The 53,036-nt window shown below is 34.4% G+C and overlaps 7 protein-coding genes and 1 non-coding gene across 8 annotated transcripts; 1 reads left to right on the forward strand and 7 right to left on the reverse strand.

Moving 5' to 3' along the window:
- Window positions 1-8,614: 8,614 nt before the first annotated feature.
- Window positions 8,615-8,923, reverse strand: LOC113701307 (monothiol glutaredoxin-S6-like). Its single transcript, XM_027221893.2, has one exon. It carries the CDS (start codon window positions 8,921-8,923, stop codon window positions 8,615-8,617), a length of 309 nt encoding a protein of 102 aa, XP_027077694.2.
- A 10,303-nt stretch (window positions 8,924-19,226) lies between these two features.
- LOC140011242 (uncharacterized) lies at window positions 19,227-24,569 on the reverse strand. Its single transcript, XM_072060007.1, has 6 exons — window positions 24,330-24,569; window positions 23,022-23,576; window positions 21,821-22,907; window positions 21,470-21,562; window positions 20,149-20,305; window positions 19,227-19,872 (listed from the first exon to the last, which is right to left on the reverse strand). The coding sequence occupies exons 1-6, from the start codon at window positions 24,567-24,569 to the stop codon at window positions 19,227-19,229; spliced, it is 2,778 nt and encodes a 925-aa protein (XP_071916108.1).
- Window positions 23,926-24,032, forward strand: LOC140012355 (small nucleolar RNA R71). The gene has a single exon (XR_011819536.1). It is a non-coding gene; the product is annotated as a small nucleolar RNA R71 (small nucleolar RNA).
- A 4,431-nt stretch (window positions 24,570-29,000) lies between the features above and the next one.
- On the reverse strand, window positions 29,001-29,734 carry LOC113701145 (monothiol glutaredoxin-S6-like). The gene has a single exon (XM_027221660.2). The coding sequence runs from the start codon at window positions 29,497-29,499 to the stop codon at window positions 29,191-29,193; it is 309 nt and encodes a 102-aa protein (XP_027077461.1). The 5' UTR covers window positions 29,500-29,734; the 3' UTR covers window positions 29,001-29,190.
- A 1,027-nt stretch (window positions 29,735-30,761) lies between these two features.
- On the reverse strand, window positions 30,762-31,577 carry LOC113700616 (F-box protein CPR1-like). The gene has a single exon (XM_027221083.1). It carries the CDS (start codon window positions 31,575-31,577, stop codon window positions 30,762-30,764), a length of 816 nt encoding a protein of 271 aa, XP_027076884.1.
- Window positions 31,578-32,910: 1,333 nt separating this feature from the next.
- Window positions 32,911-33,518, reverse strand: LOC113701146 (monothiol glutaredoxin-S2-like). The gene has a single exon (XM_027221662.2). The coding sequence runs from the start codon at window positions 33,453-33,455 to the stop codon at window positions 33,147-33,149; it is 309 nt and encodes a 102-aa protein (XP_027077463.1). The 5' UTR covers window positions 33,456-33,518; the 3' UTR covers window positions 32,911-33,146.
- Window positions 33,519-37,531: 4,013 nt separating this feature from the next.
- Window positions 37,532-38,133, reverse strand: LOC113701147 (monothiol glutaredoxin-S6-like). Its single transcript, XM_027221663.2, has one exon. It carries the CDS (start codon window positions 38,085-38,087, stop codon window positions 37,779-37,781), a length of 309 nt encoding a protein of 102 aa, XP_027077464.1. The 5' UTR covers window positions 38,088-38,133; the 3' UTR covers window positions 37,532-37,778.
- Window positions 38,134-45,163: 7,030 nt separating this feature from the next.
- LOC113701148 (monothiol glutaredoxin-S6-like) lies at window positions 45,164-50,096 on the reverse strand. The gene is made up of 2 exons (XM_072060008.1): window positions 49,835-50,096; window positions 45,164-45,375 (listed from the first exon to the last, which is right to left on the reverse strand). Exons 1-2 carry the CDS (start codon window positions 50,094-50,096, stop codon window positions 45,164-45,166), a joined length of 474 nt encoding a protein of 157 aa, XP_071916109.1.
- Between the last annotated feature and the right edge of the window lie 2,940 nt (window positions 50,097-53,036).

Below are 53,036 nucleotides of genomic sequence, written 5' to 3' on the forward strand. Positions count from 1 at the left end.
ATTCCTCCCTTGCTCAATTTCATGCATCATGGTGTCCATTTGAACTTGTAACTTAATTACATCAAATTTTGCCTTTAAGAACCTTAAACCATCTTCAAAAGATATACATTCAGTAAATTCTTGGTTACCTCTGTTGAAGGAGCTTTGCACTTGGTAACCATCCATTTCCAATCTTCCACTTCTCAAGCATTGTCCTCCAAATTGACCTACCCTTCTCATTACCTAAAATTGCTTTTAAACAACCTCAAAAGCAAAATTAGTAAGAAAAATAGGTAATGAAACATACACACATAAAATACAAAAATAACAGAAAATAACATTCACATTATAACTAATATTATGTCTAAACTAATAAAGTTGCTCTTCACACCGATATTGCCAAATCTTCCCCGGCAACGGCGCCAAAAACTTGACGTGCGCGGAGTATACATATACAATTAAGCTCATCCTAATCAAGTTTTATATTTATAAACTCCTAAATACCCCACACGCGATTTATCGCAAGTATACGAATCGTGAGCGAGTATAGGGTATTAAGGGTCGATCCCACAAGGAAGATTGCAATTACCGGTACTACTAAAGCTTCTCTATTATTTAGACTATCAATGAATTATAACAAATTAAACCTACTGAAATTATACAAAATAACAAATGAAAGCTCCTTAGGTTGTGGTATCCCTAACTACTCATGCAAGTGTTATATTTGGATCATTGAGTACTACATCTAGGCTAGTTATGGTGTAATTTCCTTATGCATTTGAATCCTACTTTCGTAGTGAATCAATTATATTTATAACTAATCCATACCTATTCTCATGGTTATGAAATTAGCTACAAGTTCATTTCTTCAATGAAATTACATGAAATGAATCACTAAAAACCACATAAGTGCACCTCTACTTTCGTGAGTGTACTCCCTATGTTTAGCACTTCTTGAACTAGTGTTAAATCTCAATTTTCATTGCAGAAACAACACCTTAGATCATCACAATCAATGGTACCAGATTAATCATGATTTAAAGAGCTAAAATGCTAAATAACTTGCTCAAATCATAGCAGTCAAATAGCCAAATAATAAGCACTAACAATCATAGAAAGTTCAACCAAACCCAAGGTATAAACTTTAGAAACACATAATAAACACAAAATCCAGAACTTGTATATTAACTAAACTTGGAATCAAATACAAAGATAAAGAGTTTGGAAGGAATACAACCCTCGTCACATGAGCTTTCTTCCTTGCCTTCTTCATCCTCCATCTTCATCCTAATCTAGATAATAAACAAGAATGGAAAAGCTACACTACTCTATACTAAGCTAAACTAACACTAGGGAGATGAAAGAGCTACATTTCTGCAGCTTCAAGCTTTCTCCCGTAGCTCACTCTATATTTTTCTGCTATGAACTCCCCATCTCCTTTTTTGCAATGAATTTGGCTATTTAATGATGAAAGGTGGTCAAGAAATGAGGATTACATCTCCCTTTTACAGCTGGGAATGTTTCTCACATGTCTAGCATCCAATGTGAGTTGGTGGAGGTGAAATTGAGTTTTACGCGTACAGAGCAGCCTTTTCTGACTAGTGATCCGAGCTGCTACAGTACCTCGGATCCACTAACCCAGAAACAACCGAGGGTTCGGATGAATAGTGGATCCGAGTGTGGATCACTTGCTCTGTTTTTGGCCCAACTTCAACCGATCTTTTCTTGATGATAAAAGCTGATTTAGCTCTTGACCAAAACATAAAACTTGTAGCCCTTTGAGTTAGCTTTCCAATGCATCAAGAATCACCTCATTTGGATCTGTGTAGGCTGAGAAATGACTGAAATACCCTTACCTGCTCATTGCCCTGTTCCAGTTTCGACCAGTAGAAATTTGCTATTGTAATTCGGCATTTTGACCTGGAAAACCTTCAAACTGGATTTAGATGTCTTCACCAAAGTTGTAGATCTATCTCTTATCTTCAAATGGGTTCAAGAATCATCCCAATCCGATCATTGTAACTCAAGTTATAGCCGAAATACGAAAATGTGTCAAAACTGTCAAAATACACAAAATCCAAGTAAAAAGTGATAAAAACCTCATTTAATCACTTAAAAGCATTTTTCACCAATTATAGCCAAAATGATTCATATTCTTCCAATAATATAACCAAAGTGACTAAAAATAATATAAAATGTCATACAATTATTACGTAAATTAGTCACTTATCAAGTTGAATGTTATTATCTAGGTTAATTATGGCGTAATTTTTTAATGTATATGAAATCTACTCTAATAGTGAATCAACTATACTCGCAGCTAAGTCATACCTACTCTCATGGTTATGAAATTAACTATAAGATCATTTTTTCTATGAAACTACATGGAACAAGCCACTAAACCCATAAAGGTGCACCTCTATTCTCGTGAGTAGGTTCTCTAGGTTTAGCACTTCTTTGAACTAATGTCAAATCCCAATTTTTATTGCAAATTTAACACCTTAAGATTCTGACAATTAATTGCCCGTTAATCATGATTACAAAAACAAAAGTGCTAAATAATTTGCTAAAAAATATAGCTCAAATAATCATGAAAATATCACATAACAATCGTAGAAGTTCATCCACACTTAGGTATAAAAACTAGTAAAACATGAAAATTATGAAAATAAGATCCAAACTAGTATTATAACCAAACATTAGAATCAATACAAGAAATAAAATAATTGGAGAAATATCACCCTTGTCACATGAGTTCTAAACTCTCCATCTTCATCCTCAACTTCATCTATATTTAGTTACATACAAGACTTGGATGAAACAAACTATACTAATTACCCTAACTAATGAACTAAGGAAATTTTAGTGAAAGAATATTTTTATACAGTTTCTCTAGATTCCAAAGTTCTATAATAGGCTCAAAAAAGGCCCTATTTATAGAAAATTGAAGCTTCAAATGAGTTTTTAAAGTTGATGTAAAATTTTCACGGGATTCCCAAAATATTCTTCTACTAGTCTCCACGGTCTTCTTTACAGCTACAATCGAAATTCTTCCTGGAATTGAGCTGTAAAAAGTTATAAAAATACGTGGCCGTGCACGTTGCACAACTTCCTTAAGAATACGTGGGGTCAATATGCAGGTGTAATGTTGCATATTGCACCCGTGTGTTGCCTTCTCTGCAGGTTTGCATTTTTCTAATCAGTCTTCAACTTTGTTCTATTTTTACACCAATTTCAACTGATATTTTATTGATGATGAAGGCCGCAATAAATCTTGTATAAAACATAAAAGTTGCTCCCCTTGAATTAGCTTTTCAATTCATCAAGAATCATCTAATTTGGAGTTCTGTAGATTGAGAAATAACCAAAATACCCTTAACCGGTCAATCCTCTATTTTAACTTTTGACAATAAAAATGGTTGACTGTATTTTGACTTTTTGATTAGAAAAATTCATGAACTAGATTTTGATGTATCCATAAAAAAATATAGATGTCTTAGCTTCAAAGTGGCTTAAGAATCATTTAAATCCAATGCTTGTAACTCAAGTTATAGCCAAAATATTAGAGGGTGTGAAAGCTGTCAAACTTTACTTTTTTATAACTTGATTGCATTTCATCTTTTGAACATTTTGCACTTCATATTCTTCTTAAATCACTTTAAATCATCAATAATCAACCAAATATATTCTCAACTCACTCCATATAATGATTGCATCATTAAACCCTACAAAAACATGAATTTTTTCACTATTCAAATCCATAAAAATCCAATTTTTCTCATTGAAACCACAAAATGCATACTTCACTAGAAACTTATTTAATTAGTTATAAAGATGACTAAAACATACCAAAACTAAATAATAAAAAAAACACTTAAAACACACAAAATATACACTTATTAGTCCTCTATAAAAAAATCTTCAAAGGATTGCCACATTAGAAATCTTGTCAGGAACTCGTCTGAACATGTTTTTAGACAATCAACAAGAAGAAATCAAGTCTCTAGTGAAAAATCTGCATAGAAAGTCAACCCAAAATTTTGCAAGAGTTGAGATAAAATCCCAGATAATGAAACTGACAATTAACAATATAATGACAATCACACTGTTTGGATTGGCCATTTGTTCAAAAACAAGTTTTTTAAATACAATGTTACAGTAATACATAATAACTCAAAAAACATCTCATCCATACAATATATCAAATATTTCAAAAAAAATTTCATATACACTGCTACAATAAAATTTTTCAAAAACACTCTAAAAAACAACTAATCCATACAGAATGAATGTTTTTGGGAAAACGATACTATGGAACTGAAATGGAAGATAATAAGGAGTCCTTTCTATTTCATGATATTGTTAAGGAAATGTTTGAGTTGCTTCATTTCAATCCGGTGGATTTCTTGCCAATTCTCAGGTGGATTGGTTTTACGAATGTTGAAAGAAAAATGCTAGAATTTCAGAAAAAAATCTGATGAGTTCTTGCAACATTTGCCAGATGCTCAACGATCTTGTCCAAGAACTGCAGGTGGAAGGAGGACAATCATTGAAGTATTGCTGTCTATGCAAGAATTGGAACCTGAATAGTACTAAGATGAAATAATCAAAGGCTTTATACAGGTATGTGGTAAATATTGATAATTGATTTTAATATAGCCCAATGCAGGTTCTAGAAAAGTGAAAGATTTACCTACAAATTGTGGAATGACCACCAAACGATCATAATATATTTAGGATAATATACATGGTCTTTTCTGGCATTTAACAATCCTTTTGAGCTGCCATATACTACCCTTATTCTCTTCTACATTGCACTTTTTAAAAGTTTATTTGAGTTTTCACTTTGACAATATAAATTTTTTAATTTTAAAAGTACACTGCTTAAAGTTTTTAAATGTGTCTGAATCTACCTCAGTCATAATTATTTGTATTATGAGTTGGACTAAATTTACAAAATTTCTTGCAAGTTTAACATGGGCGGTGGTGGTGGTGGTTCATTTCAAGGATTTCTACTGATTCGAGTTGTATCACTAATGATTCGATCGGCCAAATTTTGAGAACCATTTGACACTTCAAAGTACCAAGTGTAAGTGATTGAAACTTTATTAGTAGTGCAGAGTGGAATAAACACGAAAAAAAAAAGAAAAAAAAAAGATCAAAGGAAGTATGTACGTGAACCATTATCTTCAGTCAAAATGAAATAAATGAAAAGGTAATACCTTTTGTTGAAAATTCAACTTTTGATTTGGTGTTTTTTGAATATTTTAAGTAGTGAAATGCAACAGATATCTTGTACGTTTTGTAGACACACAGCTATATTAGAAAAACAGAATACAATTTGCAAATCTGGTTAAATAAAATTGAGGACGTAATTACTAGTCTTAAATGCAATGGAATTTAGCAAGTCTTAATTTTCCTAATAGGATTGGCTAAGAAAATTTAGAGTAGTCTCAATTGTTACCAACCTAAAGGCTAAGATCCTTAGAGCAATATGTAACTGCTGCAAATGTCAAACTACCAATTCAGTAATTGTTGCAAAAAAATAGCTGCCAAAAATTTATTGGTTTTCCAGTAATAAAGAGCAATATGTAACAAATTAAATTAATAGTTTAAGAAGTAAACTGCAAATAGGTCATAGTTCCAGCTTTGCAGTTGGCAATCAACGCTTTTCAACTTCCTGTCTAGCATGATGTTAACATTGATGTGGTGAGACGCTACTGGCTGCGGGGTCAGATACTTCATCCATCACAGCAGAGTGGGCTATGTCTCTTCTGCTAAACCATCCTCAAGAGCTGAAAAGGGCTAGAACTGAGCTAGACAGAACAACTGGTCAAAACCGTTTAATAGAAGAACAAGATCTTCCTAATCTGCCTTACCTCCGAAGCATCATTTATGAGTCACAAAGATTACATATCCAGCTGCTCCAACTCTCGTTCCGTGCGAATCATCAAGTGATAGCACCATTGGGAACCACAATATGCCCTCTAAACCTTTGTTGATGGTAAATGCTTGGGCTATTCATAGGGATCCTCAGCTGTGGGATGATCCTGAGAGTTTCAAGCCCGAAAGGTTCTTAGGCCTGGAAAATGATGCATCCAAGTACAGGTTCATACCATTTGGTTTTGGTAGGGAGGATTTGTCCTGGTGCTGGCCTCGCCAATCGGTTGGTGGGATAGGCTTTGGGAGCGTTGGTTCAGTGCTTTGATTGGGAGAGGATTAGCAATGAGTTGGTAGATTTATCTGAAGCTGCAGAAATCACAGTGCCTAAGGCCTTGCCATTAATTAGAGGCAATTTGCAAGCCTCGCGAAGCCTGGGAGCATCGGAAATGCAGCAGTTGCTCTTGATGAATATCGCCACTGGCTTTTCTGACCACAATCTACTTAAGAACTTAGAATATGTTGAGAGGAAGCTTGAGGCTTGTTTTGAGAAAAATCTTGAATTGCATAAAGGTATATATAGAGGGCTAAGGATGATAGATCGCAACAGTTTTCTTCAAGTAGGAAAAGAAAGAATCTCTAAGATTTTGCACCTAAAGGTGATGCTTGGATAATATCAGCAGCTATACAAATAGAATAAAGGTTCGATCTTTCTTAGACAACATGAAATCTTAAGATGCATTAGCATGCTGATAACATTGACAACAGGAAGGTGTACTATGGTTTATGAATATCAGTTTCATTTAAGTGTATGATGCATTGAAGTTTCTAAAGTGGAAGGCCCCAACACAATAAGACCTTTTCGGAATGACTAATAAGACCCTTCTCCAATGAGCACAACTGTAATTCCTTTGATTGTTTAAGGATAATATCACGTCTGATTATGTTCCATTGTTTCCTTTAACCCTTTTCTTTATGCAGATTTACTTACCAAAATATCTTAGGCCATCTCTCGCAAAGGAATTGAAGTTTTCTTTTCTTTCTTTCTTTTTGTTATCTGTAAGGAATAAAGATAGGAGGAATTGAAGTTGTTGTTTTTATGCTTTATCAAAGTTGAAATTAAACCGATCCTCCCCTAATGGTCATGGTCTAGAAATCCAGTACAAAAGTGACAAGAACGTACAAAGAAGGATTGTAGCAGATTCTCCATTTCTAAGGAACATTTTTGTCTAACACAGAAATGATGCCTTCCTAGACCTTCTCCACATGTTTAAACGGATCGAATCACAATACAGAAGATCCAACCCTATTATCCTTTCCATAGATATTTAATGGATCCATGGTTGGTTTCTATGCTTTTTCTTATTTAAAACTTTTAAATTGATTTAATATGAGTAACAAGTGCCAGTTTGGTGCTCCTACCTTGGGTTTATTTTCTTATACAAATTGAAAATAATTGGAAGCAATGTGCTTAATTTGCAAAGACCGGGCCGCTTTTTAAATTAAGCCAATAAAGGAAGTTTTTATTGTAAGGAAATGCTCCTATGCATAATTATTAACCCCGGCCTGATATTGGCATTGAACTAATCAATTCGGTGAATTGGCGACTTAGCAGGATTGAGTTAGTAGTTGGAATGAATAAGGAAGAAATTAGTTAACTGGTCAATGACTTATCGGTTCAACTAGTAAATTCAAAAAATTGTGAGTTCAACCATTGATTCAATAATTATATATTATCTTTAAAAGTTTTAATATGCAATTTTTTTTATACTAATGAACATGGTTCAATCACTAACCTACGGTTGAATCTAGCGAGACCATGCTAGTAGGTGAACCGGATAAGGTAGAAACCAGTTGACTAATTAATGACTCGTACATTTCCTCTAGAGGAGTTGACCACCACATTAATTATGAAGTGAAAGATATTAAGGGTTCAAACCTAACCTCATATCAATATATCTCTATATGAGACTTGTTCTAGTGCACCCGTCTGATCTGATAATGGTTCAGTCCCCATCAGGTCCCTCGACTCAGTTGGACCACCCTCTAAAGTAGGCTTAATGATTCGTTGGTTCAACTAATAAATTAAGAAAATCACTAGTTTAACTATTGATTCGATAATTATATTATTTTAGATATTTTAATCTACTAGTATTTTTTTTTATGCTTATATATGCATGGTTCAATCACTAAATCATCTGTTGAATCAATCTTTCAAAAAAAAAAATCCTTTGAATCAATACTTTGTGGGGTCGGTTTTCGGACTAGATTTAATAACTATGCTCCTAGGAGCTAAGCAACTATTCAGTTTCATCTTTTGTAACTGATTTACCATATAGTTTGAATTAATTTGAAGTAACATGAACGAAAATGAGTCGAGCACAATTTTTGCATTTGAAGCTCACCTCTATGGGAATATATCCTGCATTCAAGTTTAAGTAACCTAATCAACAGTTGTATTAAAAAGAGTCTTATTTATCAAAGTATGCGATAAGATAATCACCTAAAGTTGTTTCTCCTCCTTGCACTACTGGAAAACTGTAAATGCACTTACACACTGACATATCTAACTCTAACTCGATATTATTACACAGCTAAAAGAGACTCAAAGTTGATCAAAACGTTGGCTTAGTGCAACTGCTGTATCTTCATGACAAAACCCTTCTCACCTAAAGATTGCAAAAGGGGAGGAAAAAGGGAACAGAATCAGAAAAGAGACCGAGGCTGAAATATGCAGATGGTGCCTTAAGTACAATCACATCCATATAGCGTTGGCTTCGATAAGCAATGGTTTCAACTTGCCTCGAATGTTGAGGCTCAGAACCTCAGTGGAACCGCCAACAAATAGCTTCCCTATGAAAACAGCAGGAACACTAGGATTACATCCTAATGTTAGCAATGCATTCTCAATATCCCTTCCTTTCGGGTGATGATCAAGCTCACAAACCGTAGGATTCGCCCCAAAGCTTCTTATCAGCATCTTGATAGCATGGGAAATGCAGCAGTTGCTCTTGCTGAAGATCACAACTGGCTTTTCTGACCCCAATCCCCTCACTGTTTCCATTCTACTTAAAAGTTTTGAATTACTGTTTGATCAGAGGAAGTTTAAGTCTTGGTTTCAGAAATATCTGAATTTCATAAAGGCATATATAGAGAAATAAAGATGATGGACAGCTATAGTTTTCTTCTCGAGTAGGAAAAATACGAATATCTGTAAGATCATTTTGCTTCTAAAGTTGATTCTTGGATAATATCAGCTGCGATACAAACACAATAAAGGTTTGATCTGTCTCAGACAACAAAGAATCTTAAGTTGCGTCAACATGCTGACAACATTGAAAGCCGAAAGTAGTCGTAGATGATAATAGTCTTTTCCTTAATTTTACTAGAAAGATTCCATGGTCAGGATGGTGTACTATGGCTTCTGAATTCAGTTAGATTATTCAATATGTTTGGTTTAGAACTGGAATATATGTCATTTTATTAACAAGTTAATCAATTTGAAAGCCAAATAATAAATGGGAGATGATAAGGGACAATATGTAACACTTTCATTTCTATTGAATGATGCCCGTGATGATCTATCAAACAATAGATAACAATTATTATTAATCTTGATACCCACTCCAGGCCCTAATAGCCATTTGCCAAACACCACTCACATTTGCAAAACTCGGGCCAGAAAAATAGTATACAAGACATTGGACTTCTCCAAGTGAACAGAATGTAATTCCTTTGACTGTTCGGGCACAATAGTTTTGACTGTGTTTTAAGGACAATAGTGTGTATGAATATGTTCCTATCTCTCCTTTTTCAAGTAGATAACTCCCAAATTTCCAAATACCTTAGACCCCTTATCACTAAGAAAATGAAATTCTTTCATCAAAGTTTGTTGTTTATCAAGGTTGATTGGCCCCTTATCACCCCGGTCCTTTTTTTTGGCTTAATAAACGAAAGGGTTCCCTGCTACCAACCCAATTTGGAAGCAGCATAAAAGATTTAGGCTAAACCACAATGGTGTTATGGTTTAGAAATCCATTACAAAAGCGAAAAGAAGGTATAAAGAAGGGTTGTAGCAGATTCTCCATTTCTGAGCAAAATTTACCTCTTACACAAAATGATGCCTTTCTAGACTTCTCTACATGATAAATAGATCGAACAATAATATATAGAAGATCCCATCACATATCCTTCCCATCTCACACAATGTTTCTTCAAAAAATTATTTAATGATTCCAAGGGTCGAGTCTACAAAAAAAAAATTAAAATGAAAAAGCATAGAAATCACATCATGCATTTTCTTTTCAAATTTTAAAGCACGTTAGAGGGATAACTAGATGACAGATATCAAAGATAGCGCACCATTGCCTCGGGTTCTTATTCTTCTTCTATTTTTCTCTCTCTCATTTTTGTTTTTCTTTTTGTGTACATATTGAAACTTAAAAGCTGCATGCTTTGCAAAAATCGAGCCATTTTCTTTAGTTAAACCATTAAGGGAGTTTTCTTTTATATTGAGGACATGCTCCTATGAGCTAAATAACTATTTATTTTTGCCATTTTGTAATATATCTCCAATACATCTTTAGATTTTTTAAAGAATTTATAGCCAAGCACTTTATTCTTTTTCACTTCAAGCCAAGTTCATCTATATAACTCTACCATCTTTTCTTTTCTTCTCCTTTATTTAGTTCCATGTCAACAAATGACAAACAACTCACAACCTGGAGTTGGGGCGTGAGGCATATATTCTGTGAGAAAAATAACATTATATTGCCGAGGATGACTTGCACACCTTATCTTTAACAGTTTTACATATGCAAATCTCGAAAATTCTCCAATTCTGATACTAGAAGAGAATAAAATGTAGCTGCCAACCTCCATAATCAAAGAAAAATCCAATTAAAATATTTGGAATACTTTAGACTGTTAATATGCGTGGTAATCAACGTTGCTATGATATATGTCATTTTGAGTTAATGTTTTTCTTTCAATTTTAAGAGCTAATTAACGTCAACATGTAGTTCAAGAGCGTGATTTCTTGTTGTAGTACTTAATCAATTCTCAAATATTTGTGTTTAATTGGTAAGGATCGAGAAGGTATGGGTATCTTTAAAAAAAGGGATAGAAGTATCTTATTTAAAAACTTGAGGGGCTGAATTTGTTCGTTGTTTTATTCGAAAGCCCAATTAGCACTAATGTGACATTGTGCATTTAGATACCATAAAATAATAGAAGTGATATTTGCACTCCAAAATTAATTTCTTGCACTCCTTAGAGGCATGTTATTTAGTGAGTGGATTGGAGTGCAAGAGCCTAAAATGGACGCATGGATATCAATTTCCTAAAATAAATAAATTATTTTTTATACATTGGCAGTGTATAATTATCAGAATTGGATGTTGGATGTATGACAACAAATCTTAATCTGAATTTGAAATTCAAAATTTTGCATATATCCTGATAGTGTGTGTGTGTATATATATATATATATATATATATATATATATATATATATACAAATAATTGTGACAGTATATATCCTAAAAGTGTATATAAGATTAGAGTCTATCTACAAACAACCGATCTAAAATCACAAAATTGCTAAATGATAGACACAAATATGAAAATTCTTAAAATCATAAAAGTGGGCCATCTTTTAGTTTGTTTCTACAACTTAAGTCGTATGTTGCTTAGTTTTGGACTGTCCATAATAAGATTAATTTAAAATGAATTTGTCAATTAGGCCCAAGTGTATTGATTGAAAACAACCACGGTAAAGACTTCATGAACAAAAGGTTTTCTATTATGGATTGTAATTAATTTTCTACTCATTCCATCCCATTTAATAGTCTTGAGATTTTTCTCATATAGTTTTAAGAAAAATTAGCTAATTTTGTTGGAAAGTAAATCTGACCTAATGTTTTTCTAAATACCTTTATATTAATATTAAGAGTATCAGTAATCACTATACCTTTACATTAATTATAACAACAATAATAATGGTATATTACACCATTCAAGACATATATCAAGTGGAAAAGTTGATTGTATTAAATAAGGTAGATTATATTTACTGATAATGAAGTATATTAACTAAGGGTATTTTGGAGAAATTAAAAATTAAATATATTCTTGAATTGAAAGTTGGACTATAATTTGAAATGGATGAAAAATAAAAATAAAACTATCAAAATAGAACGGAAGAAGTATAAATATGTGTCTTCCTCTATATGGGTGGTTATACGCTTATTGTTGCTAACTGAAAGAAAATGAAATGAAAAGAGAATTTAAACTTTTCCTTTTCTTTCATATGTTAAGATACAACTTATAGACTCCATAAGATTTTAGTATGCAGTCCAAGGTTGAGACACAAAAAAGTAGAAGTCTACAAATATGAGTTTGAGTCTCACTAAATGTGAGTTTTATTAGCAATAAGCCATTCAACATCCCGTTGTTTTTGAGTTAGAAGTTACAATTGTGGATTGCTTGCGAACATATAAAAAACCATATGACTTAATAGACATGAAAAGCCTCATTCCCTTAAAAATCCCATAACAATTTGATTCTCGAGGAAAAGTTAATCAAGGAAAAGCCATTCTAGATTTTTTTTTTCTTGCAACGAACAAAAGATGCCCAGTTCATATTTGCTGTTCTTGACTGAGAAGTGGAGGATCGTTCCTAGTTCGTGCTTCGGCATGGGATAGGGTGGTCTTGTGGTTGTCTGACAGACTAACCTCTATTGTTTTGTTCTTCCAGTTTTTTTTTTTTTTTTTTTAAATTGTGGTTAAAATTAATTGATTTATCAATTTTTTCCAAAGTAAACATTCTTGTTAATCGAGGCCAGCTTATGGTAACACATGACTTAGACAACTGAGAACCAAACCCCATTCAGACCAATTGAAGTGAAAATTTCAATTTTTGCATACCATTTCGAAGAAAAATTGCTTTTGCCTGGCATGTTAAAGAATAATCCAAATTGAAAAGAGTACTAGCTAAGGCCATTTGCTTAGTCTTGCGATCTTCTCTCAGGATAAACTATCACCTCTTCCGCCAAGAGAAACCAAAGTCTCCTGATACACTAATTTGGGGAGTGAAATCGATGGACTTTTGCATGGCTAATATGACTACCTTAGTCCAAGTTGGTGAAATACCTAGATATAACAGTATCTCTCTGTTTTTTTTTCTTGTTAGGCGCCCTAAGGGTGCAGGGCCTCGCTATAAAATATCACGTGTATTATTTAATGATTTTTTTCAATTCTGTACTCTAAAGGCACAGTAGTGGTGAGAGATAGATTGGAATTGGATGGTCTAAAAGGAAGAATGGCAAATGAGAGATCCTCGATTTAAACCCTCCTACTACTACTACTGACACTGAAAACAATGTGAAAAAAGAGCATAGTAAAAAGAGTGGACCCCTATAAAATTCCAATATTATGATCCATGTCGAATTATGCAAGTTTTAACCATAGTGGATCACTCCAAATATGAAATCAACTTCAATTAGGTACATCATGTAAAATTATTAATTTACCAAATTGGGGTTCTCCAATCATCAAAGTCGATATCTCTTCGCTGTATGACCTGTTTGGAGGATTTGGAATATTTTGATAAATTTAGAATGCAAAGTATTCAAAATAAAGGAGTTCAGAGGATAAAAACGAAAAGGGTGCGGAACAGAACAAGTCCGTATTATTTTTATTATTATTATTTTTGGGTTCACATACAAGTCCATTTGATTCCACATTATTTTGGGGGGAAAATCTAAAAGGCTCTCTTTTAGGTTGGAGTCAACAACTATGGGGAGTCTGCCACAGCGGTTGTACGTGGTACGTACTTTCCCTTGCATTTTGTACGGAAATCTAAATAATGACCAACCTCAATATTTTTATGCCTGATATTTAGGCTTAATATCAGGCATAAAATGGGCAAGAACCAACATATATGTTTACTCGATTTTTGGTGAGCCCTGAAGATTGATTGACATTCTACTGCTTAGCACAACTTGCCTATCTCAGCTTTAACAATTGTTACTAGAAGCGAATAAAAGGTAGCTACACACACAACAACCTCTGTCAAGAAAAAAAAAAAAAAAATTTCTAGTGAAGATAGGAAATAGAAGTATTGGGTGAATAAGCACGGATACCTTGATATAATTCAAGCTAGCTTCTAACGGTGTTAATTGATTATGTTCTAAAGCCTTGATCAGTCTGTGTTTTGGCCAAGCAGCTAAACAGATCAAATTAAATTGGATCGTAATTTTGCATATTTTCAGGGCCGGGCTACAAAATGTGTATTATTTCAGAAATGATTGTGAAAAAAATAATTAAACTTAAATACCGGATAAAATCACTTTTTCGAATCTGGCTCACAATTAAGTTTCCCCATATATGTCTGTAATCTAGGGCTCCATTCAAAATGTTATTTGAGTTTTGATAATTATACTCCAAAATCAATTCAAGTTCGCCGATTTGAAGTAGCTAGCTGAGGCTTCTTTTTTTCTTTTCTTTTCTTTTGGGAGCAAATGAAGAAGAGCAGTAAAAGCTTGTAAAAGCAAGAGGCTTTATTTTGTTATACAACTGACGGGTTCTTATTGTATCAATGCAAGTTTAATTCCGATTTTACACCCGTTGGACTGCAAGTATACAGGTCGAAATTTTAGTACAAGATGTGTATCGGGTCGATCCCACGAGGAGCAATTTAAACAATTACTAAGCCCCTGTTCTCTCTATTATTTAGACTTACCATTAATTTTGAGCAGAGAAAATCTAATGCTGTAATCTACAAATCTGATGTACAAATCTAGTTTAACAAATGCTGAATGCAAATAGAGAAATTTCACTTAATGAAGATTCTAGGGATGTAGATTCCACTTATGGCATAAACTACACAAATAAATGGATTTACTTATTGCTATTATTCTTGCTTAACCAGAGATTTATTTCCAAGATTACCAAGTCTCATTTCCATGATGAAATGGCTTAGAGCAACATAGATTTCCCTATTTCCATGGTGAAATACTACTACAACTCTGTTTTAGTTCATGAAATACTAAGTAATCCACTTAAGTGTATTTCTATTTTCATGAACATACAACTCAAGCTCTACTCATGTGTTTCCATTGTTATTACCAATTCTCATTGAACAATAACAACTGTAAACAAGTTATTGGTGATCAAACAATAACAAGAAATCACAGCTACACAAGTAGACAAGTTAACTCAAGATATAACAAGTGTAAATCACATTCAATTAGTATTATTTAGCCATAAGTTTCATCTACTCCCTAGATGAAGGAGTTTAGCTACTCATGAATGATTTAACAATCAAATTCACAAGTTTATTAATACAAAACATCATAAAGTACAAGTATAAGAAAGATAAAAGAAAGCTTAGCCAATTGAAGGTGAAGCTCTCCAATTCCTGCTATGTTCTTGCACAATATGATTACAAGTGAAAACTCTCCAAAAAATGCTTCTCCAAGTACTCCTAACTAGAGAGAAAACTTGTTGCAAGAAGGAAAACTAGCTACGTATGGTTATCCTTGCTTCTCCCTTGTGTTTCTGCATAAAAGGTGGTAGAAATTCCATTCCTCTCACTTCATAATTTCCTCCACTTAGATTTTGTAAAAAGAAGTCAAAGATATGATGTTCCTTTTGTCCACACTCATTTGGTCTTCTCTTTTATTGCAGAAGCATGTGCCACCGATTTCTGTCCCTCAAAATAGCTGTAAAAGTTGTGAGAAAGGTAAAGAAAAACGGCTGTGCCACTTGCTGAGGAGAGAGACAGATCATTTTCACAAAAAATTATCCTCATGACAATATCTCCAAATATAATTCCAACATTTTTAAGCTCTAAACAACTAAAGTCATGCATTTCAAGACACAATCACCCATACGATAAAGTGATCCCTCCCCCACACTTAAAATCTACAATGTCCTCATTGTAGAGGAAGGTAAAAGAACTGAAACTTCCCTCAAATAGGTGGTGATGCAATTTGAAACCCTTAATCATCACGATCATCCAAATTCTGCCCAAATTGAGACAACAAGGGTACCAAACACCATAAGTAGCACAAGATGATTCAAATAAAAGAAAACTGAAATCACAAAGTTTGTTTTAACAAAAGAAAAGAAAAATAAAGAAATAAAAGATCTAATCCGCTAAAAAGTATCATGGTTGCTCGGAACGAGGGTCTACTGCCTCCTCGGCTCCATGATAACCCTGTGAAGTACCAATATGGCCCTCCTCCTGATGAGGTGTCGGAGTAGGAGACCGTCGGATATGAAAATGATCCTCGATCGCACGAAGGCGGCGATCATGTCGGTCGAGGCGCTCAGTCATCATCCGCTCCGTCTGGTCAATGCGCTCGACGACTCGCGTCTCCATACAACAAATAGCATTGAGAAGCTCTTGCCACTTGGAGCGCGGTTGAGGAGGTGGTCGCGGAATCGGAGGAGGAAGAGTCTGATGTGCCTCCGTCTCTTGGGTTGCCGCTTGTGGTTCAGTGTGAGGCGGAGGCTGAGTGGAAGTCGATGCTTCTCCTGTGTCCCGGACCAAAGCAGCTCCAAAATCAGTAGAAATACCCAAAGCGTTGAGTATAGAAGCATTTACCTCCTCGACAGACCTAGTTACCACCGCTCTCTCGGTTCCACGAGGAACCTTGAGCTTCTCAAACACGAGGGATAGCAGTCGAGGGAATCCGAAGCAAGTCTCGCCGGCCCTCATGCGAGCTGTGGTCCGCATATAGCTGATGATAATGCTGGGTAGAGGAATGCCAGTCAACTGCCTACCCAATCCATGTATCATCTTATCCAGAAAATAGAGATCGCTATTTCGGATCTCCCGTTTACCACTCTTTTTCGGCACCACATTAAATGCAAAAAGATAGAAGATCAGGTGGTATCGATGCTCAAAGGAGTCGGCATATACCGTGAGTTTTTTCGAAGTTCCTCGCTCACGGTACTGACCCTTTAGACGCTCCACGGCTTCTCCCACTTGCCAAGGGTCTCGAGCCTTGAATTCCTTAGTCAGTTTGACATCTTCGCCTTCGTCTATGAGTTGAACGAAACGTCGCAGTGCCTCTCGATTGAGAACCACTTTCCTGCCTCGAACCCACGAGACGATGAGGTTGCCACTGTGGCTCTGCTTGTTCTCCACATTGGCGTAGAACTCCCGGACCAAGTTGGGGTAGTAGTACTTGGGCAATTGAAGGATGTTCTCCCATCCAAGTCGCTTGAATGCTGTCGAAATATGGTAGTGCGCATCCACCTCTGGAGCCAAGTGTTTCTCAATGATGATCTCCTTGGCTAGGCCGGCTTCATACCACTCTTGGTTTTCGAGCGATGTGAATCGTGTGGTATCGTAATCTGGCGGTGGCTCATCACGGCTAGTGGATGCAGTCTTCCGGCGAGATCGAGGTGGTGACTCAGGCGAAGGAGATTCTTCCTCAGGCGACTCCTCATGCACAGAAGGTGTATGTTCTTCACTTGACGATGGTGTAGGAGTACGAATACGAGCCCTCCTTGTACGAGCCATAGCACCTATAAACAAGATGAGTATGTATTAGAAAAGATAGAAACTCGCTCATTCATATTAAAATAGGAATTTAAGAAAATTTCGGCAGAGTTTCCCTTTGAAAAAGGGCTAAACTCCCTGCCAAAATGTCCCCAAATTTAAACAAATAAGCTTCCTAACACTTCTCAAATCCAATTCCTACACTTAGAAAGGATATTAGCAGTAAAGAAATTATTTCATGCATATTAAGTGCAAACAATTTTAAATTATATCTATTTGCAAAAATAAACATTCAAACACTTGAGAATATCATCAATCCAATTCATAACACTCGTTAACACTCAAGTTAACTACACATGACTCCCAAGTTATCCTAATATTAATTATTTCAAGTAAAAGTGGTTCAATGTGCTTAACTTGATCGGGAACACACACTTTTACCCAATGGGCTATTGCTCTAATGATAGCATATCATTTTCAATTATAACATTGATTTATACTTCTCGGAACAGTTCATATATTCACTGAAAGCAAAATTCACAAATTTAAACCACTAAAATGCTCAAGCCCAAAAATTGAGAAGGAAATCTCAAAACTATCACCAAATTCATAATTTTTACACAAATAAGCATGAAAATAATTATTACAGCTGATTTGAGCACAATGTAGCACAATTATATCACGAATTTGCAACAATTAAGCAAAATGTATTGAAAAACTAAAAATATACAAAAATGAGAGATATAAAATGTCACAGAAATTCGAAATTTGTTACCTCAAATAGATGGAGTGATGATGGAGGATGATAATGATGCAAAAATGGAATAGAAACAAGCCCAAATTCGACCTCAAATTGCTAGATTTCAGTTTGGCCCTATTTTGCGTCTTGAAGATCAAAACCCCTCAATTTGATGTTTTTGATTCTAAATTGTTGAGGGTTAATGCTCTCAAGAGGTTAGGGAAGGTTTTATTGTGAAAAATTGGGAATTTTATGGATGAAATGGAAGATTGGAGGAAAGGGGATAGGGTTTCGAAGAGAGAGAGAAGAGAAATCTGGAAAAAATGAGGAACCGAGGCCTCGTTTCCTTTCTTATCGCGAAGAGATCCGAGGTCGGATCCTTTCTGGAAGGCCTCGGATCCTACATGGCTCGGATCAGCCTCAACAGAAACACAGACGAGCCCTCGGATTTATCTGGGTTGGAAAAGATCCGAGCTCGGATCTATGGATCCGCGGTCGGATCTGTCTGGGATTTTAGGATCCGAGCTCGGATCCTGACTTCTCTGCACTAATTGCAGAAACTGCAATTTTTCAAACTTTTTCTCCCTTTTCCGGCCAATTCCAAAACACACATTGGACAAACTTTTATCAATTCTAACCTCCCACGCACATGCAATATACCTTAAACACAATATCCATCCTCTCAAAACACAACAAACACATTTACATTGAAAATCGAGGGGTGAGGTTCTTTGATCATTTTTGCATTTTTACATCAAAATGGCATTTCTGAGCATTAAATACACATCAAATGAATCCATGAACCTTTATAACCATGATATCACCAAAACTCACTTGAAATGCACAATGTATGTATAGGCATAGAAATTTTAAACACTTAAAACACAATTTGGTAAGAAAACTCCCTGCCAACATGATCTTCAAGTGCACCTCCAAGATGGATGATAAAACTCCCGTATCTCCTATAAACAAGTGAAATACATCTAATTAGTCAATTAACTTACACCAAAATGTAAGAAACACATAAAAACACACAAATACATTATTATTATTAGGTTGCCTCCCAACAAGCGCTTTTGTTTATAGTCGTTGGCTCGACTTTCCTATAACTTCTTTAATTCTCCATTGCATTTCCTAAGGAGTAATTTACTCCTTTAGGAACCTTTTCTCCGGCCAAATAGGGCTTCAATCTTTGCCCATTTACTTTAAATGGAGAACCATTTTCTCCTTTTATTTCCACTGCTCCATAAGGAAATACTTGAGTTACTTCAAATGGTCCCGACCACCTTGACTTCAATTTTCCTGGAAATAACCTCAGGCGTGAATTGAACAAGAGTACCTTTTGCCCTACCAGAAATTTTTTAGGAATAATATGCTTGTCATGCCAATATTTGATCTTTTCTTTATAAATTTTGGCATTTTCATATGCATGTAGTCGGTGTTCCTCCAATTCACTTAGCTCAAGTAATCGCTTTTCTCCTGCAAAATTACAATCCATGTTAATAGATTTAATTGCCCAATAAGCTTTGTGCTCAATCTCCACAGGTAGGTGACAAGCTTTCCCATAGACTAAACGATACGGTGACATCCCTAGGGGTGTCTTAAATGCCGTTCGGTAAGCCCATAGTGTATCATCTAGCTTTGTAGCCCAATTCTTGCGTGATTTATTCACAGTTTTCTCCAAAATGAGCTTTATCTCTCTATTAGCTAGCTCTGCTTGTCCATTGGCTTGAGGATGATATGGAAGTGATGTCTTGTGCCTACAACCATATTTAAACAATAAGGAATCCAATTGTCTGTTACAAAAATGTTTCCCTTCATCACTTACTATGGCCTTGGGTATACCAAATCTACTGAAAATATTCTTTTTAAGGAATCTAAGTACAATTTTAGAGTCATTAGTAGGTGAAGCGATTGCTTCAACCCATTTAGAAACATAATCCACTGCTACTAAGATGTACTTATTATTAAAAGAACTAGGAAATGGTCCCATAAAATCAATACCCCATACATCAAATAACTCAACTTCCAAGAACGTAGTCAGGGGCATTTCATTCTTTCGAGATATATTTCCAGTTCTTTGGCATGCATCACAATTTTTAACATATTCCCTAGCATCTTGGTACATAGTTGGCCAATAAAATCCTGATTGCCATACCTTTGCCACAGTCTTTGAAGTACTGAAATGACCACCTGTTTCAAGGTTATGACAATGATATAAAACATTATGTACCTCATCTTCAGGAATACATCTACGTATCATACCATCGGCACAATGTCTGTATAGCAATGGTTCCTCCCAAAAGTAACTTTTTACGTCATGTAAGAATTTCTTCTTTTGATGATAATTAAATCCCTTTTGAATCTCTCCACTGACCAAGTAGTTAGCAAAATCTGCATACCATGGAGAATTTCTAAGTGCTAGGACAAACTCATCCGGAAAATTCTCTTGAATTGGAACCTGATCTTTGATTGGGATATATTCCAAACGTGATAAATGATCTGCAACTAGATTCTCCGATCCCTTTTTGTCTTTTATCTCCACATCAAATTCCTGCAATAAAAGAATCCACCGAATTAGTCTAGGTTTTGCATCCTTCTTATGCAGCAAATATTTAAGAGCTGAATGGTCCGTATATATAATGACTTTAGATCCTACTAAATAGGATCTAAATTTGTCCAAAGCAAATATCACTGCCAATAGCTCTTTTTCTGTCGTTGCATAATTGAGTTGAGCCTCATTTAGCAACTTGCTAGCATAGTAAATGACGTGCAATCGTCCTTCTTTCTTTTGTCCCAAAACTGCTCCAACTGCATAATCACTTGCATCACACATCAATTCAAATGGTATTGACCAATCTGGTGAAGTTATAATTGGGGCAGAAATCAATTCCTTCTTCAACCTTTCAAATGCAACCAAACAATTGTCATCAAATTGAAAAGGAGAATCTTTACATAATAAATCACATAATGGCTTTACTATTTTAGAAAAATCTTTAATAAAACGTCTATAAAAGCCAGCATGTCCTAAAAAACTCCTTATCCCCTTGACATTGCTTGGGGGTGGCAATTTTTCGATGACTTCTATTTTGGCTTGATCCACCTCAATTCCCTTGGAGGAAATCTTGTGTCCTAAGACAATTCCTTCTTTTACCATAAAATGACATTTCTCCCAATTCAGTACAAGATTTGTTTCCTCGCATCTCTGCAAAATTAATTCCAAATTATGAAGACACTGATCAAAAGATGAACCATACACAGAAAAATCATCCATAAATATCTCCATAATTTTCTCAATATAATCAGAAAAAATAGCCATCATGCATCGTTGAAAAGTTGCAGGAGCATTGCATAAACCAAATGGCATTCTTCTAAAGGCAAAAGTGCCATAAGGACATGTAAATGTGGTCTTTTCTTGATCCTCTGGAGCTATAGCTATTTGATTATATCCTGAAAAACCATCAAGAAAACAGTAAAATTCATATCCAGCTATTCGCTCCAATAATTGATCAAGAAATGGTAGGGGAAAATGATCTTTTCTTGTTACCGTATTTAACTTACGATAATCAATACACACTCTCCACCCTACCACAAGTCTAGATGGAATTAATTCATCATTTTTACCCACGATTGTAGTCATTCCACCCTTCTTTGGTACCACATGAATTGGACTAATCCAAACACTATCGGAGATAGGAAAAACTATACCTGCGTCAAGCCATTTAAGAATTTCATTTCTTACCACCTCTTTCATGTTTGGATTGAGTCTTCTTTGTGTTTCCACCACTGGTTTGCAATTGTCCTCCAATAAAATTCGATGCATGCATATAGAAGGACTTATACCTTTAATGTCTGAAATTGTCCATCCAATTGCCTTCTTACACCTTCTTAGAACTCTTAGCAACTTTGCACACTGTTCATCATCAAGGTCAGCACTAACAATTACAGGTAAAGTTTTATTTTCTCCAAGAAATTCATACCTTAGATGAGTCGGAAGTGGCTTGAGCTCTAACCTTGGAGGTTCAATTTCTGAAGGTTGTGAAAACCCTTTTCCTTGGCCAAGACTTTCATACAAATTACCCCTTTTATAAGGTGCTTGAAAATCCAAGTACTTGGCCAATTCTTCAATTTCTTCACAAACATCTTCTTGCTTACCTAAACTCATTAAACAATGCTCAAGAGGATCTAAGTCAAGGTTGACTTGACTCATCTCTTGGGTTAGTTTATCAATTGTGCCAATAGAATAAGCATGATCGGTAAAAGAAGGGTATTTTTCCATTTCATTCAAATTAAATTCTACTTCTTCTTCACCTACTTGAAACTTAAGCTTGCCATTTTTTACATCAATAATAGTACCTGCAGTAGCTAGAAATGGTCTACCTAGAATAATTGGCATAGATATATCTTCTTCCATATCTAATACCACAAAATCCACTGGAATGATAAATTTTTGAACTTTTATCAATACATTCTCCAACACTCCCACTGGATATCTAATAGACCGATCCGCTAGTTGCAAAGTAATATTTGTGCGTTTAAGCTCATGCAAACCCAATTGTCTAGCCACCGTTAAAGGTATTAATGATACACTAGCACCAAGATCACACAATGCTTTAGAAAAATCAACGTTACCTATGGTGCAAGGTATAGAAAAACTCCCTGGATCCTTCAACTTCGGTGGTAGCTTATTTTGAATAATTGCACTACATTCCTCCGTTAATGCTATTGTTTCGCAGTCTTCCAACTTTCTTTTTCTAGTCATGATTTCCTTGAGAAATTTCGCATAAGACGGAATCTGCAAAATAGCATCGGCAAAAGGAATGTTAATGTGCAATTGTTTGAAAAGTTTAACAAATTTTTCAAAATCTTTATCAAACTTATTTTGCTTTAATCTTTGTGGGAATGGAACCGCAGGGGGTATTGGAATGGTAGTGGAAGATGATGGTTGCTTTTCTCTTGGATTCTCCCGACTATTTTCCTCCACAATCGCCTCTTGGTTCCACTGCTTTTCTTCTTGTTTTTCATTCTCATCCTTCTCAACTTCCTTCACTGGAGGATCTTCTAATTGTCTACCACTACGAAGAGTAATGGCTTTCACATGCTCCTTAGGATTGACCTCTGTTTTGCTAGGTAATTCTCCTTGATTTCGATTATTCAAAGAACTAGCAATTTGACCAATTTGGACCTCTACATTCCTGTACATTGTAGTGAGTTGGTCCAACCTTCCTTCTACTCGCTCAAATCTGTCCGAGGTAACTTTTGCAAGCTTTTCCACTGCCATCTCCCAACCAGATTTAGTTTCAGCTTGTTGTTGCCTTGATTGAAATCCCGGTGGATTGGTTGGCCTTGGTTGATTTCCTTGATCCTTCCATCCAAAGTTTGGATGATTTCTCCACCCCGGATTGTAAGTATTCGAGTAGGGGTTATTTTGAGCATTACGATTGTAATTATTGACGAATTGTACCTGTTCAGAATCAACACACTCATTAGTATCATGTTCACCTCCACATACAGAACAGCATGCTACATGTGCATTAGATGAGCTTGGACCTTGTCTACTTAGCAATTTCATCACATTATTCATTTGAGCACTCAGCATATTAAGAGTGTCCATTTCTATCATACCTGCGTGACGTCTTGCATTACCTCTCTCATTGGCCCATTGGTAGTTATTTGCTGCCATTTCTTCTATCAAATTATGAGCTTCTTGGGGTGTTTTACCCATTAAAGCTCCACCTGCAGCTGCATCGATCATAGTTTTAGTAGAAAAAACTAAACCATTATAGAAGGTTTGTATGATTAACCACTCCGGCAGTCCATGATGTGGACATTTCCGAAGCAGATCTCTAAACCTTTCCCATGCCTCATATAATGATTCACCTTCTAATTGGCTAAAACTAGTGATATCCATTCTAAGCTTAGCAGTCTTACCTGGTGGAAAGTACTTATTTAAGAATGCTCTTGATAATTCATCCCATCCAGTGAAAGTATTGGGAGCATGAGAGTGTAGCCAAAGTTTGGCCTTATCTCTCAATGAAAATGGGAACAATCTTAGCCTTATAGCATCATCACTAACTCCATTCATTTTAATTGTATCACAAATTTCCAAGAATGTAGCTAAGTGTGTATTAGGATCTTCTACTGCATTACCTCCAAATTGAGATTGTTGAACCATTTGGATAAGTGAAGGTTTAATCTCAAAGTTGTTAGCATTTACCGCAGGCCTTGCTATGCTCGTTTGTGAACCTTGTGTTCCCGGTATAGTAAAATCTCGCAGAACTCGCCTATTTAGGTCATTTTCCGCCATTTCTTCTTCAAATGGTAATTCTATCAAGATATCTTCTATTGGCTGCCAAACCTCTTGTTCCTCTTGATGCAGTGTATTCCTCCTTTGTCTCCGCAATGTTCTTTCAATTTCAGGATCAAAATGTGCAACTTCTCTATTTGATCGGTGCATGCACTACAAATAAAAATAAGAGAAATTTTTGTAGTTTTAATTCAACAACTTGGATAAAAACAAATGAAAATGTCTAAATTAATAGAGATGACTAGGCCCTAATATTGCCGCTCCCCGGCAACGGCGCCAAAAACTTGACGGGTTCTTATTGTATCAATGCAAGTTTAATTCCGATTTTACACCCGTTGGACTGCAAGTATACAGGTCGAAATTTTAGTACAAGATGTGTATCGGGTCGATCCCACGAGGAGCAATTTAAACAATTACTAAGCCCCTGTTCTCTCTATTATTTAGACTTACCATTAATTTTGAGCAGAGAAAATCTAATGCTGTAATCTACAAATCTGATGTACAAATCTAGTTTAACAAATGCTGAATGCAAATAGAGAAATTTCACTTAATGAAGATTCTAGGGATGTAGATTCCACTTATGGCATAAACTACACAAATAAATGGATTTACTTATTGCTATTATTCTTGCTTAACCAGAGATTTATTTCCAAGATTACCAAGTCTCATTTCCATGATGAAATGGCTTAGAGCAACATAGATTTCCCTATTTCCATGGTGAAATACTACTACAACTCTGTTTTAGTTCATGAAATACTAAGTAATCCACTTAAGTGTATTTCTATTTTCATGAACATACAACTCAAGCTCTACTCATGTGTTTCCATTGTTATTACCAATTCTCATTGAACAATAACAACTGTAAACAAGTTATTGGTGATCAAACAATAACAAGAAATCACAGCTACACAAGTAGACAAGTTAACTCAAGATATAACAAGTGTAAATCACATTCAATTAGTATTATTTAGCCATAAGTTTCATCTACTCCCTAGATGAAGGAGTTTAGCTACTCATGAATGATTTAACAATCAAATTCACAAGTTTATTAATACAAAACATCATAAAGTACAAGTATAAGAAAGATAAAAGAAAGCTTAGCCAATTGAAGGTGAAGCTCTCCAATTCCTGCTATGTTCTTGCACAATATGATTACAAGTGAAAACTCTCCAAAAAATGCTTCTCCAAGTACTCCTAACTAGAGAGAAAACTTGTTGCAAGAAGAATATTTAAGCAATTATCACCAAAAGAATTTAAATATGGCTTTAATCTTCTCAAAACATACCAAAAATTCATGCCAAATTCATACAAAATGTACGTTAAATATTCACTTATCAACAACCCTACTTCTAACTGGAGAAATCGAGTACAGGTCCGAAAATGATTTTAGTCCAATCTATATATAGCTTGTTGAGGCTTTACATTGTTATCCAATATGATTTTAGTCCTTGTGGGTTAGAGGTGGCAATATAGATAAATGGTTTATAATTGGTTTTGACTTAATGGATTAAATAAAAACCAATTATCCATTTATAATCCATTTAAATATTTTGATTACTTTTTTTTTTTTGTATTACCATTTCTTGTAATATGAAGATACTTTTTTATGTACTTGTAAATTTTAGTTGTTGAAAATGACAAAAATCAATAAATGACAAAAATAATTGGAACTAACCATGAAGATTGTTGTACAAATAGCCATATGGTAATTAATGGGGGATTAATGGGGATTGAATCATATCATAATCTAAGGAGGGAGGTCCAACTGGGCCTACGGAGGATTAAACCACACTCGTATGAATTTTTTTTGAAAAAATCACATATTGTGACAATTAATAGGAGGTAATATTTAAACTCTTGATCTTCCACCTTATCAAGCCTAAATCCTTAAGTTGGGTTAAAACCAGAATGGAACACAAGCATTTAGTCATACTGGAAAGGTAAAGGCTGCCTTTCTTTATTTGTCACTTCTGAGCAAGACTTAAGCAGGCAAGGCACTAGTTGCTCTCTTTATTTTTTGTCCAAAATTAAACTTTGAGTTAAAAGGTCGGAACTAGTACATCATTGAATTAGCAGAAATTGAGACACCACGTTTATGATTTGATGGCGGCTGCTAGTTGCCATCATCATCAGCATGTTCATAAGGCCGGTGGAATAAATGCGGAGGAGGCCAACACTAAGGAACAGAGGAATGAGATAGAGTTGAAAAACATGTAACAAGAAATCCTTTCCTTTTCTTTTATTTGGTTTTTAAGTAAATGGATATATATGGCTTTTGTGGATAATCCATATAAATCCATTTAATTTAATGATTTTATTTTGGTCAACCATTTAAAACCAACACTATAAATGGATAATCCAAATCCATTTAATTATGGATTATATGGATGGATAAATGGATCTCAATCCAAATTGTCGTCTCTATTGTGGGTTTGAGTTAAGGCGTGGTTTATGTATACACATTCAAAAATAACAAAACAGGATGGTAAGATTATGTCCAAGGTTAGTCATCAAGTCAGCAATCGTTGAAAACAATTTGTAGACGCAATATATGTACTAACACAATAGATATAGATATTTAAATATCAATTATGGACACTAAAAAAAATAAAAACACAGTTTCTAATGCAAACACTATATTAATATTTGCACGTCGTTGTCTAAGTGTCTACATTTGATAATTTGATATGTACATTACGATCGTTCTTGTAATTTTTTTTTCTTGTAGTCGAGAACAGAACTGAAAGCTATATTACGTTGTAGACAAATAAAATTTATTTAGTCAAGATTAAATGAATTGAATTGATCTTGATTAAATTAAATTAAATTGTATAAGTCCATTATGTTTTGGACTGTCAAATTGGGCCAATATTATATGGGCTATTAAGTCAAATTAAATTTGTAATGTCCATTTAAATTGAGTGAATTAATTGATTTATTCACAATTGACTATTTAGATTGGCCCATTATTTAAGCCCAAGTTCAATGGATTTCTTGAGGAACAAGTGATCCAAAAATGCAGGGGATTCTGGGGGTTTTCTTGAAGACCTAGCCTACATATTTTGGCTATAAATAAAGGTCTTGCCTCAAGGCAAAGATATAGAAAAATCCCTAACGTTTGGAGAAACTCTGTCAAATTCTCTCAAGAGCTTTTCCTTCTATCCAAGTCCAAATCAAGTCAAACAAATCCTCTTGCCATTGGTGCTGAAGACTTAAGAGTTCCAAGTGTTCAACGTCATCATCAAGTCAATCGTTTTCTACGCCGAAATTGTAGGAAACACCCTTTCGATTGGAGAACAAGCCTTTCGGCCCTTCAATTGAAGCTATTCGAAGAGAAGAATCAGGGGATTAATTTCTTTGATTCAAGAATTTTCAGAGATTGTAACCCGCTCATTATTTGATTCAATCAATTTGATATTTGTGCAAGTTTTCTTGTCTTTTATTTTAGGCAATAAAATTTGTGTTTGTAAAGCAAATGGATTAACTGCTCTCAAGGGCTTCAAAGTTTCTTTAACCTTAAAAGAACCTGAACAACAAGCAGTCCAGATGGTTTGGTCTCCATTTTCAGGATATATAAGGTACAAATTAAGAGGTTAGCAGTAGCAAGCTGCTGCTTGAGCATTCTGACCTGATCAGCTAACAATTCACAAGCCTCGAGAAGTCATGGGTTAAAGTTCTTGCAAGATTTTGTCGTTGATCAGTTTAGTGAGGTTTGTCTGCCTGATGTGGAAAACGGAATCTTGGGTTTGAGACCTAATTCCATACCATCAATAAATCTGCCAAGAAACCATTTAGAATTCTTATGTGTTGTTCGTGTAGTTATGATTTTAGTATTTATATTCATTCTTTTATTTCTTAGTATCCTTTTGAACAAGGGCTTGGAGCCGCTAGTAGCAAGATTTTGTTTTTTTTTTCTTTCTGACATTTTCTTACGAAAGTAAGAATTTTTGGCAAATAAACCTAACAAGATTTTGTTGAAATCGTGCTTCTTGCAAGTGTAGAGGAAGCTCAACAGGTGCTGGCTACAGAAGGATGCCATGCTGGTCAATAGTACTGGTTGCCTTTCGCTAGGCTGAATCCTAAGGGGTCTCAAACCACATCCCTATCCTGATTCACTTTGGACAGCTGCGTGAAATTTTTAGTAGTTTTGTGTTCTATTTGTTTGCCTTTTCCTTGCATATTTCAACTGGCTTAAATAGGCCTAATTAAAGGTTATTGTAATTAATACATCGTTATCAAGACTAATTACCAATTATTCTATTGGTTAATTAAGCCCTGTTCTCATGAATTAATGCACTCAAAGGTTTTCTTGAACCCTTTTGAAACATTCTTGAAAGTCATGAATCGTGCATCACTTTGTTTAGGATTCGATTCCCTATCGCTAATTATTTAAGTTGAGTTGGTAATTAGGACATCTAGTGGTCAAGTTTAAATACCACAATCGCCATTTGTATTACTATATATTAAGTAAAATTTATTAAATTATTTATCAAACTAAATATATAAAAGAAGAATATTCACTGAAGTTATTTATTCTTCTTGGATTAATTAGAAGAGGACTTTAAAAAGTGACCACACGGACATACCTGACTTTATATGCTAATAAAACTAAAAAAGGCTCCAAAACCCGGTCTTAGTACAACTAGTACAGCTTCATGCCAGAATCCTTGACACCCCCAAGGTGGCTTTTATGCAAGAAAGGGAGAAAAAAACTAAACAAAACCAAAAAAGACAGAGGAAAAGAAATCTATAGATGGTGCCTGAAATGTAATCACATCCATATAGCGTTGGCTTCGATAAGCAGTGGCTTCAACTTGCCCTTAACATTGAGGCTCATAACCTCATTGGAACCACCAACAAAAATCTTACCTATGAAAACAGCAGGAACACTAGGATTACATCCTAATGTTAGCAATGCATTCTCAACTTCTCTTCCTTTTGGAAGTTGATCAAGCTCATAAACCGTAGGGTTCGCGCCAAAGCTGCTTATCAGAATCTTGATAGCATGGGAAATGCAGCAGTTGCTCTTGCTGAAGATCACCACTGGCTTTTCTGACCCCAATTTCCTCACTGTTTCCATTCTACTTTCTATAAAACTTGCTAGTCAAGAAGTTAAAAAGTTCGAACTACTACTTGAGTTGATAGGAAGTTTATGACTTGGTTTGAGAAAAATCCTGAATTGTACAAAGGTATATATAGAGGGCTAAGGATGATGGATTGTAATACTTCTGTTCAGATAGGAAAAGTGGGAAATGTGTCAGATTTTGCTTCTAAAGTTGATGCTTCAGAAATATCAGCAGCTATTCGAATAGGGTAAAGGTTCAATCTGTCTTATGTAACACATAGAATCTTAAGTTGCGTTAGCATGCTGACAACATAAAAATTAGAAAAGTAGTAGTGGATGATTTCTTCTTTTACTAGAAAGATTCTAAGGCCTGGAAGGTTTACTATGGATCACGAATTCAGTTAGATTTGTCAATATCAAAGAAATTCTTACAGCACGTACGATCCCTTGAAGTTTCCAAAGAATTTCTTACATCGCATCAATTGACGATGGAATGAATAATAAGACAGCTTTCTTTTTTTTTTCTTTTTTTCTTTAAAAAGTTAGTGATTAATAGTAACTTATAGTTCAAAATTAGTAGGTAAATGCACCCCTTGATATGCGCAGCTGTCTATGGTTTCAGCAAGTTGAAACAGAAATATATAGACTATTATACTTGCATTGTGAGAATATTAATTGCAAAAAGAAATTTTATGACAACCCTTGCATCATTTTATGAGACATTTATAAGATATTGTTATTTTATCTTTTGTACTTGTGAGAGTGTGAACAAAGCAAGTTAATCAAAATTGGGGAGTTGTTATAAATTCCTCTCTCTGCTTTGGTTTGGGATAAGTTTGTACAGATGGTAATTATAATTTCAAGTGGATTAAGCCATGGAGGTGTTTGATTGTATTTTTGAATCGGATTCAAAATTGCAATAGGAATCACAATCATAAACCCCACTATTGGTACAGGTTTTCATCACTTTCTCTTATATATATATAAACAAAACCAGACAAAAAATAAATTTGCTATAAATACCCCTCAATCCCAACACAAACACACACAATTTCTTCAAGACTACTTCTCTCTCTAGTTTGAAGAATTTATATATATATATATATATATATATATATATATATATATATATATATATATATATGTTTTTGAACCGAAATGGGGTTCATTCTATTAATGAGTTGATTACTTTGAAATCTAATTGGTAATCAGTGAGGAATGATTGGGGCCAATATATAACATTCGTATTTTCAATGAATGATTTTTATTGTGGTCTATCAAACAATAGATATAATTGAACAAAACAAAACGTTGGACTTCCCCAAGTGAACAGAATATAATTCCTTAGACTCAGTGCACATGTTGAAAGAAAGGATATTTCTCATGACCGACCCCGACTCAGGGTCGATGTCAGATGCATCCCAGTGAAAGCATCCATTGACTGTGGCAGGGAAACATGGGGGATAAATGTTCACTACTTGTGGAAGGATAAGATCAACCTTTCTCCAAGAATTTGTACAGAGCTTGTATATTTGAACTCCCATCACCATCCCCAAATAAGAATAATTACTTCTTGATTTTGGATAAAGTTTATATAGCTTGACTACCTTGTAATCTTGGGTGGATGGATCAAAGCCAAACCCTAAAGCATGTGGACTGACCGATTTGAACCCTTTTGGTGGATCAAAGCGGAGGCTTGGAGGAAGTGTCAGGAATTGGCGTGTTGCAGGATTACACAGATGAATTTCGGAGAGATCCGAGAAGCAAACGATGCCATTGCACGCTCCATATATGTCGAATGAGTAACGATTCCACGAAGGTAGCTCTATATTAGGGGCAACACTGGGGAGAGATTCATCTTCATCGTGAGAATGGAATGATAACAGGGTTTTGAATTCGTTCTTGATGAACCGCTTGACGAGGACGACTTTGCGATTCTTGCTGTGTAAGTATTTCAGATGCTTGTCTTCAAAATAAGGGCTGTTGATCAAAGCGAACCATGTTTTAGAGACGCAGCAGAATCTCAACAATGTCTTGACGGGCAGTTTCACGAGGATTTCTGCCAGGGCATCCTCCGGCAACGAATTCACCATAGTAGAATAAAATTCAGGAGTGGAATCGATGAATGGATTTTGGGATTTTGTAGAGAATCCACTAATTAATATGATGGTCCTTGTCCAAGTTCATGGGCGATTTCAAGCGTCCAAAACAGAGAGAGAGAGAGAGAGAGAAGGGTTTCAAAGCCGATGAGTTGGGCTTTAGGGTTTAGCTCCGATTATTGCTTAAGAGGGAAAAAATTTTTGGGTTCTCAGATGAAATATGACACGTACGACGACGTTTCTAGCTCCAAATCCATGTTGATGAGGATTAAACGGAAATTGATGAGAAGAGAATGATTCAACTCCGCAATTAAACCTAATTTTCTCAAGTATGAGTTGTCAACTCATTACTTCGCCAGCAGATATCATACGGAACATTACACGTAATTTTTTCTTTTAAAGATGGTACAAGTTCATCATATAAATACTAGTCAGTCAAAATTACGCATAAGAATTTAGTGAAATTAATCATATAAATTTATGCGTAAATGATACAATTATATATATATAGTAAATCTTTCCTACATTGACGGTGGATACACTATCATCGTTGAATTCATGACATTTATGCAAAAGTTAAATTTCAACTTTAAATTTTACATAGTTGTCATTCATCCAACGCTGATAATGTATACACTGTCACTATAGGAAAGATTAATCCATATATATATATATATATGATGAAACTAAAAGTATGGAAAAGATTATTACAATTCTCGGAGACTATGCTGTATTAGTACCAATACGAGCTCGTATCCTTCATTATGAGATATTAAAATTATTATTATTTCATCACCTTATTATTTTTATACCTATAAAATTTATGATTTAAGAAGTTGCTAGATTGTATATAACTCGGAAGGTATGCTATTATCTTTGTACAAATTTTAAAACTTTTTAAAAATTGAAGTATAATTTGTGAAATATAATATACCAAAAGTTTATTACATGTTTTATATAGATTAGTTGAAAAGTATGAGTATTATTCAGAATAACTTTTAAATGAAATTTTTTTTTTTATTATACAGATTAACAGGTATAATACGAGTTCTTAATAACTAGGTTTTCAAATTACTACAACCAATCTAGCCAGACTATTCACAGCTATCCAGCAAATCAAAAGTCCTGAGAGAACAAAATTAACTATTAACTCATTTCATTTCCAATTGATCAGTTAAAATTAAAAAGCTTAAATCACATCCTTCAAAGCAAAACTACCAGGGAAGATAATTAATTAAGTAAGCTTATCTCTTATCCCTTCCCACTTAAAATAAAAACCTCAAACAAACAAGATGTTAATAGGACAATTGGGCATTAAATACCATCATTGACTATAACCTTATTAGTGCATCAAAATCAGAACGGTACATGGAATATCTGACTTGCATTTCATATTACAATGACTAAAAGTCACTCAAAACTCAATAAAACTTAGACTTAATAAAAATGGTAGGAGTCCATGCTCAAGCCCTACCTGAATTTGGGTTGCTTTGCTCAAAAGGAAAAGACAACAATTTAAATAGCAAAACCAAATCCTTTGGGCGCTTAACTATATTCTGGTTATTACATCCATATAGCCTTTGCCTCGATAAGCAATGGCTTCAGCTTGCCTTGAATATTGAGGCTCATAACCTCATTGGAACCACCAACAAATAGTTTCCCTATGAAAACAGCAGGAACACTTGGATGGCATCCTAATGCTAGCAATGCATTCTCAATTTCCCTTCCTTTAGGATGTTGATCAAGCTCATAAACAGTAGGGTTCGCGCCAAAGCTGCATAACAACATCCTAATAGCATGTGAAATGCAGCAATTGCTCTTGCTGAAGATCACCACTGGCTTTTCTGACCCCAATCTCCTCACTGCTTCCATCCTACCTTTGACAAAAAAAAAGTCTAGTCAAGAACTTCAGAATATGCACTATTATTGAGTTGAGAATTGAGAGGAAGTTTGAGGCTTGGTTTGAACAAAACCTGAATTGCATGAGGTATATATAGAGGCCTAGAGCCATGGAATTGTACATAGTTTTATTCAAGCAGGAATTCTTATGAAAGCTGTAAAAATTTGCTTCCAGAGTTGGTGTTTGGATTGGAATCTATAGTATAGTACCTTAATGTGTCTCACACAGAATAGAATCTCAATTAGTTGCATAAACATTTTGAGGTTTGCTTCTTATGACGGAAAGTGAAAGAATTAATAGATGATAACAGTCTCCTTCCTTTACTAGAAGATTATGATGGCAAAAGGATACATGGCTCGTGGATTCCCTTAGATTGTCAAAATCAAAGAAATTCTTGCTTTGCTGTTATTTTGTATAGCGCCACCAAATTTAGGGCTTCTTTATTGCAAAAATTGACTATGACAAGTGATCATAAAGAAAAATCAAAATCAGTCAAAACCACTTTCAGGGAGATTCTAAATTTCAATCCTTTTGGTTATTAAAAATGTTAAATTATGAATACAAAAGCAAATGAGAAAATCAACCAAACAGACTGTCTAAAATATCAGAACCTAAAATCAGTGGATGAAATAATCAAATGACAACAAATATTAGCTTTTTGCACTAAAGGCCTCAGATCAGCAGGTACAGTCAAAATATGGACAATTATGCTATGACTTTGCACGTGTAATTTGTACAGCATAGGCATGCCCTAAAATGACTTTAATTCTGAAATCAAATTAATAAGAAACAGCAAAATATTACAAAAATTTGAGTCATGAATTCCAAATAACTGAAAAAGAAGAATGAACAGAATCTTCAAGCAAGTGAAGATAAATGCACCCATTTTAATAAAAAGACATTGCCTTCTTCTTGACCGCTGGTCATGATATGTACCAAAACTTGCTTCAACTTAGCATTAATTAGACTTCTCCAGATGAACGGAACCAAATCCTTAGATTGTGTAGAGAGAATCCATGTAAATCACATCCTTTTGGGCTTGCTAAGTATGACTACTTTGCCTTTTATTTCTTTTAAGCAGATGAAGTATACATTGTATTGCATCTAAGACCACTGATAAAAATGGGAGAAATAAATTGTTCAGCAAAAGTTGATTCCCTTTGGTTTTTTCTTTTGGAAGAAAGGGATTCTTGGCCACCCACCCAATTGACGGTACAGCATAGCATCATAACATGGACTAAAGCACAATGGTATGGTTCAGAAATCCGTACAAAAGGCAGAAAAAAGTGCCAAGAAGGGGTAGTAATAGCAGATTCCCCCCTTGTGAGAGATATATTTCGACTCTAAGCCAAAAGAGATGCCTTTCTTGATTTCCTCCCCATGATAAATACATCAAATAATGTGAATGATCAAATCACATAAACTTGTTCTGTTCTACACCCTTTACGTTTTCATCCTCGGAACTATTTTATTTTAAACACTTCATACTGAAAAGTTATCAAAATGTTCAAAATTATCCAAAATGGTTGTTAATTTTATCCATAAAAGTGAGCAAGAACGTATATGCTTTCACTAAATTTTGTGTGGGTTTCATGGATTTTGATGTCAAATTTCAGGATACCGTTCATATAGTTTCATTATACATATTTTGAGATAAATATGAAGCATTCAAAGATTGGAAGTGTAAAGTGACACTAAATGGTTGTCAAAAATACTGCCAAGATGTCAGGAATGAAAAAACGTTTAAGTGTAAAATGTGCAATCTTTTAAAACATAATAGATTTAAAAGTGAAATTCATTAGTTTCTATACTTCTATATTCACCAACAGGTTGTAGACTAGCCACCCAAGAGAATAAAAGGTAGTTGCTTGCTCCTACGGGGTAGTCCAGTGGTAAGCGAACTCTTAAGAACTCCTTTGATTCTAGGTTCGAATCTTATCCTGAACTTAAACTCCCGTGACTCGCCCGGGTGTGTTGCGTGAGGCCGTGGCGTACTCCTTCGGTTTGATGTGTCGGTTCGAATCCTACGTGGTTCAAGTCGAGGCATGTTCCGGTTACCAAAAAAAAAAAAATAGTTGCCTACCTCTTTCCAAACCAAAAAAAAAAAAAAGAAAAATATCCCGTTAAGATATGAGAGAGAAGTATTGGGAGACATAGGGAATGAAGGCTAGATACCGCTATATCCTCCAAGCTGCTTGTAAAGGTACTAATTAATTACTTCTTGAAGATGAAAAATCACGTCTTCAGTTAGTCTTTATTCTTGTAAGCAGCCATAAAAATCAAATCAAAGCCGACCATAATGCTATAAACTTGACCAGTATGATGTATAATATTTGCATATTAAGCAACTTGTAAAGGTGTTAATTCATTAGTTCTCAAAGATGACAAATCACGCCTTTAGTCTCTATTCTTACTAAGCAGCTGTAAAGATCAAATTAAACCCGACACATAATGCTATAAAATTGAACGGTATGATGTATAATATTTGCATGTTTCTCAGTACTACTTAATATATGATAAAAATAAATATGAAAAAGAAAGTTATTTATCTTGAATATAGAATACAAAAATTTTTGGGAGTCCGACTAACAAGCTTCTAGTATATATCTAACAATCGACATTGGAAAAGTTATTTGATTTTCAATTTTTCTTCAGAGTCAATATAAGCTCGTTAATTCCGTGTTCTAATCGTGCAATTAACTAATTACACTCTCTGGACAGGTTTTTAAGGTCTCGATTTGTTAGTCGACCCAATTTCCATGTCGGATGGAATTAAGGTAGACAAGGTATATTTGTACGTTAATACTTTAGCGTCCATGTTAATATCTTAGTGTCCACATTTAGTCTTTTGTGGGTGTATTTATTGCATTACTTCTTAAAGCATATGGTCCAATCTCCACCGGTAATTTTTTTCCTTTTTTTTTTGGTTGACAAGAGAACCCGTAGCTGCTACTCGAAAGTGCGCACTGGATAAACTCTTCCCCGTGCAATAGCCCGCCATGTGCATGAGGCCATAGGCATTATATTTTCACTCATTTTTCCAAGAGTAGAATGAGACTGAATATTAGAAGAAACTCTACTAAATTATTGACTACTCCATTCTCCATTGGGGTGATAGTTCAGTAGTTGATTGATGTCTGCTACCGTAGAAGAAGTCCAAAATCTAACATTGAAATGAAAAAAAATAACCATCTCAATCCGAGCTTATGCCAACATACTAACTGAGATACTAAGTTGTAAACATTAACATACAGAAACACTTCTGCCTTTTTTTTTCCTGCCAAGTATTGTCTCACTATATATTGCTTAAATTACCAATTCGGTGTAGTTGCCTTCAATGTACTAAGTCAACAATAAGTCAAACTAATCTTGCAACACAAAAAAATAAAAAATAAAAAATAAAATACAAGCAGATTAATTTAGTTTAATATCCAATATCACTACTTTGCCATTCCACTTGAAACTAAAGAACCTCGTTGAGTTTACTTTTCTAATAAAGCAAAAAGTATGAGAGAAATAAAGTGCCACCTATATATAGCCCCCCCCCCCCCCCCCCCCCCCCCCCCCAAAAAAAAAAAAAAGAAAACCCCACAAACAAAAATTTTGGTTAGATCACCTTTAGTCACTAAATTATTTAAGGATCTAATTTTGTGTACTGAATTTCTTTTCTTCTTCGTTGTCTCAGTTGGATCTTACAATAGTCATTGCACGTAATTGTTGCCATTTTTTTGAGAAAATGCAATTACGAAACTATTTCAGAGTTTGATTTCACCTATTAATTAAATTTGTCTTCTTTTTCTCTCTTAATTTTTTTTTTTTTGGTGTCCTTATACACATAGAATTCTTAATATGTATTAGGGATTTCTTGAAAACTGAAGGACATGCATGCCCATGATATGATAGTATGCAAGGGACATCAACTCAGTTAACTTAAGAAATGACCAAGAAAGCATGTTTAAGAGTTCAATGAGTAAACTGACCCAAAAAATAAGTAAATAAATAAGAAGGTCTGGAGGAAAAAGCAAACTTTTGACATTGTTTGGTGACATATTTTGACTTCCACTTGATAAACCATACAAAAACAAAGATACTGCAATACAAAAGTATCTGGCACCCTTAGTACATCAAAATCAAAAGGTAGAGACATAGAATATCTAACTCACATATTATAATACAAAAAAACACCTGTAGGAGTTTATACTATCCAAGATTCTTAGTGGCTTTCTTTAGAAGGAAAAAAAAAAAAAAAAGAACCGAGGCTAATTCATTAGATGTTTCAGAACATCTGATTAATCTCACATCCATATAGCGTTGGCCTTGATAAGCAGTGGCTTCAACTTGCCCTGAACATTGAGGCTCATAACCTCATCAGAACCACCAACAAAAAGCTTCCCTATGAAAACAGCAGGAACACTTGGATGGCATCCTAATGCTAGCAACGCATTCTCGATTTCCTTTCCTTTTGGATGTTGATCAAGCTCATAAACCGTAGGATTCGCCCCGAAGCTGCTTAACAACATCTTTATAGCATGGGAAATGCAGCAGTTGCTCTTGCTGAAGATCACCACTGGCTTTTCTGACCCCAATCTCCTCACTGCTTCCATCCTAATATTGGGATTGAAAATTTGCACTAGTAGTATTTGATTTGAGGGGAATTTTAAGGCTTGCTTTGAGGAAAATATTGAAGTGCATGCAGGTATATATAGAAGGTTACCTGAGAATGATTGCAGTAATTTTCTCAAGGAAACACTAAAAGGGTTCTAAGATCTTGTTACAAAAATTGATGCCTGGAGCATATCAGCCACTATACGGAAAAAATTGACAGGTCCTGAGGCTATGAATCCTCTGTTACACACTAATGTATAATACCTATGTTACACCTATAAATCCTCTATTATACATTAAAGTATAACACCTATGTTATATATTTTGAAACATTGATACGTGTACTTTTCAAGAGTTCAACTTAGCTAGAAACATAATGATAATAATTCAAAAGGAACAGACGTCAATACATCAAAGGGCATAAAATGAATGTTGCATACTATGGTGCACCAGAAAACCCGTTGCCATCTCACGACTACATAGAATCTCAACTTGCTTGAAGATTCTGAAATGGAAAGTTATAGTGGATGATAACAGTCTTTTGCCTTTACTGATTCTGAGTGCGGAATGGTACACAGCCCATGGTTTCGATAGACAAGTCAAAATCAGAAAAATATTGATTATTCTTTCTCTAATCATGTACTGAATTTTCCACGATTGACAGGTTTCATAATATGCCCCCTAACTGTCCAATTTAACATGTTTTCACAATTATTGTACAAAATTCTATGATCCAAATTTACAAAATTAATCCAAATCCTAGTTACTATTTCTATTCCTTTCAGTATGATCGGGCAGTGGCATATTTTGGCAAGTCAATAACGATTAAGATTAATCCAGATCCTATGTAGTTCAAAAAAAAATGAAATGGTAGTTTTTTTTTTTTTATCTAATTCAATAACGATGATAAAATTCAATAACGATCATATTGTTTGATCTAATTTGCATACTGATTGGACTTCTCCAAATGAACAGAACATGATACCTTTTGCCTGTGGGCATCCAAATGAATTTGTTAATGTTGCTGACAAATGATATAATTATTTTCTGTCTTTTATTTAAATAGGTTACTTTTACTGATATATCTTGGACCAGTAATTCCAAATGAAAATTGGATTCATGTAACAAGAGAAAGATTTCTCATTCCGTAGCCGGGAAGATATGTAGCTATTCTACATCTGAACCAAATTCTTTATGAGAATATCTTTCTAACTGCTCTAGAACAATTAGAAGATTCTGTAGAAGAAATATGAGGTTCTGTAAGGGATACAAATGGAAGTAAATTTATAAAACATTCCTAGAAAAAAATCTGCCAATTAAACTTTACTTCAAACTTATTAAGTTATAGAAATTTGTAAAGAATATCAAAACAGTTTTAAGAAAAAAAAAAAAGAGGTTCCGAGAAAGTAAAAAGAAGATCTTAATTTATACAAGTTACTAATTTTAAAAAAGAATCAATTTGATTGAGCAAAAGAAGTTTCTCGGTTTGGATTAGTTATTTTTGGAGTGTTTTTGAAATATTTTATTGTAGTAATATAGGTGAAAAACTTTTACTATAACTATTTTTGAAAGTATTTTTGAAATATTTTGCTATAGCAATAATTCGATTTTATTTGTGTATTATTGTAACACTGTATATGAAAATTTTATTTTTCAAAAAATGACCAATACAAACGCAGAGGTTACTTTTTTATCCAGATGACTGACCCCTCAATAAAAAGAGGAGCCTCTCACCCAAAAGAATTATATCATAATCTAAACGAGACTTTTGACTAAATCAAATAACGGGCATGTTACATGGATCCGTACAAAAGGGAGAAGAAGGAACCAAGAAGTGCTCAAGCAGATTCTCCATTTCTGAGCAAAGGCCAAGAGAGATGCCTTTCTTGATTTTCTCCACATGATAAATGGACTAAGTAATGTGGATGATTCAATCATATTTATCCATCAAATCTCATCAAATATTCCTTGGAAAAAAGATGGCAGTTAATGGCGCTGAGGGTCGGTTTGGTATCCTCTTTTTGTAATAATTTAATTAATGGGCTAGTAATTCTCTTTCTATATAGCTTGGATCAACCTCAAAGATCGATAGCTATAGATAAAACCAAGTATGCTTAGCAAAGCTAGTGCCCATGTTATGTAGGGAGAGTGTGAATTGTAGATCTTTTATGTCGACTATTTGGCACAAAATCCTCAGTGTTCAGTTGCCGCATCAAGGGCATATATCCTATGAAAAAAATGGCATTAGAATTGCCAAAAAGCAACAATTGCGTAGCTCAATCTTAAACAGCTGTAAAATGCGCAGACGATGAAAGCTTTCCAACATAAAATTCTGACTACTAGAAGAGAATCATATGTAGCTGCGTACTTCCTTCATCAAAAAGCAAAGAACATGATTTAGGACACAGTTACATCTTAAGTTAATGTGTTTTTATCTTAAATTAATGTTGTACACACTGAAAACGTAATAAATTGTTTATACTCCCTCCGTCCCGTTTTGTTAGTCTTGGTTTTTTTTTCACACAGATTAAGAAAGTGTAATTAATTTGGTTGGAAACATAAATTTAGATTAATAATTTCCTAAAATACCCTTATGCTAATCACGAAGAGTGCCAATTAATATCAGTTACAGCTAATGGTGCCAATAAATATCAGTTACCGTCAATAGTGCACCGCCAATAGTTACCGCCAATAGTGCACCATGATTGTTTCAATTACCGCCAATAGTGCCAATAAATAACAAAGATAGACTTTTCATTTATCTATGTATTGGAAAAGCTCAATGTATTCAATGTAGTGGGTTAGTATTTAATAACAATGTATTAATAACAAGATATTTAATAAGGTTATTTTAGACAATTTGAAAGATTACTACATTCCTTAATGGGAAAGTGGACTACAATTTGGAACAGACGAAAAAGGAAAACAAGACTAACAAAACGGGACGGAGGGAGTATCATGTAGGTGTAGTGATACGAACCTGACTCTCCAAACTCCCGCTTTTCAAAGAGACAATTTGACTAGACAGTGAAAAGACCTATGTTGACCAAGTTATGGATAATATTGGGATGGAAAATAGGGTAGGCCGGTCACAATTTAGGTGAATACCAAACTGATATGACACTCAATCCACTCAAAAATCCTCACTTGAGATGAACCAAAATTTGAAAGACAAGAGTTTCCACTTAAACTTGAAGAAAGAACGAAATTTCAAGTTTCATTCATTTGAATCGACCGTCTATTACAATGATGTTTAAAACCTTATATAGGCAAAACCCTAACCTAAACCGAAATCCAAATCGAACTTGGACTGATTTCACTTATTTAATAACTAATCTATTGGATTCAACTAAATTAACGGCCCATTAAGTTCAAAACTTAACACAAGATTGGCCATTTTATTGACTAAATACATCTAACCAAATTACTTAGTAAAAAGTCAAACAATAATTACTTAAAACAGACAAAATAGGAAAAATCCTAAAAGAAATTAATGACACAAAAACCGCAGATGGATTACACATAAATTCCACTGGTTAAATGGACCGGTTTGTGAGCAATAATTTAATCTTCCTTCTCGAGCTAAGTCAACATCTTCCAAGTTTCTTGCTTGAACCTCCTTGCATTCGAATTAAATTAATGGAAATTTGAAAAGGTTTCTTAATCCGTCCTGCACAAGCTTTAATGTCCATATCATGTAGACTATATATATGTTTATATGAGTTTTTCTAACGAGTGTCTATTAAACATTTGTTAACATAGCTAAATGCCAACTAACCTACCATGCATGTAAACAATATAACAATTATCATCACTTTTCTTTACCTTTATATACTTTCCCTAATTAATCATACATTTCCAAAGATCTAACACCTAAAATACGTCTTCACCATTGTTCATTGAACATCCATTAGACAAACCCTGTGTGTATATCACAAGACAGAATACTGCAATTCCAATCCACTTTCAAATTAATTTGCAATAAATTTCTCCAATCATTTCAATGTCTTGTATATCCTCCAATTCTCGTGTTGCTTCTTGACCATCGAACATCTCATGATGCCCGTGCAGCTATACCTTTTTATTTTTATTTTTATTTTTTTTATGAATCCACACAAATTGTGCGTACAATAAACCATATATGTGGGATAAGTAATACACATATCTTTAACATCAGAAGCACCTTTAGAGTGACCTCTTAACCAGCTCGAGTAAGTATGCTGGTTGACACAACATTCTTACTTAGTTACTGATTTTCAAGGTATCCTAACATAAAACTAAAAGGTCCCTCAAGTCATGGATCAAATTTTCTTACTTTACAATACACCTAAATTTTCTTCAATTGTTCTCGATGCATCAATTTTTTCAATGTGGTAAATTAATCGATTAAGTTCGCCCAAATTGAATATGATTTTTAATGGGGTAACATGTTTCTGCGTCAAAAGATAATTTAACCGCCAATAACCGATGACTTGTGGATTGAGGAGGGAAAAAAATTCACTAGAGGAGATATCTGTCCATAGATCATTAATTTTATAAGCCCATAATTGTCCCACTATTTCTATGTGTGAAAATATATTTTTTTTTTCTTTTTTAAGCAAATGATGGATTTTAAGGCTATCTTTATAATTTCAGTGCAACATGTATACCTAAGTTGTCAAAATTCGTTCAATTTGAGGTTGATTGGTCGATTGTATCATGAATTCGGAGTTTTGCACCCAGTTCTTACTCCTGGACCTCAACTGCTGTTTCCACAACTAGAGAAGCACTCATTGGCATTTCACACTAATATAAATTAAGTTGATTTTCTTCATCACTAAATTGGTTAATTTTTTTTTAACAAAAAAAATTGAAGCAAATTAATCATTGTCAACAAATTTGCTTTTTAGCATTATTGCAACACATATTTGCATACACTTGATTGCAAAACTTTGACTGCTGAGCGATCCCGTGAAGAATAAAGGCTAGCAAGAATGGTTTTTGGTTGGAAAGAGAGAACAAGGGGAAAAAAATGAAAAATTAACAAAACCCAAAATTGTATTCAGCTGCCGGGATTCGAACCCGATGAGTTTCACTTGAGCCAATTTGATAAGTGCCACAGCGGATTTACCATGAGATATATGATATATGTTTTATCCAACCGTGATAGTATATACACTGGCAGTGTATATAAAATTTACTTTATTTTTATTCCATAATAATATTCGTCTCTTCTTTATAGGGGAAGGGAGTATAAAAGAGAATTCCAAGATTTGAGATTTCCCCACTCGCACTATACAAAAAAAAAAAAAAAAAAAAAAAAGAACCTCTTCTTTTTCTTTTATGCATTCTACAGAAATTAATAATATGTTCATAAGTCACCTCCCAGACCATGAATTTTCTTGAATGCCAAATTTTAAAAATCCTACTAATATCTATTCGGAGTTTCTTTAATTTTAAGTCCGTACACACCCATACACACAAAACAATATGGAATTGTAAACTCAACTCGGAAAAAATCACAAAGCCCAGGTTTTTCAAGAACATGTTGAAGTGTGATCCAATGATATGCTAAGGCCCAAACAAAAACTCATAAAGTTAACGTATTTTCAACTTTTTTTTTAATCCACTTACTTCTCCCTACATCCTTTCCACCCCTATTCAGTAAAATTTACATGTAAAATTAAAATTTTCCTTTTTTGATTCGTTAAACTTTGACTGCTGAGCGATCAAGTGAAGAATAAAGGTTGGCAAGAATGGTTTTTGGTTGGGAAGGGAGAAAAGCGGGAAAGAGCGATCAAGTGAAGAATAAAGCAGAAAAAAAAGAAAAATTAACAAAAATCAAAAAAATGTTTTCCGCTGCCGGGATTCGAACCCGGAAGAACCCAGTTTGATAAGTGCCACAGCGGATTCACTGCCAGTTGTATACGAGTCTCAGTTGAATTTATTTAAACTATAAAGTTCTGAAACTCCTGATATCCATCTAATATTTCCTTTTTCCAAAAGTGATCCTTTGAACCCCAATTTCTATCACCAAGTTTTTTTTTTGGTTCCATTCTACCTCTTCTTTATCTTTTATGCATTCTACAGAAATTAATACTATGTTCAGAAGTTACTTCCCAAACCATGAATTTTCTTGAATGCCAAAATTTAAAAATCCTACTAATATCTCTTTGGAGTTTCCTAATTTTAATCCCATTCACTAAAATTTACATGTAAAATTAGAATTTTCCGAATAAATAACTTGTACACAATAAGAACTGTAACTCTACTACTATGGGAACTCGAATATATATATATATATATATAGCCTTTTTCCTTTTGGGATTTCAATATGTCGTCAACGACTGACATTGTTAATAGCTAAATTCGGGGTTGGCTAAATTATTGGTTCAATATAAATACTAATAAGATTCAAATAAAATTTTCCCTACCCTTTTCCGACTTCTTAAATTTTGCTGAAAATATTTAAAGATTCAAATAAAATTGTCAATAAATGTCACATCAATGCAGACTTGCTCAATGAATTAGTGAATGCTGCATGTTTTAATACATGGGATGATTAAATAAACTTAACGGCCATTCTCTAGACAAGTTAGACAAAGAAATGTGTTAGAAAAATGCCAGAGGACAAAATGTAAACTGCAAAGCTATATTCAAAGACTCAAGATTGAAGAGCCGAACCAAACAATAACTGAACCAGTTCTTTCTCCATTACACTTTAAAATCTAAGGAATTTGGAACATTTTAATAAATTAGCAAAGCAAAATATATATATTAGAGAAGATAGATTACCGAGGCTCAATTCTTTAACCTCGCAGAAAACAAGATCAAGTGGCTGTGGACTTCCAACCATGTGTTACCATGACCACTATAACATTGTTAATTAACGTCCAAATGAAAGTAACATAACATTATCTAACTTTGATGTGAAGTTACAAAACTGGACGAGACTCAAAACCGGTTCAAACTGAAATTGAATAAAACTGGCAGGAGTCCATGCAAAATCAAAATCCACGTTTAGGTGGCTTTCTTCAAAAGAAAAAAAAAAAAACCGAAGCTGAATTGTTTGGATGGAAAAAGTTGTAGGTGATTATCACATCCATATAGCCTTGGCCTTGATAAGCAATGGCTTTAACTTGCCCTGGACATTGAGGCTCATAACCTCATTGGAACCACCAACAAAGAGCTTCCCTATGAAAACAGCAGGAACACTTGTATGGGATCCTAATGCTAGCAATGCATTCTCGATCTCCCTTCCTTTGGGATGATAATCAAGCTCAAAAAACAGTAGGATTCGCCCCGAAACTGCATATCAACATCTTAATAGCATGGGATATGCAGCAGTTGCTCTTGCTGAATATCACAACTGGCTTTTCTGACCCCAATCTCCTCACTGCTTCCATTCTGCTTTTGGGAAAAATAAAAATAAAAAGTCGATCGAGAGAAGTGATCAAAGGCTTGAAAATGTGCACTAATCTTACTTGATTTGATAGGAATTGTAGGACTTGCTTTGATAAAAAAAACTGGAGTGCATGAAGGTATATATGGAATGCTGAAGATGAATGCAATAATTTTTTAACGAAAAGATTATAGGGATGCAAAATATTGCTACAAAATTTGATGCCTGGATCAAATCAGCAGCTATATGAAAAACGGTTGATATGTCCCGACTAGACAGAATCTCAACATGCTTGAAGATTCTGAAGTTGGTTTTTTCATGCAAAAAACAGGAAAGTAATAGATGATAACAGTAGTTTTTTGCCTTTTATCACATTGGTATATTTCCTTATGCTGTATAAGAATCAGTTGTGATCAAAGAGGGTTTGAATTTCAACTGTATGGATAAAAGGGCTTTTTCGGAATGTGAAATGTTGTATAGTTTTTTTTAAAGTTTTTGGTACAATTGAGGGCAGCATGTGTTTAGATATATTTATCAAAATGCCCTCATTTTAGTACATTTAAAACTTTGATTTATGCGATAATTTCAGAAACCTCCCCTGAGCTTTGTCATAATATCACTCAACTCCTCTCAAGTTTTTAAAATCTCACTTACCTCCCCTCAAGTTTTAATCCAGAATTTGAGTCAATCATCTAGTTAATTTCTTGCCAAGCGATAAATGCATCACAAGACTATATTTTAGATTAAAAGTGTGTTTAATTAAATCCTACGCCTCTCTCGATGGTCATAAGAGTTCAAGTAAATCCATTAAAATTCTCAATAATATAGGTGTATTACACATAATTTAACATATTCTCGTGATTAATCTATGTGTGTTTATCTATTTATTGCACGGTTGTATCTCATTTCTCAAGAGAAAAAGAAGCTATTGTTTATCTAGTTGACTGACCCCTAGCCTCAATAGCAAAAAGAATCTCCCACCCAAATCTAGAAACAGCGTAGAATCCTTGACTAAACCAAACGAGGGGCATGCCATAAGGCTCAGTATTTAGAAGGGAGAAGAAGGTACCAAGAAGGGCTCAAGCAGATTCTCCACGATCTTGAGACTCGCCCACCATAGATGCCTTTCAAGATTTTCTCCACATGATAAGTGGACTAAGTAATTATATGGAGGATACAATCATATTTATCCTTCATATCTCATCATATATTCCTTGGGAAGAAAAATGCTTAATGACAACTAAGGGTCAGTTTGTAACTTTTTTTTGTTTTGTCGTTTTGCTGCGTTAAAGAATCTAGGCTTCCATTTCAAAATCGATTAGCACTAAGTGAAGGGATTCAAGATCTTCATTAATCATTTTATTGGTTAGTCTCCCAACCAATATGGATTATTTAAGCTTTAATCAAACTGAATTGCTCTTTTTGACGAACTCTTAATAGCTTCCAACGCTAGTCCATGTCAACTATTAGCAAAAATCTGCCATGTCCATTCGCCACATCGAAGGCATATATCCTGTGAAAAACGACATCAGAAATGCAACGACAGCTTGCATATCTCATTTTTTTTTTTTTATTGTTCTTGTAAGCGAAGAGTGGAATTTAAAAAGTAGGAAGAGAATAAGGGAATTAAAAACCTAGCTAATATTGCTAAGGGCTTTTCTAATGGATGCTCTAAGGGCACCATTAACACATTCAATATTCACCTAACTTACTATATATATATATATATATATGCATACTAACAATTATTATCTTCTCCTGCATTTATATACTTTTCTTATTTAATTTTGTCTACCCTCTCTTGTATTTATTTAATTTTCCTAATTAATTTTGTAATTCCAAAAAATATAACACCTGAAATATATTTTAACAAGTGCCCATAGAGCACCCGTTGGACAAATCATATTTCTAATTTCTGAAGTTACAACCTTAGCTATGAGGCCATTTGCATCTCTCATCTTAACTATTCTAAATGTGCAAATGACCTCCAACATTAATTTGTGAACATTACTAGAAAAGAATCACATGTAGCTGCATAAATCCTTCATGAAAAAGGAAAAAAATCTTAGGACACGAAGATTATCTTTATCTGACAAGATAGAGTACAATAAAAAAATTCTCCATTCAATTCAAAGTCTTGTATATTTTGGAAATCATGCGTTGTTTCTACAATCATCTATAAGCAACCATGAATTAACGACTATTGAATGTCTCATGATGCTGAGTAGTCGCACTTTTATAAGTAACCACACTCATTGGATCAATGCGAATGGACTTACCCCTAAGTATTATTTTCTTTCTTATTAACTAGTAACCTACACTCTAAGACACTTCGTCTGTAACCGACAAATTACAGATTCGAATCATCAAGGGGTAAGTAGAGAATTATTCTTGATCCTCTCAAAAAAATTTTTAAAAAAAAAAAGTTACAATACCCCTTAGGAGCTTCAATTTTTTTGGGTAATTATGAAATGTTCCTCAAAAAATAGGTTGAGTTCTTTCGCTTTAAACCACCCGGGCTCATTTCCAAATCAACCTATCTGGCCCCTGTTCTTTTTCATCAATTATTCTCGTTGTATAAAATTTTGTTCAATGCCATACAATGAATTAAGTTTGTCCAAATCGAATATAATTTTTTCATCAGATGACATGCACTTGTTGCATCAAAAGATAAATAGACCACCAAGGAAACCAACGAATTTGTGGATTTAAGAAGAAAAATATGCATCAGAGTTACATATTTGTCCGTAAATCATTGGTCGTATAGAGCTCGTATTTGTCCTTTTATTTTTTCGTGTGTGTCAATACATGTTTTCACCCAAATATTTGAATTTATTCATGCAAATTTTTATCGTATAATTGTTACTGTTTACCTGAGTTGTCAAAATCCGGCTCAATTATTGATGAATTGATGGAACTTTTGCTTTTTCTGTCTTTTTTTCGCCTTTTACTCTTTAATTGGCTGCGCAGTAAAAATCTTGTAACATGGTTAATAACTCAAGCATCATTGAAACTTGAATTTTATTACCAACAAAGAAAAAATACTTGAATATACAACGTTTTCATCTCATGACTTCGAATTGTCCTTTTTTAAAAAAAAAAAAAATTAGAGATTACAAGTGCAACAACTCAAAAAAAGTAGAACAACTTATTCACAAATACTAATACTGGAACTAACAACAACTAAACAATGTACTAAAACTCCCATTTGGGAGTTTATAACAACCTTATTCTCACTCTTGAATCTCAACCTTGGTTTTTTCTTCATAAGCAATTTACATTATTTTGTTCATAGCTAAATTGGATGAAATGTGAAATTTTTTAGCAAAGCAATGTCAAACTTCAATTCCTGGGAGATCAATAAAGGCCAGCACTTAGCAATAATGGTTTTTGGTTGGGATCGAAGAAAAAAAAGGTCACAGAAGCAAAATTTCTACTGCTGCCAGGATTCGAACCTGGTTAATTAGCTTTACTTAAGCCAGTATGATAAGTGCTACAGCAGATTTGTCCCTTGTTGCTTCCAAGAGTCGGTTTGACATAGCTATTCTTTTCCGTGGAAAAAATTTTCATCCAGTGACTAAGATTGAGACGTCTAGACATTAGAGATTCTAAATTTAAATTCCTCCTTTCTCTTCCATGTTTCTTGAATTTCATTCCTCTCAACTAGCCACTCAACAACAAAGAACCTGATCTAGTTAGTTTGATTATGTAGCAAATTAAAAGTATGGGAGAAGATAACTCGTAAATTAGCTAAACTCATTTCTTTCCCATTTGCATTTTGAAACTGAAGCCTAGTGGAACAGGATATAGTGGCATGGGTGGTCTCCTAATTAATACTTCCTCCATTCCAATTATTTTGTCATGTTTCGAAAATCTAATTTTTTAAAAATAGTACTTTGATTGTAATATTTATATTTCTCTTTCTAATTTTACCCTTAGAAATTCAAAATTTGAGTTTGAATGATAACATGCATATAATTAAAGATAAGAATTATAATGGAAGGAAATACTAAAAAGTGTTTTGACTTTCTTAACATAACAAATATTTTGAAACATTCCAAAATAAAAAATATGACACTTTCAATGGGACAAAAGGAGCACGAGTTACCATGATATGACCCACTAGACATTTTTATTATTTCATAATGAGAGTACAAGAACGTAATACATATAACTTTGATGTGATATAACTCGACGAAGACTCGAAACGGGTTTAAACTAAAATTTAAAAAAAAAAAAAAACTGGTAAGACTCCATGCTAAAACAAGACAGGAGACCTAGGCTGAATTGCTTAGATGGTAAATTCTATATGTGTTTATCACATCCATATTGCCCTGGCCTTGATGAGCAATGGCTTCAACTTACCCTGGACATTGAGGTCCATAACCTCGTTGGAACCACCAACAAATTGCTTCCCTATGAAAACAGCAGGTACACTTGGATGGCATCCTAATGCTAGCAATGCATTCTCCATTTCCGTTCCTACTGGATGTTGATCAAGCTCATAAACAGTAGGATTCGCCCCGAAACCGCATATCAGCATCTTAATAGCGTGGGAAATGCCGCAGTTGCTCTTGCTGAAGATCACCACTGGCTTTTCTGACCCCAATCGCATCACTATATCCATTCTACTTCTGGCAAAAATGTGAAATCAAGAGCTATATATGAATGTGCTCCAGCAATTGAGTTGATAGGAAGTTATAAGGCTTGCTTTGAGTGAAAACCTGAAGCGCATGAAGGTATATATAGAGGGCTGGCTGAGAATGATTGGTTGCAATATCTCTTTTTTGGATAACAACAAAAGGGCTATAAGATTACTGTTGCAAATTTGATGCTTTGGGGGTCACATCAACAGCAATATGATAAAGGATTGATATGAATCTCAAGCTGCATTAACATCCTGGCATTGGGTTTTCATGCAGAAAAAGGAAAGTAATCGACGATAACAATCTTTTTGCCTTTCCTTGATGCTTAGTGCATACGGATACTACTGCTCATGGAATCGATGCGGGAGTGGGGCATGCATTTGTGTTGTATTTGGTTTAGTCCAGTTATTATGCATGTTATGATTATTGTTGTACAACCACATAATTTTATTTATTGTACCAATTATGTATGAAAATTTTAAATTACGTATATCAACTTTTTCACGAATACAACAATATAATGCTATTATATACCAAACAATGTAATATGTATAATAATCGCAAGAATCGCATGAAACCATAATTGCACAACCCATGAAAAACAGTTTTTGTTTTAAGCTTTTTGTCCCAAAATATTACCAAAGAAATGATAATTATATGCAAAGATGATCACATAATGGCATGACTGAAGTTAAAGTTCAGCTCAATAAGGTAAAATTAGTTGCAGAGTTAGGACCTAATGTTAGACAGGGCAATTACTTTGATGCATAATGATACGGTACAATTACGGCAAAATTTTTTGTTGAAAAACTTTAATAACTAGTATGATAATTGTGTGAATTTTGTTAAAATTGTATAGTGTTTCACAATAATAAAAATTAGATGACAATTATTTTTTCATTCAATAGACAACAAAATCTTAACGATTTTATGTACCAAAAGTTTTAAATTTTATTTTCTGTCTAAATTCTCAACTAATACTTGGCCTCATTTCAAGCATTCCATTATTCATAAATTAAGTGATAATTGTAGATTTCAAGAACTCAAAGGGGCAAAGTAATGAAATATAAGAAATTTTAAAAAAATTTAGGGGTACAAAAAGGGTGTACTCGAACCGAGTCGAGCTCGAGTACTGCTATACTCGAGCTCGAGCTTGATCGAGTCGGAGAATCTCAACTCGAGCTTGACTCGAGGAAATTGTTAAAAGCTCGAGACTCGACTCGATAAGGCTCGACCTTGAGTCAAGCCTTATCGAGTCGAGTAAACTGATCAATCGAGTTTTTTTTATCAATCTCGTAAATTCAGTATAAATTATACCCATAATGGTCATTTTATAATTATAATACATACATATTATTTAAATTATACTACTCGACGAGTAGCTCGTCGAGCCACGAGCTGCAAAAATCCGGGCTCAAACTCGACTTGAACGTATACTCGAGTAAGTCGAGACTCGGCTCGAACTCGGTTTGACCGATTTCAAGCCAAGTCATTGACCGAACTACTCATGAGCAGCTCAGCTCGCGTGCATCCCTAGGTGCAATTATAGGACAAAATTAAAATTTTAAAATATTTCCAAGCCTATTTCAAAATGCTTCAAAGTTGAGGGGAAGCAATTGCAAACCCTCACTTGAATGTGGCTCTACCACTGGCTAAAATGACAAAATATTAATAGGAACAATTATTATGTAATTTCCAAACCAAGCATTGAGTTCCCTAAAGCCAAAGCCTTTCCTCGACAATGTCGAACTCAAAATTATAAGAACAAGGAGATTAGCAATACTCTATGATAAGGGTTTATTTTACGTATTTTTGAGTGCATTTTATTAGTTAATTCTGGTTCCATTATTTAGTTTTATAACTAAAACAATTAGGGTTTTGGTAAAAATATATATTTTCTATTAAAGTGGCTAACATTGCATTTCTATTGCTTTTAAGGGTAAATACTTCATTTTCTTGCAGGATTAATGATTCAATCATCAAAGGGTATGAATGGAGAAGAAAATCTGATGATTGGTGATGAATTAAAGTGTGTAAAGAAGAAATGAAGTGAAAAACATTTAATTGAAGAAATGCAGTTCGAGATAGTTTCGACACTTTTCGGTATTTCGACTATATCTGGAGCTACATATATCAGATTGAAGTGATCTTTATACCATTTTGAAGCTAAGAGATAGATCTATATTTGGTATGAAGATATCGAAATCCAATTCTGCTGTTTTCATGGACAAAAAGTCGAAATACAGAAGCTGCATTCTATGGACGAGGCTAAAACAGGGGTTTGACCAAGTGATAGTATTTCAATCATATCTCAGTCTACAAAGATCCGATTTGGATGATGCTTGAAGCATTGTAAATCTAATTCAAAGGGCTACAACTTTTGTGTTTTTCACAAAAGTTATTTCGACCTCCATTATAGAGAAAATCGCAGTTGAAGTGAGGCCAATTTCACAGAGTTGAAAACGCGAGTTGAGAAAACGTGTCTTGATGGCGCGTTTTGTCAAGTCGCGTTTTGTAGCCAAAATTCTACAATTTGCTCAGCCATTTCTCTTGTATTCATACTACTTTCTAGCTATATTTAGCAAGAGAATTCGGTTGCACATGCTTCAGAAGATAAAGGGCAGAAAAGATGGCTTATTGTCAAGTCAAAAACATTTGTTATTGACTATCTTAACAAATTTTAGATTTGGGAATCTAGAGGTGGAAATTTGACTAATGGAAATGAGTTTTTGAGCTGTTTTTCCGCAGAGAAAAATGGGGAAGTCAGTGGAGATACGGACGGCAATTTTCTGATAAAAACACATTCTCTCTAACTAACAAAATTTGGCAGGCACACTTGGAGATTTCATCTTGTAATCATCTAGTGCAAGACATAGCAGAATTTTGGGAGCTTCACCATTAACTTGGCTAAGCTTTTCTTT

The sequence above is a fragment of the Coffea arabica genome, chromosome 7e (assembly GCF_036785885.1).
Source record: "Coffea arabica cultivar ET-39 chromosome 7e, Coffea Arabica ET-39 HiFi, whole genome shotgun sequence".
NCBI lineage: Eukaryota > Viridiplantae > Streptophyta > Magnoliopsida > Gentianales > Rubiaceae > Coffea > Coffea arabica.

What these genes read in the sequence shown, in the direction of transcription:
- LOC113701307 (XM_027221893.2), bottom strand. Translation starts at nt 8,923, where the DNA reads ATGGAAACAGTGAGGGGATTGGGGTCAGAAAAGCCAGTTGTGATCTTC.
- LOC140011242 (XM_072060007.1), bottom strand. Translation starts at nt 24,569, where the DNA reads ATGCACCGATCAAATAGAGAAGTTGCACATTTTGATCCTGAAATTGAA. An exon ending in CGAGCATAGCAAGGCCTGCG is followed by an intron (nt 23,577 to 24,329) that starts GTAAATGCTAAC and finishes GATTCTGAACAG; the next exon opens with GTACAATTCGTCAATAATTA. An exon ending in AATGAAATGCCCCTGACTAC is followed by an intron (nt 19,873 to 20,148) that starts GTTCTTGGAAGT and finishes ATATGGTTGTAG; the next exon opens with GCACAAGACATCACTTCCAT.
- LOC113700616 (XM_027221083.1), bottom strand. Translation starts at nt 31,577, where the DNA reads ATGGTGAATTCGTTGCCGGAGGATGCCCTGGCAGAAATCCTCGTGAAA.
- LOC113701145 (XM_027221660.2), bottom strand. Translation starts at nt 29,499, where the DNA reads ATGGAAACAGTGAGGAAATTGGGGTCAGAAAAGCCAGTGGTGATCTTC.
- LOC113701146 (XM_027221662.2), bottom strand. Translation starts at nt 33,455, where the DNA reads ATGGAAGCAGTGAGGAGATTGGGGTCAGAAAAGCCAGTGGTGATCTTC.
- LOC113701148 (XM_072060008.1), bottom strand. Translation starts at nt 50,096, where the DNA reads ATGGATATAGTGATGCGATTGGGGTCAGAAAAGCCAGTGGTGATCTTC. An exon ending in TATGGACCTCAATGTCCAGG is followed by an intron (nt 45,376 to 49,834) that starts GTAAGTTGAAGC and finishes GTTGATATGCAG; the next exon opens with TTTCGGGGCGAATCCTACTG.
- LOC113701147 (XM_027221663.2), bottom strand. Translation starts at nt 38,087, where the DNA reads ATGGAAGCAGTGAGGAGATTGGGGTCAGAAAAGCCAGTGGTGATCTTC.